Below are 72089 nucleotides of genomic sequence, written 5' to 3'. Positions count from 1 at the left end.
TCCGTCTTTATAATGCCTGATTCAAGCACTCGCATTGGACCATTCAGAGCAAGCATTATACATTTGTTATTTTATAACTTTTTGCTGCAGGCTTACATTTCCTTTTGCATGCTTTGGTACAGAAAACATCTTTTTTCATATCAATAAAAAATTACAAGTCTGCTCTTTGCATGCTTATAATTTTTCGGATTGCACATAGAAAAAAAACAAAGGTAAGCGAGGTGTTTAGGTCTGTTTTAAATGTCGTGCATTTATTAATGAGCTTAAATGATTCAAAACAACAAACACATAGATGATTAATTTTCTTGCATTTTCTTTAGTTTTAAATGCGTTTCGGCGCATGTAAAATGTAACATTTGTCGGCCTTAGAAATACGAGCTGTGCTTGTAGATATCTTTCTGAGGAATAAACATTGTTTTTAAAGTTACTGATTATCATGCTCTTCAAAATGATCTTGCTAATGCATTGTATATTGCAAAATGTAAAGTCCAATGCATGGTATATTGTCTTTCTTGCGGTTGACATTTCAGACGATACATTTCTTTAACCTTAGGAATTGTTCATATAAGATTGGCCAGCCCGCATAAGCCGTGCTAGCTAGTTTGTCGGGCCAATTTGTATTCGCATTCATAAGAGGCGGGATGGCCCGGCTGAAATGTTGTATTTAATTTCTGCCAACAAATATTGTATTTTGTGGGAAAATTAAATTGTATTTGGACTCAAACATTCAACAATCTGAGTGCTACCAGTGAGTTCCACCGATTATTGTAGTGGTATGACATGAATATTTCAAACTTATTTTTAATTACACATTGTTGTTTTAAAAATTTTGCCATATTTAAGTAACCAAATAAGACAAGAGCATGCGCAGTCTCATCGCTTCCAGCCCAGTTCAGCCGGGTTGGCCCAATGGATGCAGTTATATGAGCTCAAAGCAGGAAGCGAGATTCAAGCCCTTCTAATGATCTCCAAGCCGGTCTGGCCTGCTCTCATATGAACGCAATTCAAAAATAGTAAACTAATATATATGAGATCTCGGTAAAGCTAATGAAGCCTGGCATAAGCGGACAAGTACGTCTCCCATATGAACTGGTCCTAAGATACAATCTGTCAACGAAGTTTGCTATCACAAACACTCATTTCCAATATTTTCTTACCTGTGTATTTTCCTGATACTTAATTGATACTTAGAATGTTCATCCTTACAACAAAATCGTCATATTCAGCGTATTTTTAGTGCCTGACGTGTCTTACTTTCAGGATCAATCGAAGTTTATTTTCCTTGCAGATGTTAGTCGATGTATCTTCCAATCCAAGCCAGAATTCAGATGTAAGATTACCAGCCACGTTTATACTCCGCCCAACCCAGATAAAAGTCTGTATTTCCATTTTTTATATGTCTTTGAATTACAGTCCAACCACCAATTGATGACGTCTTTCAAGTGTCACAGAAGACTCCAGTATCCTTACTATCAGGATCAATTTGAAAAACTCCGCTAGTTTTTTCACCTTTTCTGTACAAATCTGTGCAGTCTTTTCCTAGTAATACAGTTCAAAATTAAGACAACCTTTTTAAAGAAAATCTTGTTTTTTTACATTGCTAAATGTTTGTCCTGTGTATAATACAAAACGTTATTCTTATTCAGTTCATTCTTATACCTGTGATTTTTATTTTGATGAAGAAGCAATTTCTTTCTTCTTGTTTGGTACACATAGATTTGATAAAGTCCATTTTCCTGTAAAGCCTTGTTTCTCTATATTTTGGTTATTGTTCTGTTGCTAATTTGGCAGTTTATCTCAAGATCTTTGCATCAAATAAGAAATTGAGCCAACACATTGTTCCTGTTGATGACATTTCAAGGAACATTCAATGTCATTGTGAACAGCATGAGTTGAAATGATATCTTTGTGATAAAATCTCACCTTTAAAACAAAGAACAAACAGGATCAACTACAAAAGGTGTAAATAATGCACTAAAAATAAAAGTCCATTTTTTATAGTCAATACATGCATAAAAAAAGATAAATTTTAAAATGAAACAAGACAGGAGCAAAAAGGAGCACAGATTACTTCGTTTATCAAAAATAACCAACATCATTCATGTTCAAACGAAAGCGAAAACACATTTCTGTACATATATTACATAGACTGGGTGATAACACAATGGCAGCTGTGACATTGCCCTAAATTTGCCACACTGTGTTTTGCACATAAACAATTATCAGAGAAGTTTTTAGGTGGTTGTCACGACAACAACTACAAACAAAAACTTGCAAAAGAAAATTAATTTGTTCATAACTGCAATCCAGAAGACTTTTGTTGCTGCTGTTTATCTATGAATGTGAATATTCTTTCAATGTCTAGCGTCTAGAATTTGAAAACCAAACACATGTATGAAATAAAGAAGACGAATTATGCAGCTAATTCTCTATTCAATCAATTGAATGCCGAATTAAAAGAGTTATTTTAGATGTTATACTAAGCTGTATCTATTTTGTACTTTGGAAAACATTTAAAGAAACCAAATTAAGACGATATCACGGACGTCTCATATAAATTAAATGCATTATTTTTTCATATTATATCACATGGAAAGTGTCCCTTTTGTTATTTAGTGTGTTTTGATTGGCGCTGAAAAATGTTTGCTGGTCCATTATTTTTCCGTTACTCTAGCTGTCAAAGCTAGATAGAAAGCTTTGTTTTAGATCAAATAATGCCTTCAAATAAACTAACTAATCTCGTCTGGTCGGTGTTTACCGATAAATATTGAACCTCTGGCTTTTAGTAGATAACCTCGCCGTACGGGCTCGGTCTTTATCTATAACGCCTTTGCCTGATTTATCTCGTTATAGAGTCGAAAGACCTCGAGCTTCATTAAAGGTTTAGCAAAAAATAGAACACGCTCGCGTTAAGTTAATTATTGACAAGAACGGAATATTAAAATATAACTGTAAAAACTATAAAAGCTAAGCAACGACAAATGCACGTACGCGTTTCAAAACATATACGAGTTTTTTTACAACCACAAAACCATGTACGATGTTGTTATCTTTTATACTGTAACATACCATTGTCTTTTATCTTCATAAAAACACTTTGTGAACTTTGACATGCATTATTTGATGCTTTGCAAAAAGCAACTAAAAGAAAAACTACAGAAACCCGCATCAACATCTTGCATAAAAGAGAGAAAATACTTTATGTTTGAAAAACGTTTTTGAGAACATTTATATAGCGAACGTCATAAAGAATAATGTATATTTTGTACATGCAGCTGTGTTTGATTTACCTAAATTCCATAAAAAAGCACTTTCCGATATTTTGGTAAAGTTTTAAGGCTTTAAAACGATTTATATTCAATTCCTAAAGGCGTAAGCTTGTAGAAACACTTTTGCTGGTTGACAATTGATAAATTGGATAAATTGGTGTATTAGTGAACATTACCTTAGAACATTGTTCACACTAATAAACCAAAACTCGGTATTTCTACAAGTGGATTGCTTTGTTGATTTGAGAGACCACTAGGTAAAATTTTCTTGATACAATATTTGTCGTGTTATCGCTTTGATGCATCCAAAATTTACATTCAGAAACTCTGCAACGTTATCCTTTTTCTAAACAGCTGGCTAAAACTAGCATGAAAGCAGGGGCGAAACTAGAACTTTATAGGGGAGGAGGGGAAGTGAATTTATATATCTAGACAACACAGACGTCTCATGTAAATTAAATACATTAATTTCTTTTATTATATGGCTGGTATCATTTCCAGTAAACTAGCGTGCCTTCATTAGCTCAAAATCTGTTTTGTAGGTCCATTTTTGCAAAGAAACGTAAACAAATTTCGTAAAGCAAATATTTATAAAACGCAAAAGTTAAGCAAAAACAATGTATGGAACTGAGTCGAGCTAGAAGTCTCGAGTCTTACCTTGTTTTATTATTCTTATCAATGACACAATTACATGTATTTTTACTAACGATCAAACGTAAAGAATTGGCACAAAACAGCGAGAGAGCAACAATGCTAGATAGAACGCTTCGTTTTAGATTAGAAAAACATATATGAAAAAATACTAACTTCGCTTGTTCAGTTTTTGCTAATATATTTTGCCAGAACGGTATAAAATAGAAATGAGAAAGCTTTATTGCAATTAAACAACTACAAATGTAACTGCAGGTACGCGTTTTAAAACATACTAGTTTTTACATCCTCCAAAACATTTATTTTATCTTTTACTCTAGCTTACCGTTGTTTTTATCTTCATAAAACACTTTGTGAACTTTGACAAGCATTATTCGATGCATTGCAGATAGCAACTAAAAGAAAACTACAGAAACGCGCATCAACATCTTGCATAAAAGAAAGAAAACACTTTATGTTTGAAAACGTTTTGAGAACATTTATATAGCCACCGTCATAAAGAATAATGTATATTTTGTACATGCAGCTGTGTTTGATTTACCTAAATTGCATAAAAGCACTTTCCGATATTTTGGGAAAGTTTTAAGGCGATAAAAGCGATTTATATTCAATTTCTAAAGGCGTAAGCTTGTAGAAATATTTTGCTGGTTGACAATTGATAAATTGATAAATTGGTGTATTAGTGAATATTACCTTAAAACATTGTTCACACTAATTATATCCTATGTGATAGACAATGCATTGACTTAAACTACTATTAATCATTAAGTACTCATGTGTCTGTTTCACATATCGTGGTTAATAATTGATTGCTAAAACCACCAGGTCTGTATTAATTAAAACGTAAAACTTTGCAAAATCATTTATAAATAGTAACTGTTAAAGACATCTTAGACGATGTTGTTGTCTTTGTACTGTAACATACCATTGTCTTTGTCTTCATAAACCACTTTGTACGCTTTGACAAGCATTATGTGATGCATTGCAAAAGCAACTAAAAGAAAAACTACAGAAACGCGCATCAATATCTTGCATAAAAAAAAAGTAAACACTTTGTGTTTGACAAACTTTTTTGACAACATTTATATAACCACCATCATGAAGAATAAATTATATTTTGTACATGCACAGCTGCAGGTAAACTATTCTTAGATTACATAATAAAGCACTTTAGGATATTTTAGGCAATCTAGCTGTAAGGCCGTAAGAGCTGATTTTTCTTTAAATCCAAGAGGCTTAAACTTGTAGAAATATTTCTTTCTTCATGATAATTGATAAATTGATGTATTGGTGAACATTATCATAAAACATTGTTCACACTAATTATATCCTATGTAATAGACAACGCATTAAGTTAAAACTACTAAGCTATTAATCATTAAGTACTAAATATGTTCGTTTCACATATCGTGGTTAATAATTGATTGTTAAAACCACCAGGTCTGTATTAATTAAAAACGTAAAAATCTTTGCAAACTCATTTATCAAATAAAGTAACAGTTTAAAGACGTCCTGTTTTGTTTTTGAGCTAAAATTAATTTTCGCTAAAGTCCTGCCATAATGGGTTTTAATTACGATATCTAGCCATAATATTTGGTAATAATGCCCGAAAAATGTTTTATTGTCAAAGAGAATGAAATTAAAGCTTTTGGGGTACAAGAAAGTGCTATTTTTATTATAAATGTTATTTTAATACACAAGTTTAATGATAAGTTCTTTTAAAAACATCAATTTCAAAGTAAGACGTATGAAAGTGCACAGAACAAGGACAGCTTAAGTAATATATCACTAAAAAGGCAAAAGCATTTTCAAAGAAAATAAATTCATTTTTCTTAGAGTTTCATGACCTTGTATGATCAATTATCAAGATCCAAAATAATAGATCTGTGATTGCTTTATCATTCTACCATCGCTTAAATATTTTTGCTGTTGCAAACATGTTGGTTTGAGCTTGTTTACCATTTAGGTCTATGTTAAAAATTTGTGAGATGTTATTTTTTTGGAAAAGGTATAATAAGAGTGTTTTTCAAAAATGCAGGCATAGTATTTAAAACAAGTTTTGAACAATACAGCAGAGATAATGGAACAATAAAGGATTCCCCATAGACTGAAGTCAGGTAAATAGCAAATCAGAAGCATATAATTCTTTACTCAATTATTAAGAAGTATAATTTTTTATTCCTTTGCCATAAACAGGCTTTTGCAGCCTTCAATTGATCAATAATTTGACAAAAATAATAAAGAAAGTTCAAGATTCAAGTTTATTACACCACCGACTATTGTTTTGTATTGATTTCATTTCCGACAACTTAATTATCATTATATATTATTGTGATGATACTAATTTCATGGAAGTTTTGTATTGTCGAAACAGAAATACTTAGAAATTCTTTTAAATCTATTCCATGATCTTCAAAACTGAACAAAAGCTAAATATATAGTAACATAGTTTAAATGCTTAAATATACTGCACATAAAGTCAAGTGGATTTGTTTTTTATCTTTCACATAACAAACAGAAGGAGAAGCAGAAGAGACGAAGTAGATTCTACACACGAGATAAAAACCTGAATTAAGAAAAGGATTCCAAATCTTGAAAATTTTGAACTTATGAAAGGAAAGAGCAAATATCACTTAAGGGACTTAATCAATGGCGTATAGCATTTACACAAAGTCTATCTACAACCTACTTAACTAAAAAACTGCAGAAAAAGGTTTTAATAATAAAAATAACAATTTAGTCTTTCGTTTTTACGCATAAAAAAACTTATACAGAGTAAACAGCATTATATGTTGATTATGCAATAAGCAAGGAACTGCACGCAGATCTGGGCACTAGACCCCCTACGGTTAGTACGCAGTATTAGATAATAGGCTACAGTGAGGTGCCTGTCATAAGCGAAGTACGTTTGCAGAGTAAACAGCATTATATACTATTTTGTTTTGTTTTGATAGGTGCAGACGTGTGGTGGTCAGCAACATTTCATTTTGAAGTTTCCAACGTACCTTATTAAACATTGGTTCTGACAATGGTATCGAATTCAAAAAAACAAAGTACCATTTTTAGTTGTGTTTACATAAGTTGGGAATTCAGCCGGAAATAGCAAACATAAAGACATGGGATTGCATGGTCCTTCTGCAAACATGTAATGTGTAAATTCACGATGAAAATTGACATGTTTAGTTGAAGCTTTAATTACATATTGGGATAGGCAGGCTTACGTATTCAAGCCAGACAAGATTATCTAACATATCACGATTTAATGAGTGAGTTAGGCTCCAACATATGCTTGGTATTTGGATACATCTCGTACGTAAAATCATAATGATTGTTTTTTCAGAGATCATGCATAAAACATGTATTTAGTAAACACTCATTTATGACTCACGTTAGATGTATAATCATATGCCCGAGTTCAAGGACAAAAATTTCACAAACTGCATAATCTTGTCAAACTGCTCGTTAGCTACATTCAGCCTCATGACTACTGACTCAATGTCATTAAGACTTCTGCCCTCTCGATCACTACAAGGAGCCAAGTTTTTGCCTCATAGAAACAGCTACGTATTCGAAACGCCGTACATACAGAAAATGATACTCAAACAACTTTAAAATCTAGAGTTTATCTTCCTCATCCTACGGTGAAAGAGTTTACTTGCTCCACATTTCAATCAATATCTTTCACTGTTAGCTTTTCATTTCACTATCAAATCTGGACGACTATACTACAGAGCTTAATCTCAGTCAGCTTGAACTGTAACCGTGCATGGAAGCAAAGTTCATGAAATAACGAGCAAAAATATGCATTTTAGGTAGTTGAATACCAAACCATTGTTATGGCAACCTTATTTTTTATAGACTACATAGTTAAAAAAAATTTTCGCTAAACCAACTCTAGAGAATTATTGAACAATGTAGCTCGCCCCTTAATGATGGCTAGTGCCCACAATTGCATGAATGTCATCTTTTTGTATTTGACAACCAACATGGCGGCTATAAAGTAACATGAAAACCACCTTATAATGTAATTATTTCGAAATAAAACTGTTGTGTGAGCCACAGACTTGCAGACAGCAAGTCAGGGCACGAATGGAAAAGATATTGTTGAAATATCTTAATTAATAAGTGGCAGTTGTACATCAACAATTGCTAGTAGAAAACTTTACTATAGACTCAACATTTCAAATGAAAGAGGTTTGAACAAAAACTGCTTTTCTGAACATTGCTATTCTGCTCAAAGTATTTGATAGAGCTAGTCTTTTAATATCTAGAAAATATTTTGAGGGTATTGTTCCGTTAATCATATTCTAATCTAATTTGATGAGCCTATTTAAATTATCTAACATCTTTAAGAGATAGGCAGGAAAAGGATTTGCATTTGTTATACATCCCTCTTCAGTTATTAATTAAATCTTTCAATGGTTAAATATATAATTTCACAAACACTGTAGTCTTGTTTCTGAACTAAAAAAGGATTGAAATAGCACAAACTGAATGAGAAGAGTATTAATAAAGGCTTATGATTAGAGAATAGCGTAATTTTTTAACACAAATGGGAAAACAGGATCTTTATACATTAAAGATTATTTTATGAATTTTATATATTTAATATAACTTTTTTGTTGACTGGAGCTCCTCAAGTAAAATGGACATTTTTGAAAGACGATCTGAGCTTCACCTTGATTGACCATTATCTCTATTCTATGGAAGGAGTAGCCAGGTTGTTGCAATTAAGATATTTCGTCTTAATCCATATCCAAATCAAATGGTATTAAAACAATGCTTTATAGTAGGACTATTAGTCAAAGATGGTCTAAGCACTGGAAAATCTGTACCCTAGCTGCCTTTAGTGTCAAAGAAACAAATTTGTTCCAATATTTTTACATCAAAGGCTGCAGGAAGTCAAATGCCTTTAAATAATCTTTTCCACATTATTGGTTTATTTTGTTATTTTTCATGATGTTTTCATAACAGTAAGAAAGTTTTTTTGTTCTTTAAAGAAGCATCGACTTTTTTCATGTATTTCTGAGAAACACTTATAATGTGTTGATTCAACAAGAAAATCGTTTTCCTTTGCACAAAAGAAAGCCTTTAATTTCATGTCAGTTTTTATGGGTAGCTAACATGTGCTAGTGCTGTAAGTTATACAGGAAAAATCAGGCATATTCCATTCTTTTATCTTCTATAAAATATAATGGACCATCATTAAGAGGTAAGCCCAATAATTATATATTCAAAGCGATCATTTTTAAATAAATTTGTAGCATGAAAGTTTTTTATTGAAGACGTTTCTTTGTTGAGACATTACAAGACATCTTCAACAGTCTTAGATACAACTTAAATGAAAATCTAATTAAAAAATTTCATACTTGCATTAAATTACAAGATAGAATTAACAGGAATAATGTTTAATTTGACACATATGAAATAAGGAAAGATATGCGTACATGAACTAACATGATCAGTGTATATGTAGCAAACCCGCAAGTTTCTTCTTGCTATGTAAACATTTGTTCATAATACTGTGAATTTTAATAAAACGAATGATGCTGATGATAAAAATTACGTATCATGAATAAATTGAGGGTTATTAGGCTACTGCCCATAAAGGAATAAAATTGAAAAATCATGAAATAAAATTTTGATGTGATGTGACCAAAAGGAGCTTTTATCTCTCTAATATAAGGATGAAGTTTTGTGTTAATTTTAAATCACCAAATACTTTAGGTAGCGCGTAATGTATTTTAATTGGACGATATTGAAATGAAAAGATTTTCCAAAGATTACAATCATTAAATTTTGTATCGTCCGGTTTACTTTTGTGATTAAATCTAGGATGAAAACAAATTAACGGATTTTTCTTTACAGGCATTTAAATGCGTTACATATATAATCATTGCAAATTTTTCTTAGTATTTCCCTTTAAAAATCAGCATTGATAATTTTGCTCCCGAGTCTAACGTTTTATTTATCAGCTTCTTTGGTGTACTTGAAGAAACATCTAGTTTTTTTTTAATAGGTCTGCAGAAATTAAGAAACGTGAGCTGCATTGGGCTTAAAGATAGATAGGTAAGCCATTATCTCTTGAAAATTAGATAATTAGAACAGCTTTTAATGAGGAAGGTGAGAAACTACATGGTAATAACTACATGGTCAGATTTTAAGGTCAAACAGAGCAACAATTTCCGGAAATTTAGTAAAATTGATACTTAGTAAAGAAGGAGGTTTTAAAAAGTATAAAGTTTAGGGGAGTAGAAAGTTTAGCAAAAAAAAAAGGAGGTTAACTAAGGCAGGAGATTTTGTAAAGAGAAGGAGGTTCAGTAAGGGAAGAGGTTTTATATAGAGTAGGAGGTTAATTAAGCAAGGGCGCTAAATAAAGAATAAAACATATTGTGCAAGATATAAGATTTTCATTCATTATGACTTGCATCTAACGGTACAAAGAAGCCAATAAAGCAAATACTAATTTCCAGACGATCCTCTTTGCAAATTTTTAATTTAAGTTGAAGCAGATATCAATCCTTTGTTTTTCTAATTTGTTTATTTTGAAAAAACACAACGTGCTATATAAGCGCGTAAGTCTTGTTAAATCTGAGAAACCATATCATGCCATGAAGAATAAAATATAATAATTAAAAAGAAATATCTCTTTAAAGAAGGCAGCTAACAACATGGTAAAACTCAAAAAACTGAAGTTATTTTGAGTGTGATTTGATGACATCAGTTTCATTTAGATAAACATGTTAAAAACTCACATTTCCTCCATTTCATTGATTGAAACAATATTTTTTTATTACTTCATGAAATTAACACAATTTTTTTGCATATTTGCTCATAAACAAACATTTTTATATGACGTATTGAGAGATATATTGATCATTGTCATGAAATTATAAATATTTATGCAAAGTCATCATGGTTTGATTTTCATTTCACTGGTTTTCACGTTACCAAAACCAGACCAAGCAAGATTTTACTTCATTTAGGTTGGAATGATAACAACCATTATACCACCAAGCACCTGTGTAGGAAGTAGCGCAACTTTCACTAGTTTTATCATTATCTGAATCTTTGGTTGAAAACTTCATATTATTGTGATAGGATAATTTATCCCCAGCAGTTCCTGAAAAGTAGAAATAGTTCCAGAGTTTTCTGGTGATTTGTATTTTAAAAAAGGTTAAAAACCACTTAAAGCTGGGCTGAATACTTGCACAATTTGTATTCGCATTCATATGAGGCGCGCTGGCCAGGTTGAAAATGTTATATTTAATTTCTGCCAACAAACATTGTATTTTGTGAATTAAATTGTGTTTAGACTCAGACATTCAACATTCTGATTGCTACCAGTGAGTTCCACCGACTATTGTAGTGGTATAACATGAAATTTTCAAACTTATTTTCAATTGCACATTTTTGTTTTAAATTTTTGCCATATTTAAATAACCAAATGAAACAAGAGCATGCACAATCTCATCTCTTCCAGCCCAGTTTAGCCGGGCTGGCCAGATTGATGCAGTTATATGAGCCTGTTAGAACCTCGCCTCCTTCAAGTGGATCTCGCCCAGCCGGTTTGGCCCGCTCTTCATATGAACGCAATTTCAAAAAAATTGTAAAATAATATACGAGGCGAGATCTCGGCAAAGCTACCTAGCCTATTTACGGGCTGGCCTGTCTCATATGAACTGGCCCTAGGTTACAATCTGTCAACGCAATTTGCTATCACAAACACTCATTTTCCAAATTTTCTTACCTGTGTATTTTCCAATAATTTTAATTGATACTTAGAATTTCCATCCTTTACAACAAAATCTTCATATTCAGCGTATTTTAGTGCCTGACGTGTTAATCTAGATCAATTCGAAGTTTGTTTTTTTGCAGATGTTAGTCGATGTATCTTGTCCAATCCAAGCCAGAATTCGATTTAAGATTACCAAAGCTACGTCTATACCTGCCCAACCCAGATAAAAGTCTGTATTTCCATTTTTTATATGTCTTTGAATTACAGTCCAACCACCACCAGATGACGCGTCACAGAAGACTTTAAAGTATCCGTTACCATCAGGATCAATTTCGTATATTCCATTGTGTCTTATACTTTTTCTGTAAAGATCTGCGCAGTCTTTTCCTGATGGTTATAAAAATATTGACTAACACAAAGAAATTAATTGAAAGATATTGTTTTTATTGAACAAATATTACTTCTTACTTGAATCTATAAGTGTCTTTTCTTTTTTTAAAATCATTCTTACCTTTTTCCGAGATATTTGTAAGTTTTTCATTTTCCATATAAAGTGTTTTCATTTGTTTTTCAAGACTTTTCAACTCCGTTTGTAATGTTGCCATTTGTGCATCAAGTTTTTTCATTTGTGACGACAGATCAATCATTTTCAATTCGACTTCCTTAAATTTTTGTTGTAATTTCAATAGTGTATATGTTTGTACTTCTGTCCTATTGATTTTGTGTTGAATAATTAACTTAAATGTTTGTAGATGTTTTTTCTCCGTCTGTAGATTTTTGTGATATGTTTGTAGTGTTTTTATTTGTCCGTCTATTATTGCAATTTGTGATTTCAAAGTTGCATTGTTTCGATCGGATTTCAAGGTGCGTTTCATGTCATGGCTGAAGTTTGAGTAGAAATCTTTTAAATCATCTTCCTTTTCGTTTGTTAATCTCACTCTGCAAAAGTAAGGACAGTAAAGTGAGTCATGGAAAAGTTTTCAGATGAAATATTTCATATTGTAAACAAGGAATTGAAGCAGACTTATATCAAGTACATACATGACATAGCTGACAACTTGCTAAAAATGTGTAATGCATATAAAAGTCTTACTCCTCTCATACACAATTTAAACAAGAAAAACTTGGCTTGAGCTGATTTGAAAAATTCTTAGTTTACGGTATCGTAACTTGCAAAGCTTTGATCATGTTTGTATACTGCCCCAGCACTGAATATTAACTACAACTCGACAACTTGTGCAAAAAGATTATTCAAATTTAAAAAGAAATACGCCTTAGAGGCGTTTCTAATATAGTCTTCATAGCGTTTAATGATCACATTAAACATTTCCAAGTTCTTTTTTACACTAAACCATAGCTTACCCTTGAATATTAACAACGATGAAGGTAATCGCCACCAATGCACAAATAAAGCTCACCATCTTGTCTTGTCTCAAATGTCTTACAAGTAAACTCTTTAGGTTGAGATGAGGATTGAAGCTCTTTATATATTTGTGTGTCCAGCATGAATAAATTGTGAGGATAAGAAGCCTTTACAAAGTTACACACACTAATTTGTTTCAGGAGATAATTGAACTGCTTTAGATAGTTTAAATATGTTGAACAGTTTGCACACATAGCCACAAACTGGACATTGTTTTAATTTTAAAGTCGAAATCACTCAACATGGAAGAAGTTCACAAAAGTGACTCAAAACTTAAAACTCGGTAGTTTTGAAGAATTTAAAACATAACATGTACTCTTTAATTAACAGGCCTTTATTTATCGTAAAACAAAAACACTAGTTGACTAATATAGAATTAATGAATAAAGACTTATTGTGATATTGTGGTAACAAGCTGTTAATTAATTTGTACTTGATTGATAAATTGCTTGCGATGTTATAGAGTTTTAAAAAAACAGTTTAAAAAGAATAAAGCGTTGTAATAATAGATAGCACAAGGCATTGGAACGAGCACTGTGTTTTTCTAAAAAATGACCGATATTATATAAAATTTCCATATAAATGCTCTTCGTGACGCCACCCTATAAGGGAGCGACATCCAAAAGAAGGCTTGCATCGATATAAAGACTGTTAATTAAAAATTGAGGCAACAAAAAGCGTTTGACAGTATCCTTTGACAATTCTATTTTCATCGTTTGAAAAGGATCCAGCGAAACGTGTGTTAAAAAGTACGTATGATGTATGTTGTCGATGTTAGGAAATAACAATGTTTTGGATAGTGCTTGACATTGGTTGTTGTAGGGTCGTCTTGTTTGAAAATTTTACATTAGCTACTTTCTTTTTGGAGAAACACGTTTTAAATGCACTTGTTAAACTGATTGGAGACTTAGCAGCGTGGAGCGCCGTATACGTCAGAGGAAATTACTTTTTACGTCATATCATCAAAAAAATTTGAACTTGCTGTTTACAAAGTTAAAGTTTTGTTCAATGTTTATGTTACACAGCATGGCATTTAAAAACAGTAAAATAACACGCACAATTTTGTTTTCTCTATAATTTTGAAAGTGATGTAGAAGGCAATCCAAACAATATCATTCGTAATAAATTAAATGGTTTGAACCCGAGAGTATCGTTACATGTTTGTAGATATAGATCGTCCAGGTTAGTAGAGTCCTGAGAAGGACTATTGTTGTTGATGTTAACTGACGTTTTGACAACCTTATAGCGTTGAGCCATTTCAGGTTTTAGCCTGAATAGTCGGCTAATGAATATCAAGAAGGTTACCAGTCAAATGAGAATGGGAATTTGAGTATGTTGATCATCAGCATTAACCAAGCCTCAACAGTTGATGACGAACCATGGCGTGCCATTCTTCAATAATGAGTTAAAAATAAGACTAACGTTGACAGATGTTTTGTAATTATAGAGATGCAAGGTTCGACCAGCGCCCACTGTCAAAATAAATTATAAACGAAATCGATCAAGCTATACGTAGGTATGTTTGTTTGAATAAAGGAAATCGTAAAAATAATTCGACGTCTGCCGTAAGAAAAACCGGCTACCACTTTCACATGTGCACGACTGACAAGTTTTTTTTGCAATAATAAGTTTTGAACCATTACAAAAGTTTCGTCAAAATAAAACTTTGATTATATATATTTGTTATGACTGAATATGTAAGAGCACCTAGATCCAATCAGACGTTAATATGCATGTTCTCTTTTACATAGTAGCCATACAAACATACCTAGCTTCATTGCATTCAAGACTTACTTCAATACAATTAACTCGTGTAACGCTCATGAAACACTTATTTCCAAGAGAAAAACAATTTGTAATTATGGAAAGTGTAAGTTATACACATAATCTAAATATCAGTTATATACTGGGTGCTTAGAACTTCAAGTGTATGTATATAAGAACCTGTTCATATGAGCCGGGCTGGCCCGCTTTACCGAGCTAGCCTGGGAGTAGCAAGATCTCACCTCTTTTAGTATTTACATATAATTTCAATTTTGATTCATATGAGAGACGAACTGGCCCGTTTTGCCTGGATTTTGCTTAAACGAGGCGGGATCTTGTCATAAACGGGCTCATGTAAATGCACCAGGCGGGCTAGACCGGCATGCCGAATTAAACATCGTACCAGTGCGCATGCTCATAAAATTCAATGCGATGCATACAAGGCAAGCAAAAGAACAACTTTCGGTGGACAATCGATCAATGCATGTAACACACTGAGTTTCTTCAGCTTATAAAGTAACATCAACATTGGAGATTTGACTTTCAGTTGCGTGGGTAAATAATTATTACTTTTATTTTGTCACAGCTCCGCCTCATGTGAATCAATAATAAACTGGCTCCGTCAAAGTCGGCCAGCCAGGCTCATGAGCATGCCCTAAACTAATAATAATCATTATTTATTGACATCACAATTCTTTTTGAGTTAAAGACATCGGTCATACTTTGTCAGAGGTAAAATTACTCAACAAACGTACCTTTAACTTCATCGATCAGATGTCTTTATTTTAATAACAGTCGGCGATATGACGACAGTATAGAAACAAACAATACCTAATTTTATACAACTTTTGTAGCGCATATCTTAATACGCATGTAATACTAAGAGTGGGCACTCAGTTATCGGTGCACTTTCTGACCAATAGGTGCGCTGAGTTGACCAGCCGCATCCAGTAATTTAATTAAATATACAGCACAAAGTTACACTCTGCAAGTAATACTGTTTCTTTGTATAGACCAATTGCACTCTACGTCATTCATATCCTAGCAATCGCTGCAAAGGCGCATCGGGTGACAAGCATCAGCACTTTGGATAGGCTGACAGCACATGCACATGTTTTGAATATAAAATTTAAATTTTATGAAAACCTATAAAGCCAAGAAAGGCTTGCTTTCTGGCTACGCTAACTCATTTGTTTCTGCAGACTATGAAGAACTCTTGTCGGTAGCCAATCTTGCAGCATTTATAATTATAGGATTTTTCAACTTTAGATATATTATCAGAAAAGAAGAGGCAGAGGATGTTCCACCAATCCTTGACAGTGAAATTGAGCACACAATGAAAAGTATGAAGAACAACAAAGCACCAGGGGAAGATCAGGTTGTGATTGAAATGCTAAAAGCGGGAGGAGAAGTGGTCAGATCGAAGCTGAGGACGCTCTTCAATAGAGTGATGACTGAAGAAATAGTGCCAAATGGGTGGAAAAATGCCATCATCACACTCATATTTAAGAAGGGAGACAAGAAAACCTCGCAAACTACAGACCAATCAGCTTACTCTCTCAAGTCTACAAACTCTTCATGAAGATCTTGAAAATAGATAAACAACACCCTTTAGTGACCACTCAACCCCAGAAAAGCTAAGCCTACAGAAGAGGTTCATTCCACCATCGACCATCTGCAGTCAGTTGTGCAAATACTGAGAAAAACCAATGAGTATAAAATACCTATCCACATGGCATTTGTAGACTATGAAAGCCTTTGACTCCATCCAGCATAAGGCTGTCTTTGAGGCGCTCAAAACAGTACAGCGTGCCAGGAAAAAGTACATCAACATCTTAAAAGAACATATAATGAAGCACAGCTAAGATTCGAACTGAATCAACTACGAAAATCAAGATCATGAAGGGAGTGAGGCAAGGAGACACCTGTCGACAGTGATGTTTACAGCAGCGCTAGCTAGGAAATATTCAGTAGAATGGAAGGAAGGGAATTAACATCAATGGAGAGAGGATGAACAACCTGAGATTTGCAGATGATATCATCTTATTTGCTGAAAAGGAAGAACACCTCAGCAAACTTTTGAACGATCTGAACGAAGAAGGGAGGAAAGATGGAATGAAAATGAACAAAAGAAGACAAAGATCATGTACAATGAAATAGCAAAGAAAAGGAGAAGAAAAAGGAATATCGATTGATGGAGAACGGCTGGAAGAGGTTGAAGAGTACAAGTATTTGGGAAGAACACAACACCAGGAAATGAGATGGCGAGAGAAATAGATGAGAGAATAACATCAGCTTGGAAGAGATTTGGACAGCACAGCATGTTCATGAGAGATCAAAGAATGCCCATGTGTCTCCAAAAGGAAGATCATGGACACTGTCATAATACCAGCAATGACTTATGGAGAGAGACGTGCACTTACCAACCATCAAAGAGAGAAACTGGCAATCACCCAGCAAGTATGGAAAGATCAATGCTCGGTGTCATGAGGAGAGATAAGATCCGGAATGAAGACCTGAGAGCAAGAACAAAAGTGAAGGATGTCAATGAGAAAGCATAAAGCCAAAGGAAAGTGGGTGACATCTAGCCTGAATGAAAAATCATGAATGGGCAAAGAAAACAACTGAATGGACCCCGTGGGACAAGAAAAGAGGCAAGGGAAGACCAAAAAGGAGATGGAGAGATGACATCGAGCAGAGAGCGGGCAGCATGTGGACCCAGAGAGCCCAAGACCGTAAAGAGTGGAGAAAGATGTGGAGGCCATCCGCCAGCAATGGCGTGACAGGCTGATGATGATGATGATGATGTCGTTTTCAAATGCATTGAATTTATACAATAGGTTTGGCCTTCAATCTAATATTTTGTCAGTGTCAAGTTGACAACAAATCTAAAGTTACAGCTATCTAAATAACTCTTCAATGATTAATACTTGGTTATTAAGTATGAATGATTTCAACAAAAAACCGCCATAAACTACTTTAAATGTAATATATATGTTAATTTGGATATGTACGATAAACACATATCATAAAATTCCAAAGCTCTAGTGACATACTTTAATGTTGACAGCAGAGAACTTCGACTCCAAGAGAGCACTCAAGTGAACGCAAAAACATTTTTATACGCAACCTGATCTGCAACGAAAAAGTCGCGGATACGAAAATATCCGTATACGTGTCGACGGGGAATAATATACACGGGTGAAAAGAGTAAGATGTGAAAATGATACGCCTATTAGTTATACAAAAATTATATACGTGTAGATGACAAAAATACGTATGGACGCGTGAGATAGGCGTCTATGAATACATAGAAACAGAGACTTGTGAATTCAGCGTCCACTTCGTTCAAACACAATCAACACTTTATCATTCAAACTTTCGTGAGATTGTACTTTGAGATCATATTAAAGCACCACATATATTGCTCTTTTGAACCAGTATAATACGATCGGGGTGTTCCGATTGTGGTTGTGTTTAGGGGTTCTACATTCTTGAATTGCAACCAACCTCCAGCGACTTATCACACAATGTGGCTCACCCAAAACGGCTAGTGCCCACAATAGCACTAGTAAAATTCTTTTAAACGTGTAACTGTGTAAGCATTAGTAATGTGAAAACTTATCTCATGCCCAAGAAGACGAAAACAGTCACATTACAAACTCATAAAGCGGCAGTCGTTTTGTGTCTGATTTGATTACATCAGTTTCATTTAGATAAACATGCTAGAAACTCATATTTCATCAACATCATTGATTGAAACAATATTTTCTATTATTTCATGAAATGATTGCAGTTTTCTTGACTTCTAGCTATAACAATTTTTGCACATTTTCTCGTAGCAAACAACGAGTGTAAATGTTTAAAACATATTACATGACGTATTGGCATTGATATTGATTATTGTCATGAAATCATAAATATTTATAAAAATTCTTCATGGTTTGATTTTCATTTCACTGGTTTTCACGTTATTAAAACCAAGCCAATACATATTTTTACCATTTAGGTTGCTATAATAACAATTTTTATACCACCAAGCACCTTGCCAGTAAGCAGCGCAGTTTCCTTCATCATCGCAATCTTTTGTTGAAAACGCCGTGTCTTTATGATAGCTCAATGCATCCTAACATTTCCTGAAAAGTAGTAACGGCTCATGAGCTCTGTCGTGATCTGTATTTTAAAGTACACATGAACACATTTTGGTCTAATTATTCTGATAGATCTTAAAAAGGTTATTTAGAAAATTCTAAATTTCATTTTGGCTATTTAAATTTCGGTGTTTCGATGGCCTGATTTAAACACATGACTCGACCGAAAAGAGAACTCATTGAATTTATGTTATGTATTAAATTTCTTACTCCAGGCTTACAATTTTACATGCTTTACAAGGAAAAATCTTTTCATCTCACGGAAATTTACAAATATAACGTTCCTTTTTGTGCTGTCATGCTTGCACCATTCCCTTCCTTGGTATATAAAGACAAAACAAAAGAAATTGTACGTAAAAGGGCTTAAATACGAGCTGTACTTGTAGATAATATTCAGACAATCGTTCATCTTTCGCAGGAAATTAAATTTTTCTTTTAAAAATAATCTTGACAATGTATGGTGAATTTTTTAGCTGTAAAGGTGGTATCTTTGTTGTGATTGACATTCTTTACGATTACTAGCAACGGAAACTTAAATATTTCTTACCCCTTTGCAGGTGCCAAGGTCTTTATGCAAAAGCAAACTTTGATTTAAATAATTTAAAAGCCTAAAGCAGTGTTTCAACAAGACAAAAATACTTTTTTAATAATGTATCACTGTTTGTTAAGCTCTATTATGAGTTTAAAAGTAAAGAAATACACAAAAATGCATTTTTCCAGTGTATGATCCAGTGTAATGATATGATCCAGTGTAATGAAACTTTATAAGATTATTCAACAATGCAATGACATTAATGAAGAATGATCTTATGAGTAACAAAACATTTATAAGATCATATTCAATTACAACTACATGAAAATCATGTTAAAACCACGAGAAGTTAAACTTGAATCCTAACTTCATTAGTATTTTCTCTGATAGCATAATTTTTAATTTTGTAAATATGCATTAAAGATGACCTTTAAGCGAAAATCTAAAAGGTAAGAATTCTAAAATTTGTCACTTGATTCAAATTTGTACTATCACTACTATGGTGTGGCATATGGGTGAAACATGTTTTACTGTTGGTTGACAATATTGGTGATTAATAAAGCAGGGACGGTTTTCATATTAGAATTTATAATTTTTATTGCCTGTTATGTTATATTTTTTAGATGTTGATCGTTCAGCTTTGTGTAGTCCTGAAAAGAATTCTTGGTGTTGGTGTGTTACTTGACTCTGATGATCAAAGGATGTCAAAATGTCAATCATTAACAACACCAACAGTCATTTTCAGGACTGCTCTAACCTTGAAAATCTACATCTACAAGCATTTAGCTTTACTCATGTTTTATTTTTCACCATCATCTCTTGTAGGAAAGGGAGAAAAAATGTTAATTATACTGATATGAGCTTCAATTGTGAAAGTGATGGTAATGTATTGTACATACAGTGATATCATAGCTACGTAGCTATTAATGAAAACTATAATTGCTCTGTTTTACAGTAAAGTATGTGGTTATACACTCTGGTTTACATAGGTAGGAGAAGGGTACATTTTATATTGGATCAGTTTACATGTACCTACATAGACACTGTTCAAAAAAATACTGATGCAACAAGTGTGAATGTAGGCCCCACAATTATTTACTGACTGCATGATTGATCTGGTGCACTATTAAACATTTTACATTATTTTATTGTGAAAAAGTTGAGATTATGAATTTGGTAGATATGCAATAAATATCCATACTTTACTTCCTTTTCAATGTCATGCCTGCATGTTCTATAGATTTCTCTTGTTTTAAATTGCTAAGTTTTTGTATTTATGACTTCATGATATGTTTCAGATGATTTTGAAGTTGATTTTGAACCACAAACAAAGAAGGCGAAGCATAAAGAGAAGGAAATGAACAAAGAAAAGAAAGGTGAGAGAAGGTGTGACCCAAAAATAGATTTTCAATTTTGGCTAAAGGGCATCATGCTGTTTTACACAGATATTATAGTAGATCTCTAATCCTTTATAAGCCTTTGTTTTGCCTTGTGTAATCCAATGTACACACTAATTTCTTCAATGTGTGATACAACAACGTCATGAGTTTTTTTTCTATTGTAAGGCCTTCCGTTCGTGAAAAGTTGTACCAAAGAGATATAGAAAAAGCAATTGAAATGTCACTAATGAATACACCTTATGACAGAAAGGATAATGATGTTGGACAAAATGAAAGCAGTCATATCAAAATAAATGGTGAAGGTATCGGTATGTAAAATTATAAATGAAACTGTGAAAAGTGATTACATCATGAAGAGGAAAAAGTTTGGGAAGCTGCCCTAATCTACGCAGTAATGAAGTAAATCCAATTCAAACAATGATTTTAGAATTTTTAAAGTTTTTCATTGTTAAGCATTATATAATACTGTCTTACATTGACCTCAAATTTACATTTTTAGTAAGACTCTTTTTCCCCATCACAAAGCCCTTAATTTTAAACTCATAATGCTTACAGAGTAATCAGTCAAAAGCACAAGTTTTGAAAATGACAACTTTGTTATACTGTCCTAAATGAGGACAGAGAAGGATTTTCTCAGAGTTTGATAAACTAGTCACCACTCTTAGTGGTCTGAATTTAACTGTTGAATTTAGGCACATAGTAGCATATATCCCTCAATCACAGTTATAACTGGGTAGCCTTAAAATTAGGAATGGTTAAAGGTGCGGACATATGAAGGTGTGTATGGATGAAGGTGTGTATGTGTATTTATAAAGTTAAGGATGTATCAAGTTGTGGATGCATGAAGGAAGGTTTGAACGTATGATGGTGGGGATATATGAAGGTAGGGTGGGGATACATAAAGGTGGAGTGGGGATTTATGAAGGTGGTGATGTATTGATGAAGATAGTGATGTACATATGAAGATAGTGATGTACCTATGAAGATAGTGAGTGATGTGTTGCATGTAGTACTACTTTTAATGGTGTGATGAACTTTCTAATTGACTTTTTGCATGGTGTTGTAGTGTGTGATTAAAAATGAAAATACATGATCATTATTATGTAAGATGCAGTACCATGTACATATAATGCTGATTGCTCTCTTACTCATTTAATCTAATTAAGATGATGATGCACGCGACACCTGCGATGCACGTGACACCTGCGATAAGAGTAGTGCTAAAGTGAACAAGATTCATGACAATGATGTCGAAAGTGATTCCAATGAAAAGAAAATTGTGAACCTAAAGAACGGCAAGAAAATGTCTGGTGGGAGTCATATGTTTTCCGGTAGGCTTTATTTTTGTATTTATAAAAATTGTCATTGATTTGAAGTGTCCTATTTGCATATAATGAAATAACCAAAATGCATGTGGCATGATTATACAATCAAAATATCAAAACAGTTTAATACATACGTAATTGCATTTGCTCGCAGCTTGTCTTTCGTGTTATTCTTATTAGTTTTTCTTCTGACGAGTGCTTATAATAACAAATTTTTGATACACATTTGTTTTAAAAAGAGTCATCCGACTACAAATGCACCCCTGTTGTTGGTACAAAGGAGAAAAAGTCATCACCTATAAATTCTTCTAAAGAGAGCGTTAAGCATATGAAAAATGAGGGGACAATCTCAACATTTTCTTCACCTAAACTGTTTACAAACAAAACCAGCGGTTCTTTTTGTCTTGGCGGTGTTAAAATTAAGAATCCAGGTCCGCCATTACGTGTAGGACTATCAAGAAACCATAAGGTAAAACCACTTCACAATAACGTTACGCTTTCTCAATAACAACTTACTTACACCAAAATATTTTATCTCTGTTTTAATAAAATATGTGAAATGAGTTGTAGGTGATTTGTAAATATTTCAATGTATAATAAACATTGTAATTATACAGTAAAAAAACACTCAAAACATGTCGTTACGGCCAATTGTTGGAGAGTGTAAAGTCAATCTATGAAAACCACCAACTAAATAGTATTTGGTAAGCCCTCCTCCAGCCATGCTATATACCTATGAAGGGATTTTAGGCTGTCACGTGATAATTTCCCCAAGCAATGTGGGTACTCTCCCACTGATCATTCTTGGGATTTTAGTTTTGGGCCATAGTTTCCACAGTTCTTACTCTCTACATAGTCACTGACATTTCTTTAGCTGTTACCCACTTCACAAGCTAGTTCGCTTTTGGAGTAGCATTGATCTTTTGACCTTACCAATACCATTCCACGACATTCAACATTGATTCTTGGCTTTGGACGTATAATTCAGTAATTTGTTTAGATTCTTCTTATCCATTAAATAATTTTTCTTTCACTAAGTGCTGTTGGAATGAAGTTCGACTATATATGTCTTAAAGTGAATGGTTTGAACCTGGAACTCTGAAGATGACTACCGCTAAGGTTGTCGAAACGTCAGTCAACATCAACACGAACAGTCCTTCTTAGGACTTTATTGTCATGGTGATCTACATCTACAAACATATATATATACGTCAAATGTCATTTGTGACTATTGTAGGACATCTAACCGTGGTTAAATATGATTAACAACAGAATGTAAATTTGTATTATAGGCTATAACGTCTTCCCAAATAAAATAAGAAAATTGAGCAGTTCTTTTTGACAGTTGAATGGTGAAATTATACGGTCTATTGCAAATTTTAAGGGAGAGAAAGTCGTTTGAAACTTAGTTTTTGGCTTGCGCTTGTAGCCAACCATTGTATCATTTGCATATTTAAATTGTTGGTTCTCTCTTGCACATTAAGTATATAACTTTCACGCAAATGCCCTCAAGAGCGTTAACTGTACCTCATAAAAATGTTTCTACCTTTTTCAAATTTATTTCTGATTCATTTTTGTATACAATACGTAATAGAATTATATGTCTTTCAATACTGGCTCCTTAAACTTATCCATACTAAATTCCATCACTATTGTCTATAAAATGATTTAAAAGTGGCAGGTTTGCATGTCTATCCTACGATTTAAAACTTTTGCCATTAACCTTAAATGATGCCCAAGTATTGACATGCAAAAACTGGTATTTGCGATGGATTTCAATTGTTTCGGTTGCCTGTTTTGACCAAAACTCCCCAGTGATCTCAAATATATATGCATGTTCTACTTTGGTTGCTCCTAACAGTCGATTCATTTCAATTGAATTCATGATCCACGTTTAGATATACTAAAAGCATAGAAACCTACATTGTCTTGTATTTTTAAGCTTTTGTAAGTTACGAGAAAAATATGCATGTGTATATGTTTTCAAAGTTCCTTTGTCGACGCATCCTTGTAAAAATCTCACTTTTGAAATATGTTTTTCCATATCTGTACATTATCATACATTAGGGCATTGTCAATCGCTTAAAAAAGGTTTAGGGAAAAAGAAGCAACAGTCTCGACCTCAATGCCAAAATATGTCAAAATGTCATACGAAGTTTGCGTTCTGTACAGTTCTTGCTCGCTGGGTTAGATTGTGCATCTTCTAAATGTGTTTTCTCGCGATATGACTCTAGCCAGTCACGTGCTACATTCATTGATGAATTCATTGGTCCCTGTCAACCCAAGTATGCGACTTTACCTTCTTCGATGGCGTAGAGTCTCTCAGGCAACGCTCCATAGGCCACATTTGCATTGTCGTCCATTGTATCTACCGTTATTTGACATGGAAGATTGATTTATTCATTAAGTGTACTTAAAAGTTCTTAATTTGCATTTTTGTTCTTTAAAAAGCGTAAAATCACGGTAAAATATTTCCTGTTCTCTGTTTTCATGGGACATTTCAAATGCCAGGAATAACTGAATACACATGATTAACGGACCAACAACCAGAAATTTTCTCTCACAAAAAATTGCCATGCCTGATCCTTGAAAGAAAAGTAAAATGTATGCGAGACATGTTTTGAAAATTTCGTGCAAAGAAATCATGACATAGCAAAATAACATGTAATGAACTTTAATATTCAATGCGAATGACGTAGATACGTTAAGTGTTAATCACGATCGTAAAATGACCAATATTGTCTTTGATAGTTTCATCCTTGCCAGCAAATGTTTGTAACGATGGAAAACATCAAGGAAGAAAATTCAGAACATTCTTTACTTTATATAGGCATAGACGTTTTAAATCATTTTTATATTTAATGAATGCAATCGAACTTACCGTAAAAGGACACCCTTGAGACCAAGACTTGGTGTTCTGTTGTCGGAGGTGTCCGCTTATGAGATGTTTGTTAATTTTTGCATAATTATAAAATTTTTTTTAAATATGACTGTTTTTACAATGTTTTGAAATATGATTATATGCTTGATAACGACTGAAAAGTCCAACATCTGTACAGTGAAACGTTTGAGTCCATAGACGTTATCATATAACAAATTCATCATGTATATTGTCATTGTACAGACACAATGCTTAAAGCTCACATGACATGAAAAAATTTTCTTTGAGGAGCATAAATGCGCAAACCTGGAGAAAAAACTATAGTGGTTCATGAAGAAAAATGAAGAAGACGAAAGAATTTACATGCATTATAAAACAACATCTATTTATATACCGTAATATGTCCATTTGTCGGGATAATTACTAATTCGACTGAAAATAGATCAAGTGCAACCGCTTACAACAGTTTACAATGTTGTTTGTGAATGTTGTTTTGGTATTCACCTCCGCTAACGAAAGGTCGTAAATGTGTCTTCACATATAAGAGGTCTTGGCTTTTGAGAAGTGTCTAAGTTTCTTGACTGTATACGATTTTTTTCATACTGTATCAACCCTAAATATGGTTTTCAATTATTATTTGGTATATTTATGAATATATAAAAAATTTTTATTCAAGTTGTGTGTTTCTTAGTCAAATGATTTTCGACAGATGAGAGTAGAATTATTACATTAAAGATCAGCCGGTATAAAGACGGTGGAGGTAGTAGGAGAATAGAAGTAAAACATTAGTGATCGAACAGTATAAAGCTAGGACCATAGAGGTAGGAGAATACAAGTAAAACATTAATGATCGAACAGTATAAAGCTAGGACCATGGACGTTAGGCTCATCTTTGCTCTCATTTCCCTCTGTTTTACGATTATCGTAAATTTTTTAAACTAATAGTTCATTTTCATTCAGTTAAATTCACTTTATCTCCTCGATAAAAAGCAACTTTTAAATTTATGTATAGTGATTATGAATATGTTAATTAAGGATTGTGCTTGACTCTCAATTAGAATAATATCAATAGGTAAATTGAAGACTTGTTAATAGTATTTTGTCTTTTTAAAATTAAATCCATATGTACGCCAAACGTACCTTTTTTCTTAATCTGCCCGTACTCGCACGGTCAGCGGCTAATCACTACGTGAAATGTTGTTGTATCTAACATCTTTTAGTAACATCGGGCATCGCATAATAAGGCCTGTTTCAAGCGTTGAATTTTGCATTTTCTCGAATACAATTGCCTGGAACACGATAAAGGAAAGGCGTCGATAACAGTTTGTGTAAAATGGTCACTTGGTCAATTCCTGCGTTTATTGCCAGAAATATTGTACTTTGTTGACATCTAGCTTTTTCAACTTGAGTAGTGTATCATGCTCTTAAAACAGAACATTCAGACAATTTTACAGGTTCATTTATCTGCATCGATTTAACATGAACTATTTGCTAATCAGTTCAGTAAATTCCAATCAAAAAATTGTGAATACGAGGAAACTGATTTTTCATACGAAATTGGTCGTACAGCTGTCGTAAAAATGCAATGGATAAAAGTCATATTAGAAAGCACAGTTTAAATAAAGATTGCCTTTAAAGTACTTGCACTGACTTTTCCTTTGCATGCATATTTAATCAGTTTGTATCAGTTTCCTTTTCATTCGATGAAATAACAGCAACACAGACCTCTCAATAACGTCCATAGATTGCTTTGTGATGTTTTTTCTGACGATGTAATTGTTTAGTTCAATAGTCCGTTAAGGATTAATTAATTTCCAGGCAACCAATGCAGTTTTCTTTTGTCACACCCTCCAAAATAAGACACTGTGTCACACTCAGTTAATGGATGGAATAATAGCTGGCTTAAAGATCTGTTAAAACTAGGAAAGCTTGCTATGTTGTACACTGGGACATTTTTAAATTTTCTTTTCCGAGCCATAAATTATTCAAAGTTTTTCAAAATCGATAACATTCTCCAGTGAATCTATATTGAATGCAAGATAAGATATTCCGTAGAATATCAACTTTATTTGTTGTCTCAAGCTGTTTCGGGAAGTAGAAAAGAAAGTCGGGGGTAATTTATTCTTTAAATGTTCATAAAGGTATTGGCGGAAGCATTTTTTCGATAGCAGAACCATAAACCACCTTGTGACATGCAGTACAAAGTATATAATTAAATCCATCTGTTTTTACATGACGTGTCATGCTCTATGATATTGTCGTGTTGAACAAGCACTTTGATTAGTCTGTTTGTTGGAATGTTCATTGCTGCAAGATAAAGATAGCTGCATAGGTTGGTTTTTGTAGTAAATCACTCTTTGAAGTATCTCTTACTTTGCTGGCAAATTATGAACGCGAAACCAAAAAAACAGTCAATCTTTAACAAAGGAGTTTTGGCCTTATTTTTCAAATAGATTTCCTAGTGTGTTTGTTGTTCAGTTATTTTTCTGCATCAGATCTGTGATTGCATGGTTTGAAGAGAAGTGAATAGATTGAGTGACATTTAAATGTCCACAAAAAAGGACATTAGCAACGAATTCTTTGTAACAAATAGTTTACATTGCTACATGACAACATATTTTATTAAAATGACCTCTGTCAACTAGTGAAAGTTTAACTCTGTAATATATCAAAAACTATTCGGTTGAACAATAGCAAAATTATAATGAAATTTCTTACTTTGCAGAGATCCATACATTGTAAATATAGTCAATTGGAAATTTACAAAACAGCTTTTCAGCTGCTAGAAGAAAAAACTAATTTATTCTCCCACACAAACAATTTTTAAAATTTAAATATTAAAGCAGCAGGTAAAGCGTTTCTATTATGCTGCGTAAATGCAAGAAAAATATTATAAGGCATCATGCATAGAGAATTTTCTAAAGTATTTTTGGATGGATGTTAAAGCATAAAAGATGAATAAATTGGGTTCATTGCTACCTGACGAAGCAAAATTTATTAGAAACATGATGAATAAAGTACAATCTCTAAAAAGGCGTGTTAGAGCCACATCTACGTCCTATGACTTCTCTAACTGGCTTCTCAAATCTAAAAATTCACAACTCTTGTTGACGTTGCGTGACTCAAAGAAGAGAATGAACAACTTAACTGCAATATTATATGCGTTTCTTCGTGAGAATTTCAATGCAAATTTAAAGCACGCTAATATAATTACGTCAATGGGATTAAGCTGTTGAATAATTTAAACATTAAAAAGAATTTTTTTAAGAGGTGTTTATATTTTTTTGCAATCAGTATTAAATATTCCCTGTCACACAATCTGACTCAAAAGCAACGTAACAAAAGAGACATTTCTTTGCAGATTTGTTTTCAGAAAGCGTTTTTTATTGTAGAAACTGATTAAATTTGAGAGAATGTTTTTGCATTCAATGACAATGTAATATTTTTAAAACAGAATTGTAGAAAATCATTATTATTTTCAGAAAAATTGTTCCAAAGTATAATCTAATGATGTACATTTATACATATTGCACAAGTAATGGGCCCAAATAACTTAGATTTGACATTATGTTAACAAGACACAAACATACGTAGTACGCCATAATTTATGATAGAAAAATAAAAAAGTATGTGCAGAAACTTTGCTTTTATACATTCGGTGAAAACGAAAAAACACTTACCTGTATGAGGATTGTAACTTATGAAATTGTAAGTCTTAACTTTTCTCTGAAAATGTTTAGGGGGGGAGTCGCAACCATTAATTTGTCTTTTATTGTCCTTATTTTCCGCATCTTGAGAGAGGAAAGGGAAGTAATACGTTAAAATGAACTAAACTTGTTAAAAACATTAGAAATTAAAATCATGTGAAATGTGATGTATAGAGCTAATTATCTTAGAAACTAACGTTGTTTGAATATGATGTACTTTGGAAAGTTTATGTTAGGTTAAGTAAAAAGGGGGTAAATCATATTATAATGAGGTATAGAATTAAACAAAAGTTGCTTATAGACAATACTCCTTTTTTGCTTTATAGTATTTTATCTATGAACGGAAACTAACACCTGCAGTGCACATTTTTCTTTTAGTTTATAGAGACACTTGAAATAGTTGACCAATTTGAATAACGTCAAAATAAACATATTTCTTCCCGGGGTGTTGTTATAAGGAATTAAAATAATTTGGTCTGTTATTTTCAATGTAAAAGGTATTTCTTCGAATTGTTGAAACAATATTTTTGTTGCATATTTTTTCTGACACTAAATTTCTGCAATTACGGCTCTTTATCCAAAGTATAATTGAAAATCATCAAAATTTGTGTCCCCGTCCAAAGAAAAGTACTTGTCTTGTGTCGATATCAAATTTCAAAAAGCCAACATTACTAGCACTTTAAGACAAGACAGTTTCTGCTTCAGTTATATTTTTTCTAAGCTGCTGTTTGAGAAGAATAGAAAACGACTCGTCAGAATTCCAAAGAGAAATTTTATTGATAGCCAAATTGCCTCTTCAATGGTAAGTAATGAAAACATAAAGAAAACCTTAAATTCAGAGCTTATCACAAAATTTAAGAACAATAGCTCTTATGGAATAAACTTCCTTATCAATACCATACATTTCATTTATCATAGTCATGCTTATACGTAATCCAACAGATAATCTAACACAATCTTTATCTTATAAAATACTTAAAGCATTATGAAACATTATTGTATGTTTTTTTAAACATTTTCTATAGTTAAAAATAGCGCAACCATGCATCATATATACGTAGCTGCCATTTGGTAGTTTGACTGACTTAAAATTCTTAAAAAAACTTTTACTGTTTCGCAAATCTTTTTGTCATTTTATATTTATCCTTATGATAAAAACAAAAACGAATTGATTGATCACAACCAATGATAAAGTTCTACTAATTGATATTTATGAATGTATGTAAATGTATTATATCATATTTCCATTGATACGACAGAGAAAATAGTAGCTACATCAAAAATATTTGAAGCAACCATCATTAAGTATTTTTGTTCTGAATACAGATAACAAAAAAATGTTTTCCAACTATCATAGACATTTAAAAATTATAAAATATTTGCAAAGTGTTTTACGTTTTTACATGAGAATGATAGTAAACTAAAACTTGAATGCATGTGTGATAAATACTATTTGATTGGACATTAAAACTAAGACTTATGATTGAGGGAAATGATAATGAAAGAGAGGTACATAATTCAACAAATTGAAATGGGGAAAATCATCATCAAACATCAATACAGAAGTCATTTTAAAAAGCAAGGAATGCATGCAAAATAAATGATACATTTTTCGTCTCTTGTTTCTTTTGCTACAATTATTCAATATTGCAAGAATATTTTCAACAGATGGAAAACTCCTTTTAATTGTCTGAAACAAAATATTTGAAGAATTAAAACTTTTTGATACTTAAAGTTGAATTCCTCTATTTAGTTCTTTAGACTTTTTTTTTACATTAGCAATTCTGTCGAAATGCTCATAAATTTCATTTAATTCAGAACTTATATAAGTATAAGAGTCGAACTTCTCTTTACGACTGACAGATGTTTCAAACACAATATCATGTATATCATGTAAAATGTAAGTCGAAAATTGTGCTCTGAAAATATAAATGAGGGGGTCTGCAACCACTAATGTGTCTTTTTTGTCCTTATTTTCTGCGTTTTTGAGAGAGGAAAGAGAATGAATACATTAAAAGAAACTAAATTTATTAAAAACATAAGAAATTAAAATCATGTGAAATGGGATGTATAAAGATATTTAACTTAAGAAACTAGCCTTGTTTGAATTTGATATACTTTAGAAAGTTTCATGTTAGGTTAAGTAAAAAGTAGGTAAACCAAGTTATAATGAGCTATCAAAATTGAACAAAAGTTGATTATAGACAATACTCCTTTTCGGCTTTATAGTATCTTATCAATGAGCGAAAACTAACATCTGCAGTGCACATTTTTTTTAGTTTATAGAGACACTTGAAATATTTGACCAATTTGAATAACGTCATCGTAAACATATTTTTTCCCCGAGTGTTTTTATAAGAAATTAAAATAATTTGGTTTGTTATTTTCAATGTAAATGATATTTCTTGGAATTGTTGAAACAATATTTTTGTTGCATATTTTTTCTTACACTAAATTTCCGCAATTATGGCTCTTTATCCCAAAAATGATGAAAAATCATCAAAATTTGTGTCTCCGTCCACAGAAAAGTACTTGTCTTGTGTTAATGTCAAAATTCAAAATGCCAATATTACTAGCACTTTAGGACAAGACAATTTCTGCTTCAGTTGTATTTTTTCTAAGCTGCTGTTTGAGAAGAATAGAAAACAACTCGTCAGAATTCAAAAGAGAAATTTTATTGATAGCCAAATTGCCTCTTCAATGGTAAGCAAAGAAAACATAAAGAAAACCTAAAATTCAGAGCCTATCACATAATGCAAAAACAATAGCTCTTATGGATTTAACTTCCTTATCAAGACCATACATTTCATTTATCATAGTCATGCTTATACGTAATCCAACAGATAATCTAACACAATCTTTATCTTATAAAATACTTAAAGCATTATGAAACATTTTTGTATGTTTTTTTAAACATTTTCTGTAGTTTAGAGTAGCGCAGCTAATCATCATATATACTTAGCTCCCATTTGGTAATTTGACTAGTCTAAAATTTTTTAAAAATCTTTTACCGTTTCTCAAATCTTTTTATCATTTTATGTTTATCCTTATGATGAAAACAAAAACGAATTGATTGATCACAACTAAAGATAAAGTTCTACTTATTTATATTTATGAATGTCTGGAAATATATTATATCATATTTCCAATGATACGCCAGAGAAAATAGTAGCTACATCAAAATATATGAAGCAACCATCATTAAGGATTTTTATCTAAATCGAGATAACAAAAAAATTGTTTGTTAACTATCATAGACATTTAAAAATGATAAAATATTTGCATACTGTTTTACGTTTTTACATGAGAATGATAGTAAAAAAAACTTGAATGCATGTTTGATTGGACATTAAAACTAAGCTTTAGGATTGAGGGGAATAATAAAGAAAGAGAGGTACATAATTCAACAAATTGAAATGGGGCAAATCATCATCAAACATCAATACAGAAGTCATTTTAAAAAGCAAGGAATGCATGTAAAACAAATGATACATTTTTCGTCTCTTGTTTCATTTGCTACAATTATTCAATATTGCAAGAATATTTTTGACAAATGGCAAATGCCTTTTAATTGTCTAAAACAAAATATTTCAAGGAGTAAGAATTTTTTTAATACTGCACTGCAAAGTTGCATTCCTCTATTTAGCTTTTTAAATTTTCTTTACTTTAGCAGTTCTGTCAAAATACTCATAAATTTCATTCAATTCAGAATTTATATAATTATGAGAGTCGAACTTCTCTATACGACTAACAGATGCTGTAAAGCAGAATATCATGTATTGTTTAACGGCCTCCATTTCTGTAACTAAACGACATATAGTTACAGAATTTCCAGCGAGTCTGTTAAACACTGCGCAACAGATTATTTGGCATTTCATTTTGCTGGCTTAGTTAAGCAATACGTCTTTCCCATTCATCTGGTAAACTGAGTTAACATGAGCAAATTTGAAATCAACCCATTTTAAATTTTTTCTAAACCGCTCTTGGTGAATTTCATATACTGCGTCATTTCCTTATAGTGGACATTGAAATGTTTTATTTCTTTCCATGCTTTCGTTTTCTTGAAACCTTACATCTATTAATTCAAAACACGTTCTAGGCGGGTGAACTCTACTTATATGAATTGTTGTAAACATGAGTCTTTATAATGAGCAATTTGTCTAATCTATTGCAATAATATCCAATCATCATAAATTATCTGAAAGCAAACGTTAAAATACTTTTTGGAGAAGGAAGTTTAAATGTTACATAATTATAGAAATCCATACTTGATTTAGATAGCAATAAAAGTTTAAGATCAAATAATTATATGATTATAATGATGATAAGCCTTTCATAAATAAAGTAAATGTTTTACTACAAAAGCTTTAAAAAATTAGTAATCGTCCATCTTCTAATAAATAGAAAATAAAGATGATATCAAGCTCAACAAAAGCGATTCTTGGGGCTCTCATAATCCTGTCTATTAGTGGCCAAATAGTAAATGGTAATGACGACATATCAATCTGCAAGGAAAGCTTAGAGACATTAAAAGAGAACGTTAAAGAATGGATGGAAACTTGCGTTGATAAAAATGGCAATGACGATAACACAACTGCATGCAAGGAAGTAAAACAATACAACAAAGAAATGATGCTAATGCAAACAGAAATGTGTTTTACAAAGGTATAATCTTTAGATTTGACAAATTTTCATAGTTTCTTGTTCATAGCACCAAAAACAATATTCAACAAAAATAGGTAGAAGTTGTGCAGCCAATCTAATTTCAGTTATTAGTAATATTTCTACAGTGAAAAATTCTTTCAAAAATACTTATTCTGGTCTTTCACAAAATATTATGATCATAAAGTCTATAATAATTTGCATTTTCTTAATCCACTCTCCATGTTGTTATTTATAGTTTTTTTATTATCTATTTAGATATTTATCCAAAGCCATATTTGATTATTATGAGCTTTGATAAAATATACTCTGTTGATTCTATTACTGGAGATATTTATGTCAGCACTATTAATGGCTCCAGTAAGAATAAATCTGACCATGCATCAAGATATAATGACATAGAAATTGATGTACTTGAGAATGTGCTTTACTACATTGATGACAATGACATCAAACGGGGAAATCTTGACTTGACTAGAAACGAAATTTTTGCGAAAAATGTTTGTGTTCATGATATTACAGTTGACTGGATTGGCCGTCGTATCTTTTACATTGACTCCACGAACATTATCTACCAAATTTATTTGAAAAAGAACATTACAAGTGTTATGAGGCTTCAACCAGGCTTACAATTTTCCAGCATTGCATTTGACTCAAAACATGGGTAAGGCGATATTGAAATTCTTTTTATTTACTTGTAAGCGTAAAATTAATAAACTATGTCAATCTATTGGAGGGTTTTCTTAAGTAAGGTAAGAGTTTTTGTTTTTAGAGACGGTGTTTTAATTTAATAGAAAAGTTGAATTTTATAAGTCCGTATTATGGTTTGTTATTTAAAGGTTTAATAATAGAAAAAAATATCGATTTTCCAGGGAAATCAAAACTCGCTTTTTCCCGAGGGAGCGAATATTAAGTATTTTGTTGGCTATAAAGAAACAAACGTCATATAGTTCGACCGATTTTTATTAAAATCAACGTCTTTCGGAGAGATTTGGCCAGCAAAATTTTATTGCGTGACTATAAGGCATTTTAAACCAACTGCAATAATGAACACGTTTCGTGTGATTATTCAGCACACATGCAGTAGAAAATAACATGCAGATCCTGAAATTTCAAAAATCGACAGCGATATTTATGTTGGGCAACCAAAGAGCTTTTACAAAAAAGGTAACAACGGAGGGATCAATGTTTATATATGATGAAGTCATTAAATGAAATAAAACAGAGCGGTAGAAACTGAATTAAAATATTAAATAATTACTTTGCACATAAAAATTTTAGTCAAATACTCACAGAACCTTGGCTTTCCACAACCTACAAAAAAGTAGTACAACTTCACTGTGCAACTTAGTGTTGTACATTTAATTCCATTACTGGCTTCGGCTAACCACCTAAGAGGGCTTTTCTTTATCAGAAAAAGCAATTTGCTTGACGCCTCCATGGTAATCATATGCTTAATAAGATATGCCCTACACAAAGATTTGAACAAATTGGGAGCATTGTTTGTTGCTATACTGTGCTCTTTTGTATACTTTTTTTGAGGCAGGGTAAGAGATGTGCAACAATCTCAATACGGAATGGCAATAAAGTTTTAAAATATTCACGAATGTGGTGAACGTAAAAACCTCAACTTTTCGTTTTGTAATGAAGATAAAAGAACTACACACATTCAACGTAGTTACATGAAAAATATAAAATGGATTTTAGTTTTCAAAAATGTGGCAATTAAAAAAAACATAATCAATAAATCAAGTTTATAGTTTTTCAAGCCTTCTTTTAACTTGCATTGAATGGCAGAGTATATTGAAAAGTCGAAAGCTACAAATTAAGTGGCTGCACACTTCCCTTTAATAAATCCAATCACACATCCAATCAAATCACCTGAATGGAAAATCATTCCACGACCTTTAGTCCATGCAGTGTTTTTTAGTGTAGTTTAGGCAAACGTTAGGTCTGTAGCTGCTCCACTGATGATGAATCTGAAGATAATAATCATGTGATTAAAAAGAAATTGGCTTTAAAGCCTTGTGGAGCGAGAACTTTCTGAATATGTTATAAATAATTCACGACTTTAAAATGATTTCCTCTTCTAACGATTCCTATGAACTCTGCATTCATGAGAGCCTTCTAATTAATAAATACAAGCCTTCACTCTTCGTGCAAGGAGTTCCCATTCCACTTAACCTTTCTTAACTTCACTAAATTTTACTTCCCAACGTCTTTATCATGTAATCAATTTGACACCGCCTCCTTTCGTCGTAATTTAACACCTTTTGTAAATACAATTTCTTGTCTTAAAATCTCATTATAAATTATTACTTGCCTGAATATGTCTTGAGTAAGGACGAAACGTCAGTATAAATTCAATTTTACAGCTTTTGGTCTATTTCTATGGCGCTAATTAAAACTTTATGTTAGGCATTAATTGTTATCATATTAAAGAAAAAATTAAGTTTCACGAACACAAAAAGCCAAAAAAACGGTAATATATACGAGAAAGTTTTTAAAGAGCTCGGGGCAAGGTGCAATGAACGACAAGAAGACATGGACTTTGCTGTTATTCAAATGCGTAATATATTTAAGAAATGTATTGGAGAATGCAATTATGCTGCGATATTAATCAAAACTGCCAGTTGCATCAAACATTTTCGATAAAGTAAAGGCCATAGTGTTCAAGCAGTTTTTGCAGGTTGTCCAATCCAAGATTCTTAAAAACACGAACATGACATGGCGATAGAATCGTCATTTTTAAATAATACCAATAGCGTTAGCTCCAGTGTCAATCTTCTTCTGATTTTTCAGAAAAACAATGAAAAAATTTGACAATTGAAAAGAGAAGGTTAAGGTAGTTATAAAAAATCGTTTGTCCAAACAAACATAAAAAAACTATCAACAAAAGACAATGTTTTTGAAGCTATAGCTCTTTTAAAGACATTTGTGGACGATGATCCATCCAAGGAGCTGCTAATTTTTATGCAAGATGAAACTGAAAAATTAAGAAAGCTTAAAATTGAAATAACAAAGCTTTCTTAATTTTATATCTACGTGAGATGATGCATATCATTTACCAAGACTAAATTTTCAATTCGAACAAAATTTCCACGCATCAGCTGATTTTCAGCATTATCAATTACCAACACAATTCATTCAGCAGCCACTCAAAACTACAGCATTACTCATTCTGACAATAATCGCAAACAATACCAATCATTATAGAAGTTATGTGAATAAAAATAACATATTACATTTATTATTATGTTCTGAACCACATGCAATGTTTAATTACTTCATATATTTTAGTTCATTTTTAAAAGAGATTTCAAATGATAAAGGTGATCTTTTCCTGTTAGTTACAACAGCTTTAAGTTGCTATATTATCAAATTTTATGAATATGTTCCATTAAACCGTCTATATATGAAGGTAGTTCTGAATACTTTGACAACATCTTTGTCTAAACTAAAAAAGTATTCTATTTTTCCTTTCTTGAATCTATTAGCTTGCCAATTGTTTATGTATTTCAGTACGTATAGAGAAGACTAATGTAAATAACAAATATTTTTATTAAGGTATCTATTCTTAGCAGAAAGTACAGAACGTTTCTTATGGTTATGGAGCATCACTGCAAATAAACATCATATTTTTTCAGTTTCACTTCAGTCAATAGCACTTGATCTAACGCTTGACATGGCTAAAGAGAAGATTTATTGGCGAGTTTCAAACGGAAATATTTTTTCTGTTGATTACTACTCACATAATGTAGTTGATTTTGGAACTTCAGGAGGTCCCATGGCAGTATTTGGTGATTTTATTTATATCATGACTAGTGTTGGACGAATTGTCGTTAGTGTCCATAACACAACAGATCAACGTACGAGACGTAAATATTTTCTTCCTGTAAGCAACGCTTATCTTGATTTGGCTGTAGCAATACACAGTATCACTCCTGACTCAAACGGTAGGTAAATATTTATCTATTTGACATAATAATCTAAGACTTCAAAAAACTCCCACACTAATGTTCATAAAATAGAAAGACGTTAAAAAGTTCAAAGTTACATTGCCTTAGTAAACGGTTGTTCTTCCTTCCAAAATTATAGAAAATTTGATAAACATTAAGTTCAAAGTGCAAAGTGTCTAATTTGGACATTTTTGCCGTTTGTCTATTCTTATCAAACTTCTTGGGTGTTAAATTTAAGTCTTTATTGTTTCTTACATCATTTAAACAATTACTTGGGCTTGAAATCAGTCTTAAATAAAAAAAACTCATGAAAATAGATTGTAAGACAAAAACGTCCAAATTGAGCATGTTGTGCAGTGAGCTTAATGTTTATCAAATTTCTTAAAATTTCAGTATATTGCAAAACAGAGTTTAAACTTTTACATCTTTGGATTAAACTAGATTTGAAAATTTTTTTTAATTTTCTTTGTGCATGCTGTTCAAATTGAGGCGATAAAGAAGCACTCACATGGTTTTTGAGATTAGTTTTTTCATTCATTTTACTTTAAATAAACAAGGCAAAGCCATGCCAAAATATATGAGCTTTGACGCATTTTGTGAGAACTACTGATGAATTGATAATTTTCTGAATATTTTTCAATTATCTAACTTCTTTAGTATATCCCCTATAGTGTCCCAAACAGCCAGCAAATTTGTTCATATTCTGTAAACTTTCAACATTTATTTAATTGTTTTCTTTTTACAAAATACGCGAACACCAAAATTACCAACATTGCATAACAAACTTGCTTGCTGAGTACGTCAACGTGGATACTTAGTGACTAATTGCGTCCTTTGAGGAAGAATATGTTTCGTTTAAAATCCCTGGTTAATTTTTTTTTTAATTTTATTGATCGATATAGCGACAAGCACTTTTCACTTTCCTTTGTGTGGACCCAACACATACTATCGTAAAATTAATGGAATATTGAACTGCACGTGTATGGAAGGATACTCAGGAGAATGTAACTCGTGCAAAGGTATGGATTCATTACTGTCTTTATCAAGATTTTTTATCACCGATCATGAATAAAGAGCATCTCTGTGCAGTTTTAAAACTTTGTTCTTTGAATGTTTTATGCAGTGCGGTGTTTTTGAAATTAAATGAAGATATGATCTTCGCACTTTGCTGGACAATTTAAGCAATCGTCTCAGGAGCCTGAAAAAATCTGCTGACTCAACGGGATTCGAACCCATGACTCACACGGGATTCGAACCATATGAAAACATGAGCCCAACAATATTGACCTGCTCACCACTGTGTGACTTCATAGCTCAGTTGGTCAGAGCACTGCACTGGCACCGCAGAGGTCATGGGTTCGAATCCCGTTGAGTCACCTGATTTTTTCAGGCTCCCGAGACGATTGCTTAAATTGTCCAGCAAAGTGCGAAGATCATAACTTCATTTAACTTTGTTCTTTGTTGAGAATCCTGAGCTGTTCTCTGTGCTGTTGCTTCTGTGCAAGGAATTTGCTGCATCTACATTTTACATTTAATCACAAAAATAAGGCTCACAGCCACACATACAAGTTCATTATTATCAATATAGTCAAGCAGGAAATCAGTAATAAATTTATGAAAAGCTTTAATACACTTAAAACTTCCTCAGCACACAACATTGAAAGTGTATGGTTCTCTAAATGACAATAGCATATGTTAACATTAACACATTTTGAGTTTCTCTACATTAAGGAGAGGGTAGGGTTAGGGTTAGGGTAAGGGTTAAGGTTAAGTTGAACACTCGTCCTGAAGTTAGTAATCTAGCCATGGCCCTGCTAACCTAGATACACCATATTAGACAGTCTTGAGTTTATAATTGGTTGGCTTTCCTAAACTAAGAATTCTGTAAATACAAACTTTAAAAAGCATTTTGACAGACATGCTTCCAGACAGGGGCTGGAAGTATCTCAAAAGTGGGGGCACTGACCGAAAAGGGTATGTGAGTTTGCAGCTTACTGTTTTAGTTTATAACAGATATGCATTGCTTCATGAATCATGATTAAATTTCAAAGTCTGCAAAATATTGGTTGACATTCTTTGAATGCTATGCGTATTCTCTACAGCTCGGCGTGCGTGCTAACAAATTGAACTAAGATGACTACATGAACAATTCTATTAAGTAATGCGATCTCATTAAAATTTCCAAAAAATCTAACCGTTCGTTTTTCAGAACAAAGTTCTTAGCTATTAAACGTAAGTCCAGTTCGTCAGTTCTGGCCTTGTTTACATGCATAACAATAAGATTATTGTAGCCTGCTGCCGTCATTGTGCTCCTGAGATGTGTCTTGACAAGCCACTGGCATGAAAAAGATCGTTCTAAAGAGGCTGCACTCATTGGAGCAAGAAGGTAAATCTACAAGTGTCGAACAACATTAGACATTGCCATGACAATCTGCGATGAGTTATTTTCTTCGGTTGAGAATATTGATGTTATGGTGTCAATTGATGTCACCTTCTTTACTTCTGGAAGTCGCTGCGAGATAACTCCTTCAAGAAGCTTTAACTCCGCCTTCAGCTGGTCAAAGTCGAGGTCATTTTTGTAAAGGTGTTAAACTTCATCATTCAACTCAAACTTACGCCCGTTTGCTGCATTAATGAGCACGGTTTCGATGTTCATCAATACAGAATATGTTTTTTGATCGAAGCGCTCCTGTAGGGAAGCCAAGCACGTACCAATTACTTAGTTGTTTTAGCAACATTCTTCTTCGAGTTTCCTGGGTTTTCTTCAATTCCCTGACCAATATCGCTCCAACATCTCTTCTCGAATCCTCAGATAATAAAATTTTCTCAGTCGCCTCTGCGTGAAATTTAGACTGAGAGTTTTTTTTAAGTTTTTCTCCGCACTTCCTCCAGTCAATGAATTCTCCTAGGAGAAAAGCCTTTTCACCATTATGACTGAAAGTAATAAGGTCTTGACACATCGCTCTTTTACAGAAGTAACAGGCAATGGTGCCTTTTGTCATGCAGTATGTGACCCATGTATATTTAAAAAATATAGAAGACGGCCAAGTTTGTTCATTCGACGATCCTCCTGTACTGGTTCTTTCTAGACGTGTGCTTTATTTCTTCTAGGGTAGGATGGTAAGGATGTCGGCCTGTACAGCACAAACGCTTACAATCGAGTTGTAGCAAACATTCCGTTGACTCAATCTGCATAGGTCCTACCAATAGGGCGGTAGTCGTGGAACTTGGCAAAGACGCATACGTTAGGTTTTGAGAAGGTGTGTGAACTGGCTCGGTCGGTGGAGCGACTAGTATATCTGAAGACGATGTAGAATCAGAATCGCCGAATTTTGGTTTGGAATGAGAATGAGGAGATAAACACGTTGATGGAGTTTCTGTAGCTGACGGCAGTGTCAAATTAGACCTAGAGTCGATGTTTTGGTCAACAACGTTCTCTGCTGGAGCACTACTAAAAAAACTCGTCAGTTTTCGCATCCTTTTAGCTCTTTCTACAAGCTCTTTTTCCTTTTCTCCTTTTCGCCTAGCAGCTCTAGGCATGATGATTTTGATTAGAAGTGATTTAAACCGCAAAATTTTCAATTATTATGATTATGAATTGTCAACAGTTTTGTAGGACCAATGGCCTGAAAGACAATACGACGGGAGCAATGCGTTGCCGTAGAATTTATAGTCTCATGTGGATCATAAATTGCGACTTCTCATTGGTTAATTAAGTTACTGGGCGGACGTCTGCGAAGACAACCCCAATCGACAAACGCGATTTTTGATCCATCTGGGTAATCAAGATCAAAAACTAAGCTATAGCTGATTTCGCATGATGCCGACAGACTATGTTCTACTCTCGGGGCTACTTGTATCTAAGAAAAACTTCTGTTCAATTTTGCCTAAAACAAGGGCTTTTCTATACCATGAAAAAGGGCACTTTCATTCCAGAAAAAGGGCACATTTTCCCCTGTTGCAAAAAGTGAAGGGGGGGGCACTTTCCCCCAATGCCCCCCCCCCGGTTCCGCGGCCTCTGCTTCCAGACCTCCAAAAATGAGTGCACCTCAATAATATTACATCAAATGTCTTCAACCAATGGATTGTAGCTTTATGAACTTACTCCAAGAACAGACAAATATGGCCGTTGTCCGATTACTCAGTAGGCTATGTAGGGTGAAGCTTACATTCCAGCGTTTTTAAAAGTCCTGTTCTCTTTAAACATAGTTTTTACTCTTTCCCATTCTAGATGAGATAAATGATCAAAATTTCAATAATATATCCTGTTGGAAACTGTACGATATACTATTATAATGCTCTATGTGTAGAACTCATAAAGTAGTGAGTCAATCTCGTTCGAAATTTAAATTTATTCTGTAATGTTTATACTATGAGTAACAAAACTGAAGCGAAGGCAATGGAGCATAAAAAACGGAAACATCGTCAAAAGACTGAAATTTTTGGTAGAAAGTTATATCACTTAAAGTCCCACAAATTTTTCTAAGCTTACAGGCCGCGCAATTAGTCATCCGCCGCTTAGTATGGGTGGTATGCACTGATAATGTTCATTTATACATATCCTGTTAACTTTCGATGTAAGAAAATTATGTTTTACTGTTAAGCATTCACTTCCTTTAAAAACCTAAATAAGCAATATTTTTAAGAGGTACAATAAATAAGGTCAAAAAATGTATGTAAATAATGTGTAATAACGTTTTTCAGTAGATGGCATTAAATTTCTACTGGGTTTAATAAAATTTCAAATGACTTTCTTACTATTCAATTTAACGCTATTAGAGTTAGACCGGAATTTTCTATTCAGACATAAAAAAATTTCATGTAAGCACACATTACAATGAAATTGACTTTATATTCTAAAATTGAGTGTATTGCAAAACAGCATTCCCACTTCAAATGTAATTCACAGTAGTCAATAATATCCATATCTTACATGCAATGCTTGTGTTCTGTTAGTTTCCAGCCTGTGAAACATGAAACAAGCAATTTTTAACAAATAATAATAATACCTAGTAATGATTTCATTCGCTTAAAAACACTTTTTCACAAAATTCAGTCGTTTATCCTATCATAACAGAACCTTGAGAAACTGAATTTTTAACATTTTCAATTTAAATAGCCAAAGATTGCACTGATGTACAAAATAATGGCAAGAACGAAAGTGGAGTTTATCAAATAGATCCTGATGGTAAAGGAAACTTTGAGGTCTTCTGTGACATGACGTCATCGGGTGGTGGTTGGACTGTAATTCAAAGAAATATAAAAAGTGGAAATACAGACTTTTATCTGTGTTGGGCGGAGTATAAACGTGGCTTTGGTAATCTTAAATCCGAGTTCTGGCTTGGATTGGACAAGATACATCGACTAACATCTGCAAGGAAAAATAAACTTCAAATTGATCTAGTAAACACGTCAGGCACTAAGAAATACGCTGAATATGAAGATTTTGTTGTAAAGGATGAAAATTCTAAGTATCAATTAAGTATCGGACACTACACAGGTAAGAAAATATTAAAGAAAATGAGTGTTTGTGATAGCAAATTGCGTTGACAGATTGTACCTTAGGACCAGTTCATATGAGACGGGCCAGTCCGCTTATGCCAGGCTAGGTAGCTTTGCCGAGATCTCGCCTTGTATATTAGTTTACAATTTTTTTGAAATTGCGTTCATATGAAGAGCGGGCCAGACCGGCTTGGAGAGATCCGCTTAAAGGAAGCGAGATCTCGCTTCTAACAGGCTCATATAACTGCATCAATCGGGACAGCCCGGCTGAACTGGGCTGGAAGCGATGAGACTGCGCATGCTCTTGTCTTATTTGGTTACTTAAAGATGGCAAAAACTTCATAACAACAGCGTACAATTGAAATTAAGTTTGAAAATTTTATGTTATACCATTACAATAGTCGGTGGAACTCACTGGTAGCAACCAGATTGTTGAATATCTGAGTCTAAATACAATTTAATTTTCCTAAAAAAATACAATATTTGTTGGCAGAAATTAAATACAACATTTCCGCCTGGCCAGCCCGCCTCGTGAATGCGAATACAAATTGGCCCGGCAAAGTAGCTAGCACGGCTTAAGCGGGCTGGCCAATCTCATATGAACAATTTCTAAGGTCAAAGAAATGTATCGTCTGAAATGTCAACCGCAAGAAAGACAATTTACAATGCATTTGACCTTACATTTAGACAATATACAATGCATTAGCAAGATCATTTTTAAAAGCAGAATATTCAGTAACTTTAAAGACAGATTTTATGCCTCAGAAAGATAATAATTGTCTGAATATTATCTATAAGCACAGCTCGTATTTCTTTAGCCCGTCTAAAAAGTTACATTTTACATATGTCGAACGCATTTAAAACAAAAGAAAATGCGATAAAATTAATCATCTACGTTTGTTTTGAATGCATTCGGCTCATGTAAATGCGACATCTGAAACAGGCCTGAGCACTTTTGCTTGTCTTTGCTCTTGTTTCTCCTATGTGTAATCCGGAAAATGTATAACGCAAAAAAGAGCGGTTTATTTGTAATTTTTAATGATATGAAAAGATGTTTTCTTGCAAAGCATGCAAAAATGTAAGCCTGCAGCAAGAAATTTATAAAATAACAACTGTATAATTCGTCCTCTGTTTGGTCAATGCAAGTGCTTGAATCAGGCAATATAAAGACGGAAGTTTAAATTGCTCTGTGTTAATTTTAAACATGTCTGAGAATGAAGACGATTTATTGTTACTTCATATAACAACTTCTTTTGAAGTGTTGGATCGCCATATCTAAAGACTTGGGAATGTTCTTTGGTAAAAAAGCGGTGTAAATACTCACAATGCTTTTCTTAACTCTCTTTTTATTCCTGTGTGTTTAAATCAAGCCAACAACGAAAAAAACTGTTTAGCAAATACTCTTAATATAATATGTATGCATCATTAAATGCATGGAATGTTGCATATAAAGTTTATTGTGAATAATGGCAGAATGATAGGAACAGTTTCTTTTACGTTTTCAAAATACAAATCAGCAGAAAACTATAGAGCTATTTCTACTTTTCAGGAACTGCTGGGGATGCATTATCCTTTCACAATAACATGAAGTTTACAACCAAGGATTCAGATAATGATAAAGAAAGTAGTGGAAGTTGCGTTCTTCCTGGCTATGGTGGTTGGTGGTATAATCGTTATGCTACTTCTCTACTTAATGAAAATCGTGAAAATATGTTTTGGGCTGGTTTTAGTAACGTGAAAACCAGTGAAATGAAAATTAAACCATGAAGACTTTTCATAAATATTTATAATTTCATGAATTTGATCAATATATCTATCAATACGTCATGTAAAAATATGTTTGTTTATGAGCGAATATGCAAAAAATTGTGTTAATTTCATGAAGTAGTAAAAAATATTGTTTCAATCAATGAAATGGAGGAAATGTGAGTTTTTAACATGTTTATCTAAATGAAGCTGATGTCGTCAAATCATACTCAAAATAATTACAGTTTTTTGAGTTTTACCATGTTGTTGGCTGCCTTCTTTAAAGAGATATTTTGTAACTATTATACTTTATTCTTTATGGCATGATATGATTTCATGTTTGTAAATGTAGATCGTCCAGGTTGGTATAGTCCTGAGAAGAACTGTTTTTGTTTTTGTTTACTGACGTTTCGAAAACCTAAGTCTATTTGACTCTGAAGATGACTACCGCTAAGGTTGTCGAAACGTCGGTCAACAACAACAAAAACAGTCCTTCTCAGGACTATACCAACCTGGACGATCTACATCTACAAACATGTAACGATACTCCCGGGTGCAAGCCATTTACTTTATGATAAGGTTTCTCACACTTAATAAGACTTGCACGTTTATATAGCACGTGCTGCTTTTTCAAAATAAACAAATTGTAAAAACAATGGTTTGATATCTGCTTCCACTTAAATTAAAAATTTGCAAAGAGGATCGTCATGAAATGAATTGTATTTGCTTTATTGGCTTCTTTGTAACGTTAGATGCAAGTCATAATGAATAATAATCGTATATCTTGCACAATAAACTATATTCTTTATTTAGCATCCTTCCTTAATTAAGCTCCTTTTCTTTACAAAACCTTTTTCCTTATTTAACCTCCTTCTCTTTACAAAATCTCCTGCCTTACTTAACTTTTTTTTTGCTAAACTTTCTAATCCAGTAAACTTTATACTTTACAAAACCTCCTTCTTTACTAAATATAAATTTTACTAAATTTCCGGGAGTTGTTGCTCTGTTTGACCTTCAAATCTGACCATGTAGTTATTACCATGTAGTTTTCCCTTCTTGATTGAAAGCTGTTCTAACTATCTAATTTTCAGGAAATAACGGCTTACCTATCTATCTTTAACCCCAATGCAGCCAAGTTTCTTAATATCTGTAGATCTGCTAAAAAAAACTAGATTTTTCTTCAAGTACACCAAAGAAGCTGATAAATAAAACGTTAGACTCGGTAGCATTATTATCAATGCTGATTTTTAAAGGGAAATAGTAAGTAAAATTCGCAATGATAATATATGTAACGCATTTAAATGCCTGTAAAGAAAAATCCATTTATTTGTTTTCGTCCTTAGATTTAATCAAAAAATTAAACCGGACGATACAAAATTTAATGACAGTAATCTTTGGAAAATCTTTTCATTTCAATACCGTCAATTAAACACAAACACATTGCGCGCTACCTAAATGATTTTCGTGATTTAAAATTAACACAAAACTTCATCCTTATGCTAGAGATATAAAAAACGCTTCCTTTTGCTCACATCACATCCAAAATTTATTTAATGATTTTTTAATTCTTTTTTCCTTTATGGGCTGTGGCGTAGCCAGCCCTCAATTAATTCTTTGTACGCCCTCAATTTATTCATGATACTTATTTTTTTGTCATCAGCATCATTCGTTTTATTAAAAATTCATAATATTATGAACAACAAAATGTTTACATGGCAAGAAGAAACTTGCGGGTTTGCTACGCCACTGATCATGTGATAGTTTCATGTACGGATATCTTTCCTTATTTTCTTATGGGTCAAATTAAACACTATTCCTGTCAATCCTATCATGTAATTTAATGCAATGTAATTTTTTAATTAGATTATTCATTTAGCTTGTTGTATCTAAGACTGTTGAAGATGTCTTATGTGTCTCGACAAAGAAACGTATTCAATAGAAAAACCTTGATGCTACAAATTTATTTAAAAAATGCACGCTTTAAAATATATAATTATTGGGCTTACCTCTTTCTTAATCATGGTCCATTATATTTTTATAGAAGATAAAAGAATGGAATATGCCTTATTTTCTTAGTATAACTTACAACTTAGCGCATGTTAACTACCCATAAAAACTGAGCATGACAATTAAGGCTTCGTTTGTGCAAAAGGGAAAACGATTTTTCTTTTTGGATCAACACAATATACAAGTGTTTCTCAAGATACCTGAAAAAGTCAATGCTTCTTTAGCGAACTACAAAAAACTTTCTTGCTGCTATTAAAAACATCATGGAAAATAGCAAAAATATACCTTCTAATGTGGAAGAGATTATTTATAGGCATTTGAGTTCACTGCAGCCTTTAATGTAAAAAATATTGGAGCAAATTTTTTTCTTTGACAATAAGGCAGCAAGGGTACAGATACCAGTGCTTAGACCATCTATGACAAATAATCTATACTATAAAGCATGGATTTAATACCATTTGATTTGGATATGGGTTAAGACGAAAAATCTTAATTGCAGCCTATATATAGCTACTCGCTTCCAAGGCATGAAATGAGTGATCAATTAAGGTGAATCTCATATCGTCTTTCAAAACATTTCCATTTTACTTGAAAGAAAAAAGTTACATTAAATATAAAAAATTTATAAAATAATCCTTAATGTATAAAAGATGCTGTTTTTTCTCATTATTGATACTACTCTCATTCAGTTGTGCTATTTCAATCGTTTAGTTCAGGAACAAGACTACAATGTTTCATGATTGCCAATCTTTACAACAAAGAAAAATTGTGGTTGAATAATAAGAACGATTGGTGTTTTCATGGGCAATGTGCCAATGTAGTGTTGATTGATAAAAAATGCAAAACATTATGTCGACACGCCTCTTTCATAAATAATTGACACGTTGCGGTTTGTCGGACATTCATGAAATTTTTGCTTGGCGCCATTTGTCTGTCTTGTCGGACGTTTTTTTAAAAAGTTTGAATTTTGAAACACACACCAGGACCAGAACTAGAACCTTATAAAAAATTAAATTATTTGATCAATTGTTACGTTGTTTTTTTCATTTGACGAACCTGATTACCTCCATAACGCTTTCTTAAATAAGATTGGAAAGTGTTTTAATATAATTTTATATATAGTTATATCGTTTATATAGTGCTATATTTATTCTTCTGGCGAGTGTGGCAAGTTAAACAACTGCCATACGAAACAGGATCGTGACTAAAACACCACGCGAGTGCATACGAGTACATACAAGTAACATACGAGTACATACGAGTGACATACGAGTACATACGAGTAACATACAAGTACATACGAGTAACATACGAGTACATACGAGTGACATACGACTATTTTCTGGTCAACAAATGAGAAACAACACAATTTCTTCAATACATTGATATTTGCGTTTATTTTTCCTTGTATTTGTGTGGACTTTGGGGCAACCATTTGATGGATTTAAATGCTGAAAAGGTATTTTACTTTCATACATCATTCATTTGTATGTTTTAGTTGAATTTGTTATAGATATTTTGTCGATGCGATTTGCCAGTATTTGAGCGCTTTTTGACACACTTTCACCTAGGAAATACATATTTATGAAAGCGATTATACATTCATTTTGGTCTTTAAGATACTGATTTTGCAGTTAAAAGACTGAATTATATCAGCTAGAACTTTAAAAACATTAAAAGTAAGCTGAAATTGTACGCATAATATGATATATATACGTGACACAGTGCAACTCTCATTTAATTCAAATATATATAATGTACATTTATTTCATATAGCACGTTTTGAAAGCATTATTTATACGTTGTTTATTTAATCGCTTTCATAAATATGTATTTCCTAGGTGAAAGTGTGTCAAAAAGCGCTCAAATACTGGCAAATCGCATCGACAAAATATCTATAACAAATTCAACTAAAACATACAAATGAATGATGTATGAAAGTAAAATACCTTTTCAGCATTTAAATCCATCAAATGGTTGCCCCAAAGTCCACACAAATACAAGGAAAAATAAACGCAAATATCAATGTATTGAAGAAATTGTGTTGTTTCTCATTTGTTGACCAGAAAATAGTCGTATGTCACTCGTATGTACTCGTATGTTACTCGTATGTACTTGTATGTTACTCGTATGTACTCGTATGTCACTCGTATGTACTCGTATGTACTCGTGTGGTGTTTTAGTCACGATCTACGAAACAGTTCTGTAGGGAATAAATTTCGATGAAGCAATTCGTGGTTTATTTTATTTTCAGTTAGTTATATAGTTATTTAGTTATCTAGTTATATAATTTTATATATAGTTTCATAGTTTTATAACTATAAGAAATAAAGCGTAATAAGAAAGTGTTTTAAGAAAGCGTTATGGAAAAGAAAGCGTTATGGAAAAGAAAGCGTTATAAGAAAGTGTTTTATTAAAGCGTTATAAGAAAGTGTTGTAAAAAAGAAAGCGTTATAGTCTTTTTTCTAATAGAAAACGAATCATTTGAAGTGTTAACTGCTCAACAAGACAACTTCAACGATATCAGTGTTCTGAGGGGATAAATACTTTTAATTGTTCCAGTTGCGTAAAGTTTGTTCCTGTTGTGTAAAATATTTAGGTCTTCACTCACTATAAAAACAGTAACTCTCTAATGAAGTGTTAATGTTCTGAAATTTACATGGCACAACCAACTTTGCGGGCTGGCTACGCACGTCACTGCGATAAGGACAAGTAGAAATTCTACTTTGATGTTTGTGTAACTAACTGTTAGTGTTTTAACATTTTCAGCTAACCGACAGTCAATTTAAATAACATGCTAAGTTGTATCTTACGACGAGATAATTTACCTACACCTCAAGCTCGTGAACGTTCTGCGTCAGCACCCTCAATATCAACTGTCAACAATCAATCATCCTATCCCAATTTACCCCGACTCTCCCCTGATCTTTCACAGTCCTCATCAACTCCATCTCCTAGTCCTGTACTTTCCAGCAAAACCCTTGTTTCACCCATACAATCCCCTCTACCTACTTTTGTTGAATCCGAGTTACGCGAATCCGCTGGTTTAAAGATTAAAATTGAAAAATCTAATCTTTCTCCTGAATATGACTGTTCTGTTGTGAAAGAGGTTGGAAAAATTTTGATATTACTTTCTGTAGACTCTAAAGATTCATCTTTATGTTTTGTCGATAGCATATAATGAAACTTTGAAAACATTGATGTGTTGTATCGGGACTTACCCCGCTTCTTCCTTACCCGTCGTTTTTTTGCCTATGTTTGGCAGAAAAGAATTGTGAACGAGTAACTTTTTACAAGTGCCCCTCCTCCATTCATTTTTAGTTTGTTCTCTTTTTGTCACATGTAAAAATATATTGAAAATATATATATGTCAGTTTATGGGGATTTTGCTTCGAGTTTTGAACCGTCACGAGACAATTGTTTTTGAAAAAAAAGTTGAACTTTGTTTTAAATGAGGATTTTTATAAGATCCATTATTTTAAAATTTTCTGTTAGGAAACGAACCATTCTCCCTTGAAACGGTGTTATGTTGGAATTACTAATTGAATAATTTTTCATTTTAGGAGCCAGATTTTGCATCATCGCTATGCAGTTGCTCTACTGGTTAAGAAATTTTCAATGTTTCGTCCTCACCAATGAATATAGCCTTTCGTAATTAGAATTTAGGTGTAGTTTCCTTAACGTAAAGGATGAACTTATAGTTTACTATTTATTTACGTGGAATTTCCTATTTAATAATTTAAGTCACATTTTGCATGAAAACTTTAATTTCCTACGCACGAAACCATTCGTATAAATAGAAGTAATTTAGAGCAAAGAGTTGAGTTGTAATTCGATAAGAATGTTAAGTTGTCTGAGATTGTTGTGAATTGGTCGCATAATCCTTTCTTAATAAAATTTCGACAACTAAGAATCAGAGTGCAGATCAATTTCTGGGATGAACTCAACGAATTCTGCGACAGGCCATAAATGGCAATTTTTCTTTAATTTCAACATGTGTAAGCCTGTACAGATAATTTTTAAGCTTGTAGAGATATTTTTAAGCTTTTAGAGATATTTATATCCCATGTGATAGACAACCCATTAAGGTAAAACTGAGCTATAAATTATTAAAGTACTGGAATATGTCTTCGTTTCACATATTTTTGTTAATGATCAATAAAGCCACCTGGTCTGTATTAATTAGCTACAAACGTTTCTAGTTTAAAAACTTTTGCAAGAAACCTCATTTTAAAATTATTTGACAGTTTTACATGCAGAGTTCTGTTTTGTTTTGTGGTTTAAGATTAATTCTGGCTTGAGCAATATAATAGGTTCTTTAAGCGATATTTAGCTGTATGATCATTATTATCTATTACAAATATAAATATTTAAAAACTAAATCAAATATGACTAAAATCAGTGTTTAAAAATATCCATGATAAAGGGACAGTCAAATGTAAAGACAACTTTCCCAATTACCTAGGTCAATATTTAAAGCATGTTCGTGAGTTGAGGCAGATCGACTTCCTCGTATCGCAGTAATTGCTGACCTAATCAGTGCGAAAGACAGTTTACAACGCATCCACGCTAGCGTGATGCCATATTGCAGCTTTCTCTGCAATATGGCATCACGCTATGATTCTCGCTAGCTGTATGATGTTAGCGTTAATGCGCGAAAAATATTTTTACTTCAAAGCATGGACTGAAATTAAAAGCTTTTACAGGACAATGACGTGCTGTTTTGATTATAGATGTCATCATTACAATAAATAAGCTTAATAAAAAACAAACGTCAATTTTATTGTAAGACGTAGATGAAAGTGCAAATAACCAACAACAGGTGAAGCGTAAAAGCACTATATCACTAAAAAAGAGAAAGGCATTTTTAAAGAGAAAATTATGTCATTCTTCAAGTTTTATGATCTTAAAATACATAGAACTTATATTTAATAGAATGCGTTGAGGAATAAAATTTCATTAAAAAGATATAGTATAAGAGTGTTTAACAAAAATGCAGGCATAACTCATAAGGTGATAAACAGGTTTTCAAACTCCAGAGTGATCATGAAAAACAACAAAGTAACACCTACAGCTGAGAAAAATCCTTCAACCTGAAGAATTATAGCTTCCTCAATCATTAGGTTTAGTATTTCATGAATAACATAAAATGACACCTGTCATCTTCTTTCGTTCATTTTCTTATAATACATGAAGCAAATAACGAAAATTATTTAAATTGAGACAAAATGTACAAGGCGTGAATTAAACTATAGCATGCAATCATACTAAAACCATTTGCTATATTCTTTCTTACTATATTCCTTCAACTCACTGTCGTTGAGTTTGTGCAGTACCGGGTTTGTGACCGGTATAACCACGGATGTGTAGATAAAACACGGATGAGAGGATAAAACACGGATCTGGGGATAAAACAAGGATCGAAGGGATAAAACAGGGATATTCTTAAAATTTTATTTCTTTTCAAGTGGCGGTGTTTACCAAAATTAACATGAAAACATTTTGCATCAACATTGTATGCTTTTGTTTAAATTGTTCCATTTGCCAAATTGTAGGAAAGTAAAACCTAAATATTTTAAAACATTACCCAAAAAAGTATGTCTATAATGTCGCAAGTTGCAGGTTAAATAATGTCGACAAAACGATCGATCTGAGCCATCATTGACAGAAACATTGGCAAGAAGACCACGATGAAAAAGTAAGACGTAAACACGCCGACAAACGTAGAAATGCTAAGGAACTTTATTATAATGCTCTTGTACGAACCGAGTGAAACCAAATGAAGTCACGTGTTTAGATGGGATTAGTTCACGTTTGAATTTATTAAGGAATGTCACAAAGTAGACGCTAATTCTGAAAAAAGAAGCGATAGCCAGTGATGTTTATGAGCCCATTCGCAATGAAGATAAAGTGGGGGAAAAATGCAGAAACTTTTATGTTATGTGAAAAAAGGCATTTAACAATGCATTCCTTTGGACACGACTCAGCTTTCATTCGCTTACCCTTTCTTTAAAAATTGATAGTTTAATGCAAATTACGACAAACACAAGCAGAAAATGCGCTCTACACGATTCGCATTAAATAAAAACAAAGACAAAAGTTGTAATGAATAATTTATTTAATCACGCCACCAGAATGCAGGCTCCGCCAACTTCTTTAATTTTTTCTTCGGCCTTGCGGCTGAAAAATTTCGCCTTTACAATTACTGGTTGTTTGGGGAGTAGACCTTTTCCCAGTACTTTGAAATAGCCCTAGAAATAAAATAATTATCAACAACAAAATTTTTCCAAATAGTATGATTATAAAACTCCAAATAAAAAATTCCACAGAAATATAACACAATGAATTTTGAACATAAAACAGTTAAATGTGAAACAGTCGGGTAACAATGTTTTTACATTTAAGAAATAAAAGATGTTTACTGTGTTTGCACAGGCTTATGCAAACCGAGGAGACCCTTGGGAGAACTCGAGAGTTGATCAGTGCAAGCCCTAGACCGAAGGTTGCACATGCTCGAGAGTTCTCACAAACGTCTGCGAGGTTTGCATAAGCCAGTGCAAACACGAAAAACATCTTTTATTTCTTTTATAAAATAAAATAATGCGAAAGACATGCATTTTAATTTTTCCTCTAAAATGTATTCGTGATCGATTTGCAAATTCTCTTTGACTGATTGATCGATTTGATTGTTTGAGCTCAGATGTGTTTTGCACAGGCTAATGCAAAAACAGCTCTAGACCAATCAATGCACGCGTTTCATTGTTTTTATTTGACAAAATAAAATGATAAACATTATGCATCATGAATCTACTATACTAACAGCAATTTTATCATTTGCAATTCACTGGTGCTCAAGCCTCGAAGATTTAGAAATATGAAAATGAGTTCAGTAAACTCGGTGCTGTATATAATACAGCATTTAAGTTATTTCATATTGTGTTTACCCATTTCTACAATTTCTTTTAAGACAAATTATTGTGTTGGGATAAGACGCCAAATAGACCAATGAAATAAACGATTTGTTCTTTGCTAATCCTCAAGAACAAAACCGTCAACACTTACAGCTCTGACAACATCAATGACAGGTGCAGGACCATCTTTCTTGTCTTTGTAGTATTCTCTAGTTTCCTCACTGGCCAATGATCAGATTTTGTCCAAGTTTATAGTAGGACAATGATATTTATTCCTTGTTAAATGAAAATATCGCATTCCAAATTTGCGTATTTGTGTGGTGTATGCCAATAAAATAATAGTTATGTCAATGAAAACTGTCCTTGCATGACGAAAAAATATAAACAAATCATTTTGCTCGAAGCATTATCCTAAGGAAATTGTAGACTGTTACCTTTATTTCGCCAGTTTTGTGAATCGTGATGTAAGATTTTTCTGTATTAAACACTTCTATAGGTATTGATTACATTTTTATTGGATGTATTCCATGTTTCTCTCTTTTCCATGATAGCCGAGGACTTTCTTTTGTAGGATTTTTGAAAATCGACAGAGCTCAAAAGGTCAAAAAAATTTTATGCAATGTTGCTCCATAAATTTTATTATTGCTTCCAGTAACTATGATGGAAACTAGTCAATTAAAAAAAAAAAACGGGTGTAAGTGAAAAAGTTGCATGTGTTTGTACACTTAGCCTGACAAATTATTTCAAGAATAGTCAGTGTTCATGAGCAAGAAACTCATCAATTGTAAGTTTTAAGTTCTAAAATTTCGCAAACATATTTTGGAATGCTTCATTGATTTAAATATTCAAGGAAAAATATCTTATTTACTTTACGCTCGAGAACTATTCAAATGTGCAGAAATAGCGAAGGCGCCACTGCAACTTTGTCTAACAAGCATTTATCTAGCATTGACATGTTATTTTCTCTCAAGTCAATAAAAATGTGACTATTGCAAATCTGTCAAAACTAACATGCACAAACTCATAGTGTTATTTCATGATTTCAAAGCCTTGCACTCAATTGTTTTTTTGGAAAAACGTTTATTGTTCCGTACTTACTCATTAAGCTGCATTTTTTGTATTCTTTATATATAACTCATTTTTATCTGAATTATCTGGTTGAGATCAATTGTTTTCAACAACTGTGTACACTCCACTAAACTGTTAACTGATTTTACAGACTATGTAACTAGGTTTAAAGGAGAATTTTGCCTTCTTTCAAAACTTTCAAACCATCTTCCTCCCCCTCCGAAAAAAAATGCTGTTATTAAAACTGTCTTCAGTACATTCATTGGCCAGACAAGAAGATCACTACATTTTTAAGCTTTTTCTTTATGGTGCGCTTTAGGCTGTCTGTCTGTTGTCTGATTTAGTTTGTAAAAATAAGGAGTCTGCACAAGTTGCAAAATTTTCAATGCCATAAATCTTTCTTGCCTTGTATGACTTGTAAACACCCATGTGCAATTTGCCTTTTCATGCTTTACTCTCAGACAATTCATATTGCAACCAGTCTGCGTCCATGATGTTAATGTTTCAGGAAAAAAACAAGGCATAACTTACAAAGCATTGCCTAGCTATTTTGAAATCCAGCAGTGTAGCCAGCACGATTTTTACCCCAGCAATGCTAATATTCTTGTCATGGACCGTGAGAAAAATAGATTTGTAATGTAATAATTGATGGTAAATCTTTCAAAATTTGTATAGTAGGAATAAATCAGCAGGCTGGCTACATAACTGTTGAAAACTACCACAGCTTCATTCGTTCTTCACATAGCAGCTGCTGATAGATTGAACTTAGTAATCTCCAATATTCTTGGTATTAGCTAGTCACTGCTTTTTAATAATTTTTTGGTCACTTTATTACGTAATGAATAAAGGATGCAGTAGAAACAACTGGTAGCTATCATCTTTGCAGAAACCGTTACTCTAGAGGAATCCACTGTTGTTTAGTCAAATTTCATAGATCGCAAAGAAAATAATCATGTACACTTTGTAATTATGATTTTTGAACGAAAACGTATCACATCATTTGTACATAGAAGCTAAGGTCGAGTTTTAGAAGATAAATGTGACTAAATGCACCAACATTTTTTGTTTGAGCAATCCCAGGTCCACTAACTAATTATTTTGTGAATCTATCTGCTATAAAATATATTACGTGGTTTTACTGAAATTTAATAGCCTGAATAAATGATATAAAGCATTGACACAGTGCAAGTTTATTGCCAGGTTAATCACAACAACCAAAAATACGCGTTTTTTACTACTTGATAAGATGCACCCAATTTTCATACTTCAACAACATTTTAGAAACATCAATTCTTTTCAACAGGTTTAAAAGCATTAAGACAAGCTACATAACATATTTTACAATAGTAATAAATATTATAAGGAAATCAAAGTCAAGAACGCAAAATTTTATGAGAGAGTATTTACGGTTTGATTTTCATTTCACCGAACTTCATAGAACCACCCCAACTACTCCACCATATATGATTACTGCACAACAAGGCACTATAACAACTATGAAACCACCAACCACCTCTAGATTGTTTAGCACAGTTCCCATTATTACGTTTATCATTATCTGAATCTTTTGTCGTAAACTTCATGCCATTATGCTCGTAAAGTGAATCTCGAATATTACCTAAAAAGAAGTAATGTCTGTTTATTCTTGTTGTGTTTACAAAGTTGAACCATAATAAATTCATAAGACAAATAATTTTGTACGCATGCGGTTCGTTTAAAACATACACTTGCGATGTTTGCAAATTATGAGAACAATACTAATAAAAAAGTCTATCCTATTTATTAAATTCTGGACGAAGCTCAAGATAATGTGTGTACATTCAAATTCAAAAGTGAATAAAAAGGTTATCGTCCTCCCATAAAAGACAACCACATGTCATACAAGTCAATCTCAAAACCCTCAGCAAATTGTTTCTTCCTTTATAATATTTAATATCTTGTCATAAGTAGCAAAAATAGATGAAATGCTCAAAGTGACTCTTTAAACAAATGACGATAAAGTAAGTGTAACCAAACTAGTCTTGGCTAAAGAAGCATATAAGCACTAACTAATAAATAATATGCAAGGTTCGATCTTGTTCGTCACTATATAATATTAAATAGGAAATAACATTTAACACCAGGTGATAAAGAATGATAATGATGATGATGAAACTTTATTAAAAGAGGGTGACACGTGACACAACAAGTGTGAAAAACCTGTGGAAAAACTAGTTTGAAAAAATACTTATATGATACTTATAAAATAGTCAGTGTTCGTATTCGTCTAAACGAACATTCGAAAGATTATACCATACTCCACAGACTGAAAATACAGCTTTGGTAAACTATCTCCAAAGATGCTTCTTGATAAATTTATGTACCTTTTAGCATAGCCATTTGAATAACAAATAAGAATTTATTTAAAGAAACGTTTCGTCTTTACACTAAAAATTGTCTGTTACTTTCTACATCCAACATATTATCTCATACTAACACATCAGGTCATAGAGCTTCTTTTGATGACTCCACTATCCTCTTTTTATCACCCTACCACAGACGAATGATTATGCACAAGGGTCACTAACGTGTGCAACACGTCCTCACGTCAGCCACTCTTCCAACCAGTTGATCATAGGGTTTCTCACCATTAAAACTCCGTAAAATTACATGATGTCATTTATGAAAAATGAATTCGAGAATATTTTGACTTAAGAAATGACTTCGGATCATTTTATGAAGGTTGGGAAAAAGTAAAAGATCCTTATCGACTGGCTGGAATAATGGCAGCCGATATGCGCGTAACAACATGCGTGAAGACAAAAACATCAAAAGTTGCGACACGAGTGACCCTTCAGTATATTTTTATTCTGTGACCTTACTCCCCTAAATTAATGATCTATAAAAGCTCTTTGATCTCTAAACTCACATCGTCACTGAATTGCAAGACATTTCCATCTTAGAATAGTGACCAGGGATAAACCAGAGGGAAAGTGAATTCTTATAATAATTATCAAAACACAGCAAAGTGCTTTCAAAAATATAGTAAATACAAGAATATATGTATGAAAAAAGAAATTTTTCACTAATGCACAATAACTTGACAAACGAAAAATGAATTTCGGATTCAGCTTTTGCCGACATACTTTTTTAATTTCGGAGGAAAACAAATGACGAAATGGTACACGCATTGGATACACATATCGACACTCATACCAACGTACTGATGAACTAGAAAGAACTCGGTTATTGGAAAACGCTTTAAAGAAACGTACGGATGCATGAAACCTGGTCGGCTTGAATTTTGTTCCTTATTTATATGTATTTATAATTTACGTCTGTGCGTCGTTTATGTTTCAAGATATTTTCCTATCTGTAAATGCATTTCTTTAATTTTTAAGTTAAGTTCACAACTACAGCGCAAATAGTTGCAATCGTGACCTTAAAAACCTTTAAGTTTTTTATGTTCATTCCTTTTTTAAAAGTTCTCATGTAAACATTGCTTGAACATAATGCACGAACCATTGAAACGTCACAAATTAAAATTTACACCGCTTTCATTCGTTTCAAAATTATAGCTTTTTACATGAACCCCAAACATAGAATCTGTCTACGCTAACAACTATCATCAAATGTTTGTGGATGTAGATCATCTACGTTAGTAGAGTCCAGAGAAGGACTGTTGGTATTGATGTTGACTGACGTTTTGACAATCTTAGCGTTAGTCATTTTCAGAGTCAATCGAGGTGTAAACGTCAGGTTAGACGTATTTGTTATCTGGTTCTTACGTCCTCGTATTGTGTGTACAGAAAATGTGTAAGTGTGTGGGTCTCAATTGTGTATTGTTATGGTGGATTAGTCTAAAGTAAGGTGTTTGTTGCTTGTTTGTTTGTATTGTGAGTGAGGCCCCGTCCGCACGTTTACGGATTCGTTTGTATCCGCAAACATTTTAATGCGGTTACACTTATCGTCCACACCTATCCAGTGAAAACGCATATTGTAATCGCAAACTTTTGAAAACGGTTTCCAGAGTGAAAACTTTTGAAAATGCATCGAAGCCTGACACGTTTGGACGCACTGTAGCCGGAATGATTTAAAAACGCTGATGTAATTCGATGAGGTATAATATCTACCCACCCACGGCTACCCTAATCCGATCCACATTAATCACTATTTTAATCCATGCATTTATATGGATTAAAATAGTGCCTAAAGTGTTTCTTTTGATTTTTACTGCGCTATTTTTGAGCATAGTTGGGTTTATGCAAATGACTATTGACGTCTTACATTATCAAAAGAATTGTGAAAGAGAACCATCAGATACGGCTCCTTTCAATGCCAGTTTCCAGAAATTTGTCATTAAACATTTTCGCTATTTTATATTCGAAAACAACACTTAATAAAAGGTCCACTGTATCATCTGTCCAAACAAAACATTCATTCTTACTTTTTTCTCTGATAAGCTTTAAGCGGTAGTATTTGTCGGATAATTCATAGCCAGCTCATTATTCGTAAAAGCGCATGCTCTTTCAGCAATAGTTGGGTATTTGCATCGTTCTCGCGGCTACGTGTGGACACACAAAAACGCATCAAGTTTGCATACGTGTGAACGCGTAAAGTTTTGAATCCAGAGCAAAATGTTTGCGGATACGAGCGAATCGAAATACGTGTAGACGGGGCCTGAGTCGTTTGTAAGGGGCCGGTAATTGTTGTGATCTGTTTAGAGGGCTTGTTCCAAGTTGGTATACTAACTTTCTAATGTAAGCCGTTGTCTATAGTCAGGGCTGAAAGCAATAAATTTTGCCGAAATTCAGGCAATGTTGCGTTTGGTCAGTCGGTGATTGCTTTTGCCTTGTCTCTGTGTAGCTCGTTTGTGTTCAGTAAGTCTGATGTTTAAGTTCCTGCCGATATAGGAAGCGTGGCAGCCGGAGCAGTTTATTTTGTACACTGCACCTTGTCATTAAAATCACTATCATTAAAACTAACTCTTTTTTGTCAAATTTCTTTCATACCTGAGTATTTTCCAACACTCAACTGATATTTATGTGCTTCATTCTTTACAGCAAAATAACCATATGCAGCATATCGTTTGACTCCTGACTTGTTTGTCAAATCAATACGAAGTTTATTTTTTCTGGCAGTCGTTAGTCGGTATATTTTGTCTAATCCAAGCCAGAATTCGCCTTTCAGATCACCAAATCCATGTTTATACTCTTTCCAACCTCGATAGAAGTTTTCGCCTTTAAGTTCATTTCTTTGAAACACAGTCCAACCGCCACCAGATGACGTCATGTCACAGTAGACTTTGAAACTACCTTGACCATCAGGATCAATTTGATAAACTCCGCTCTTGTTTTCACCAATCTTGTAGAGATCTGCGCAGTCTTTTCATTGTAAATTAGCAGAAATAAGTAATATACTTGTTTATACCTGCCATAATATGCATTACTTATAATAATAATTAAATGTCTCTCTAGTCTTTTTCTTAATTATTCTTACCTTTTCGTGATTTTCCAGTGAGTTTGCTATTTTCCAGATAAAAAGTTTTCAATTGTTTTCCAAGATTTTTCACCTGTGCTTGAATGGGCGCTATATGTGCAGCAAGTGCTTTTATTTTTAATGATAGTTTCATAATTTGTGATTCAAATTTATTTTTTTTCGACGTTTGTGCTTGTGTTTTATTGATTTTTGATTGAAGCATTAACTTAAAAGTTTTAAGGTATTTGCCCTGCGTGTGTAAATTTTTCTGATGTGTTTGAAGTTTTTTGAACAGCCCTTTTAGTACTGCAGTTTGTATCTTCAATTTTAAATTTCTTTGACTAGATTTCAAGGAGCGTTTCATGTCGAGGCTGAGTGCTGAGAAATCATCATTTAAATCATCTTCTTTTTCATTTTTCAAACTTCCTCCGCTGAAATGACAATATAGGACATTCAAAAACTCGTATCGTGGAATTTCTTCTATTTTAATATGAAGGACACTCTAGCTAGCTATATGTAATGAACGGGCCTATGTTAATTGTGTTTCAAAAATCATTTAAGGCCCATTTCGAACGTCGCATTTTACATGAGCCAAATGAATTAAAAAAAAAGATAGTTAGAAAATTGATCTAATTTTTTTTGTCTTCAATGCATTCGGCTCATGTAAAGTTCGACGTTTAGAAGGGGCTTAACTCCAAGCTCAAGACATGTGTCTCCTAATCATTAAGCCAATGAAACTCGATTAATTTCCAGGTTAGCTATGGAAAGAGTTCAAAGTTACATCACAAGTAGAATATACGTACGCCAATAAAGGGAGCAAATGTCAAATCCCTTAAGCAGGGTGGCTAGCAAGTAGGTATATTAACAAATTGAGGGATACCATTCAGCCATAACATTTGTAAATTTCCTAGTTATTCATAAAAATTGTAAGACACAAATAACGTAGTAACATGAAGTATTAATTCACTCTTAAAAGGAATTACAGCTCAAATCGCACATCCTTGCTCTAGAAATTTACAATAACTTGCTAATTTTTGAATAATTTGAAGAAAGGAAAGAAGTTAAAGAGTTCGACGTTAAAGACATTTTGCTCGTATGTTGTTAGAAATGATGAGACAGTGTTTGATGATTGATTTATAAACAAAAGGAGCCAATGACTAGTTTACTCATCAAAAGTGACAGATCACTATGGGTTAAAAAAACAAGCTGCCAAAAAATGCTAAAATTGTGATTGAAGAAAACAATAAATAGTAGCAAATACTATTAATCGTCGGTTTATTTGAACCAGTAATTTCCTCAACTATTGAGCCGCCTAAAATCTCCAACAACAAGTTTGAAACCAGCTCAACAAGAAAACCAGCACCAGTCTTGACAGTCAAACCTGCAAGCACTTTAATCATAGGAATTGCAACTATATCAACTATCAAATCTTCAATCAACACTGTCAAGACGTTTGCAGTTCTCTGTCAACATATGTGCAACCATCGTTACTTTAGCAGTTCTATTGGAATGTTTGCCTTGTCGTGGCGACGGAAGATGTTTCGCATTAGGGAGGGGGAGGGGAGACTGGATAACAACAAATATCTTGATAGGGGCGTGGCATTTTTACTTTTGTAGTTGTAGTCGAACTCACAAATAATATAATTTTTTGCTTTTTTTGCTTCGGTCCAGACTATTGAAAAGCTATTGATTTTAGACTACACCATATTGCCATTGCATTTACGCCATGTTCTAATAACAAATTTGGCGCGATTTTCTTCCTACCATTAACTTAAATGAAGTCTATAGGAGGAGCAAGCTTTCAAAATGGCTGTAAATATTTAAGAGTCAATCTATGTCGATGATTTTCCCGTGTCAAACATAAACATATTTTACGGGAATAATATTGATGACCGTAGCTCTTTGATTGGGGGTGGCTTAGCCTCCCTCTGAATTATTGAGGGGACAGCAGCCCACTTAGCCACTCTTTCTGCCGTCCATGTTGCCTGTATGCGCATGAATCCCTTTTTAATTTCAATCAGTTTAAAAATGCTTTACCAAATTTCAAGTTTGTTTAATAAATCAAATAAGGAAATGTTTATTTCCATGTAATCAAAAGTGGTGTTTGCCCGGAACAGCCTTATTTTCGTTCCAAATTATTGCTGTCAATACCATTATGGGTTTATCACTAATAATTTCAAAACACATATTACTATGTGAAGTTGAAGCTCCATAGTGAATTATTGATTCGATACAAAAACATCCATTTGAAATTTGAAAATGGTATGCCTTGGAAATGAAACATCTACTGAAATATCTTTGACAGCATTTAAGAAAATTAATTATATAATGATTCAGTAAATTCTACTTCGAGTACAATCAATGCTTACCTTTGCACAATAACAGCTATGCAACTAATCGTCAGTAAGACATAAGTAAATTTTGCCATCTTATGAAAAGTAATCAATGTCCAAAGGCTTCGCATGTAGACAAAAATACTCAAGCTCTATTAATGTGCTTAGTTCAAATGTGCATTTGAAATTTATATTGTCCAACTTATCAATTGTAACGAGTAATTTCATGTTTGACTATTAGGAATAATTGGTTAGTTTCAGCAGATAATTACACGTTGAATTAATGTATTCGCGAATATTGTTGCCAGTGACATGCCAGGAAAGAAACAAATTCTCAACATAAAGATTATAGCCCAGCAGATAGTTTTCAAACCAGCCATAGGCATTCGGTTTTATATCATTTATTAATAGCAAGTGACGTTTCGTCATGTGCTCTTGTCTTTATGTGGAGTTTCGTGTATGTGTTCCAATCAGCAATACTGCCTCCTGCTGTCTCCGGAATTATTATCTCATAAATACGTCAAAATAAACTGCTGTTAAAATGTGAATAAAAAATTTGTAAAATTGGGAGATGTATTATCTAAAGATCGTAAAAACGTTTAGAACAAAACAATACGTACAATACCTCAAAGGCAAATCTATCTCTGCCAAGAAATTATATTAACTTATTGATGCACGAATTATAATTAAACTTGTAAAACTTTGTACTTGAACAAAAAACAAATATTCACTTCATTTCAAATAAATACTTCGTTTTGGTGGTTCCAAGATCTGTTTCCATATACGATTTGATTGCTTCTGCTACAGCTAAAGAGAAATATTTAATTGTGGACACAGGCTCGCTTTGACGTCAAATGTAAACGCACTCTATTAGAAATACTGACTTCAGTGTCTCCATATTCCCATTCAGTATTCAAATAAAGTTACTTAATGCTGACATTGCAGCAAATCGTTTTTCTAAATACACGAAAAAGATTTTTAGTTGAAAAGAGAAGTAAATATTGATTAGAGATAGCATAATGTTAGACTTTATCAACGTATGTCAAATCTGAATCAACGCTTTAACATCATCCATATGTCAACATAATATATTGAAACTTTACCGTATTAAAATAATTCGAATCATGGAATCATCGAATACTTGCTAAATGATTTTTTCAGAACAAACTTTTGTCAATTTAGCTAACATGCAATGTATTTTTTAAACAATGGTCTTTTTAATTTATTATCTGCAATTTATTCATCCTTCTCTGACAAAGAAACTTTTAAAACGTGGCACTTTACAATACTGATTCTATTTTAAGACTTTAAAAAGCTAAAAGCCGACGAAAGATGTACGCGAGTATCGTAGTGCCAACATTATTAGAAAAGATTCCTGAGTTAGTACGGTTGACGATCATCGGGGGCGATCGACGACTACCTTAGTTGGTCATTACAGTGATTTAGCAGTCAGGACGTTTCGTCAAAGACGTCGTGAAAATGGCGTGGCATGCGCTTTTTACATCCGGTTCAATCTACGACGGCAGTCGTGTTGACGACGACGACTTGAAAACTTACAATTTGGCGTCGTATCGACGACAGCTGAAACAAACTCAATTTTTGGACAGAAACAAGGATATATCCTTCATATTTGCATCTTAAAATATTATATAGGCCTACATATATTTATCTAAAATAAAAACTGCAAATGTTTTGTTTCCTAAAACAAACAAGTAAACATTGCGGAGCCTAATCTAATTTGGGGGGATTTCCTCAGAGTCAAAACAATTTTATTCAAAAAGACGCATGTCGATGATTTTGCTTATATATATATATTTTTTAAAACAAATTTACTGCTGGAATTTTTCTATCAAAAAATTAGTTTAAAATGATAGAAAAAACGATCCAGCAGGAAAATGCCGAAATGGACAAAGTCCTACAAAAGGTTTGCTAAATCATAAATACTTCAAGACGTCGTGGCGTCCTAGGCACAGATCTCTTGCGAAAATTTGACGACGTCTTAGACGAAACGTCGAGTTTACTAAATCACTCTATTGAATAAGATGCAGTCGAGTTTCAATTCAGAGACTGCCGATTGATGCCGCGTGTGAGCGTGGACAAAACCATGCATGTAAGTTGTCCGTAAGTTACAACATACTTGTCCGTAAGTTTGGCAGATTTTGTAAATGTTTGTCGAAGGGAGATGTTGCTAGGAAATATACTGTAAATTATAAATGAGAGATTTGTCAGGGAATCCATTACAGTGCTCTTTGTATATGTAATAGCATGGTTTTGAGTGCAATTTGGGAAAAACATACACGAGTGAGTTTTTCAAAGACTATAACATTGCAAGAGCCTGAATACAACAAATTACCACCAACGCACAAGTAAATTTTGCCATTTTGTTAAATGTGATCGTTATCCACAAGCTTGGAGTGAGGACAAGATCATGGAAGCTCCATTTATGTATTTGGGTCAACTGTATTTTAATAATTTATTGCCAACTATCGATGATGCATGCACGTAATTTCATGTTGAGTATTCATGAAGAATAGGGTGGTTTCAGCTGATGATAAAAGAGTTTAATTATTTGAGATTTAGACAGTAGCCATTTTATTCTCGAAGTTTCGTCCAATGAATTTGCAATATTACAAGTTCTGCTTGAAATTTAAACAGCTGTTATTTTATTATCGAAGTTTCGTTTAAAACTACTAATTTTGCTTCTATTACATTGTATAGTCAAGCTTTGATGTGAATCGAACTTGAAGGCAAGGATTCCTGTTGTCACCAAAATAAAAATTAACTTTACTATTTTTAAAAAATAGCAGTTTGTCTGCAATCTTCAAGCAGATGTATTGGATAATATGCTTGGAACTTGTTGTCGGTTATGCGTCCTGTAGTTTGAATATTTAGTTTTTTGATGTATAAAACAGGAGAAAGTTACAAATTAGCTTTTCATATTTCTACTCCTAAAACTCAACACAACACTATTCTTGCCCACAAGTGACTTGTATTCTTCGTTTGATATATTGTCTCAGATCTCAGCACGGATTTGACTTAAGTAATTTTCGACTTACAAAGAAGCTTTAAAACGTTGTACTCGATAGAGATCATTGTTAAATATAGCTATTTTGTGTGTACGCTTTTGTAGCAGTGTAATGCATCACAAATTCATTTGTTTGAACCGTTGAACCATTCACAAAATAATTTACGCCGCATGCATGCAGCTAAGCTATTGTGTACTCTTTAATTGTGTACTCCAGCCTTAACATTGAACTAAACTGGCGATAATTCTCCCAGGCTGTCTCCAGTATGAAAATTACTTTAAATACAACTTTATCATCTCATCAATTTTAGCAAGTGTAAAAATTCCAGCTCATAAACTTTCCACGTACATTGAAGGAAATTGTTTCAATAAGACATAGAATAATTAGGAGTCATATGAGGTTTTTTCAAGATATCGTACGTATTAGAAATAATGAATACAAAATACATTCATTTTCAATATGGCCTATGTACAAAACGAAACTATCGTTTTATTTACAGTCAATATCGCCAGCATGCCCCTGTTGGTCCTGCTGTCAAAGTTTCTATGTTCACTCACTGCAAAAACAATGGATTTTTTAAGACATGAATAAGTTGAAATTCACAAAGCTGGACTAAAACTTGCAAACTAAAAAACTAAACATCGCTTACTTTCATTGCGATAACTTAATAACTTTCACTTTTTTCTGGCAAATTCGTAGTGTTACATAATTTATTGTTTATTAGTCACATGGCAATATTAAGCGCGAAAAGGACACCCAATAGCGAAAGGAAAGTATAGCGGTTCAGGAGTAGTTTTTAGTTGTAGGACGATAGGTCGGCAAACCATTTCTCTCCAAAACTATTATATATTCCTCTGCTGCATGTTACGCTCTGTTTCTCCTACACTCATCTGTCTGATATTAACAAGGTTACTGCAGGTCGCAAAGCGAGCAAATGGGTAGTGCTGATATAAAGTTAATGCGCATGCGTATCGTTACTTCTTTTCTCTGACGCTTTTCGTCAACATATGGTAAAGCCTCTATGTCAACTCTTTGATGCATTACGAGATTCTTTAATTCATAAAGACAACCATAAACTGTTTAGCTATATGACTGAATTTCTGTAAATTTTTATCGTTCTTGTAAATGTGTATGGTTGTTTTGTTGTTATGCATGCACACTGGGATGTTTCATTTACTGCTACTAAAATTTAATATCCCCAGTCAACAAAACGATCGTATCTCACCCATCATTTGACAGAAACAATGGCAAGAAAACCATGATGGAAAAGTAAGACACAAAAACGACCACAAACGTAGAGATGCTAAGGACTTTTGCATAATGCTTTTGTACAGAGTCACGTGTTTAGATGGATTAGTTCACGTTTGAATTTATTAAAAGATGTCACATATAAATGGTAATTCTAAAAAGCGAAGCGATGAACGGTGACGTTTATGAGCCCATTCGCATAGAAGATAAAGTGGGAAAAAATGCAGAAACTTTTATGTTATGTGGAAAAAAGGCATTTAACAATGCATTCCTTTGGACACGACTCAGCTTTCATTCGCTTAACCTTTTTTTAAAATTGATATTTTAATGCAAATTACGTCAAACACAAGCAGAAAATGCGCTCTACACGATTCGCATTAAATAAAACAAAGACAAAAGTTGTAATGAATAATTTATTTAATCACGCCACCAGAATACAGGCTCCGCCAACTTCTTTAATTTTTTTTTCTGCCTTGCGGCTGAAAAATTTCGCTTTAACAATTACTGGTTGATTGGGCAGTAGACCTTTTCCAAGTACTTTGAAATAGCCCTAGAAATAAAATAATTATAAACAACAAAATTTTTCCGAATAATATGTTTATAAAACTTCAAATAAAAAATTCCACAGAAGTATAACACAATGAATTTTGAACATAAATTGGTTGAGGAACATCTAAACAAAACAGTTAAATGGGAAACAGTCGTGTAACAATGTTTTTACATTTAAGAAATAAAAGATGTTTACTGTGTTTGCACAGGCTTATGCAAACCGAGGAGACCTTTGGGAGAGCTCGAGAGTTTATCAGTGCAAGCTCGAGACCGAAGGTCAAGGTTTGCACGTGCTCGAGGGTTCTTACAAACGTCTCCAAGGTTTGCATAAGCCAGTGCAAACACGAAAAACTTCTTTTATTCCTTTTATAAAATAATGCGAAAGACAAACATTTTAATTTTTCCTCTAAAATGTATTCGTGATCGATTTGCAAATCTCTGACTGATTGATTGTTTTCATTGATTGAGCTCAGATGTGTCCTGCACAGGCTAAAAAACAGATCTAGACCAATCACTGCACGCGTTTTACTATTTTTATTTTATAAATATAATGATGAACATTATGCATCATGAATCTGCTATACAATCAGCAATTTTATCATTTGCAATTCACTGGTGCTCAAGCCTCACAGATTTAGAAATATGAAAATGAGTTCAGTAAATTCGGTGCTGTATATAATACAGCATTTAAGTTATTTCATATTGTGTTTACCCATTTCTACAATTTCTTTTAAGACAAATTATTGTGTTGGGATAAGACGCCAAATAGACCAATGAAATAAACGATTTGTTCTTTGCTAATCATCAAGAACAAAACCGTTAATACTTACAGCTCTGACAACATCAATAACAGGTGCGGGACCATCTTTCTTGTCTTTGTAATATTCCCTTGTTTGCTCACTAATCAATGACCAGATTTTGTCCAGGTTGATAGTAGGACAATGATATTTATTCCTTGTCAAATGAAAATATCGCATTCCAACTTTGCCAAAATAACCCGGATGGCTAAAAACATTGAAAAACAAGATTACAAAATTCTGAAGACAAACAAGAAAGATATTATTGAGAAATACAGCTCGCGTATAAAAATGCCTGTATACGTATCAGGATGAGGGAAAGAAGTAGTGTAAATAAATCGATTTCAAGAACACTTGTATTATATTTTTTAGGTCGAAAATTTTGTCATCTTGGGACTTTTTGCATAGATGACCAAAGGCGGGAAATGACGTACAAAGTAGAACACGTGCATTGACGGTATAGCATTCATTATACAGACTTATAGTTAGGAATAAAGCCGTTATAACAAATCTTCTTAAAAAACTACAATATTAATTAAGATTTGTAAAAATTCGACGACATCGATTGAGTCAATAATCAAGGAAAACATTTTAAAAAACACATCTCTTCGGACGCAATTTCCCCACTGAAATAAAATATTTCCCTGACCCTGATATATGCACATTAAAGAGACAATCAAGAGCTGACAAACTATTCAAAATGTATCATAAGACAAAAATTTGATCTTTCTCGACTTTATGGGCCTCAAAGTTGGCTTTTTCGTATTTGACCGTGAGGTGCTGTGACTGACTGGGTCTAGTTCACCACACGTGACGAACAATGGAGAACACGCCGTTTTTAACCCTATATTTTATATTGACATTTGTAGCGAAGTCGAGGGAATTTATTTGTATTACACTTGTATTGAGCGAATTTTTTAGTGATTGAGATGCGCGTTATTGAACAGAACTGCCTTCAACCTCCATAATATAATCCAATAGAAAGAAAGTCTAACAAACCTGACTATGTAAATTGATGACGGAAACACTGGACGACATCGGTCTTAGCGAAAAATGAAATGAAAATTTCATAAATGATCAAATCGCGCACTTTGCTATTGAATTAAAACTATAGTTCTATAGCGTTCAAAAGCAGCATGTTCACCAATGTACGTCACGTTCAGTGAACTAGACCCAGTCTCAGCATCTCACGGTCAACTTTGAGGCCGAAAAAATTCAAGAAAGATCAAATTTTTGTCCGATAAAGTGCATTGCAAATGATCTTAAAATCACCCACTCTATCTAAATACATTGTTTTTTGAGGGGACATAGACACTTTTAATGGCTTGTAGGGCGGGACATAGACCCTTTAATGGCTTGTAGGGGGTACATAGACACTTTTAATGGCTTGTAAGTAAATGATCTTTTACCAAAACTTCCACATACTACTTATCAAAGTTAATTCTATTATGAGTTAAACCACCAGTGTTACCACGGCCACCAGGATGTTTACGATGTTTTCCTTACACAAAAAATAAAATGAATTTTTACAATGTCGACATATAGTTTGACTGATTGTTGACATTTGAAATTTCTATTGACTAAATATGTAAACAACATGTATGGAAATGTACAAACATCTGATACATAAAGAAAGCTATAAAGTAAATGGTTTGAGCCCGGGAGTATCGTTACATGTTTGTAAATGTAGATTGTCCAGGTTGGTATAGTCCTGAGAAGGACTGTTTTTATTGTTGTTGACTCTGAAGATGACTACCGCTAAGGTTGTCAAAACGCCAGTCAACAACAACAAAAACAGTTCTTCTCAGGACTATACCAACCTGGACGATCTACATTTACAAACATGTAAAGAAATTTATGATACACAATATCTATGCACAGGCTTTTGCAAACCGAGGAGATCTTTAGGAGAACTTGAGAGCATATCAGTGCAAGGTCAAGACTGAATGTTGAGATTTCTAACAAACGTCTCTGAGGTTTGCATAAGCCAGTGTAAACATGAAAAAAGATTTTTATTTCTTTTATAAAATAAGAATAATGCGACAGAAAAATTTTGAACAAGCGTTTTAATTTTGCTCTAAAATGTATTCATGATTGATTAGGTAATTCCTTTTGATTGATTGAGCTCAGATCAGTTTGCACAGGATAATGGAAACAAGGCTTTGACCACACACTTTATTGGGTTTATTTTATAAAAATCCTTAGTTAATGTGTCCATATGGTAAATAATTTATTATAAAACAAAACCTAGTCCTAGATTTGATGTGTCCCATAGCAAATCCATGGTATGTCTGAATACATTACAACAGCTAGTTTTTAATTCAAAATACAAATACAACGTCAAAATGATAGAAAATTTTGAAGGAAAATTTTTTTGCCATAGTTTTGCTAATAAGACATTTCATAAAGTATTTTGATTTTTAGATATATATTTCAACGTACAAAAGATTTGGATTCAACCCAGACCTAATAATGAGTCTACCTTCATCGTAAATAGTATCATGGTAAATTATGTAACCTCAGTGAATTGGTTGACAAGAGTTTGACGTCAAGGTAAATTACTTATAAGCAATCAGTTGATCATGGATTTAAATGTTTGGAATCTCCCTCACATCTCATCTTCTGGGATAATTACAACTCTCAATGGACAGATTTTGAGTTTCCACATTGTTTGATTAGAAATGGCATTAAAACCTTGTATGAGTACTATTGTTTACGTAAAAAATAGCAAACAATTATAAGACAGCATGTAGTATCAGGCCGCACATTCATATAAAGAATGACAATTAAAAGTTTTGAACACATTCTATCTTTTCTGATCATTTTAGAAGGACCTTGGTGTTCAAGACTAGAATTGTGCAAAAACATTACGCCTGGTTTTGGAGAAAAAATAAATCCATAGTTAATGTATTTAAGTGATTTCAACAGCTGGTCTTACACCATGGTTTATGTATGGTCCAAGTTAAGATGTCAAAACAATTTCTTAAACATGTCAAGAATTAATGAATACTGCCCACCATAATCCTCCTCAGAGTTATTAAATAGTAGTTACAGTTTATTCTGATATTTTAAAGACCATCAAAATTTATTATCTTCAACACATTTAAATCTAGACCAGCCGCGAGACAAAAATAAAGCGAAAATGTGCCAAGTCAATAACATTTTCACAATCTACAACATTTCACTGGAACATAAATAAAATATATATTGTTTGTAATGTTGTTGAATTACATTAATAAAATTTAGAACTCGCTTATTCCCATTTTCGTAAGCAATTCTACCTTTGCAGTGGGTGGTAGGTAAATCTTTCACAGGGAAAATTAATAACAGCACATAATCAACCGATCTAAATTCATTTCTCGTCTAGCTTAAAGCTTTATGCAAACAAATTGCTGCGAAAATATGCATTTGAAAGTTTTCAACAACCATTCAATACTTACCTACACGACCATGACCATGGCTAACGTGTCCTCGAAGCTTTCGAGTCTTTTTCAACCGAGTCGTATACCATAAAATACAAAAGCTAGTTAAGTATAATATTAAAGAGAGAAATATGACACGAATTGAGTAAAAAAGGTATTACATTGACATATAAGAGAGGTCTATAAGAACGATGTTTCAAAGCAATGAAGATATAAAAGGATTTAAAACAAACTATATAAATCTTACAATAACTTCTACGTGGTAAAGAAAGAGAGAAAGACTAGATAGCCGCGCCTTCATTAGTCAATTGAGACCAGCGGTAATTTGGTTTAATGAAATACGTCATGTGCAACATCATATAAATTTTCTTAGATGTTTGTAGATGTAGATCGTCCAGGTTAGTAGAGTCCTGAGAAGGAGTTTTGATGCTGATGTTGACTGACGTTTCGACAACCTTAGCGGCAGTCATCTTCAGAGTAACGTGAAGCCTTGTACACTACTCTTGACATTAGTTTTTCTGAAAAAATACAATAATTCAAATTAATAACCAAGTATGATTC

At 33.0% G+C, this 72089-nt stretch overlaps 3 protein-coding genes, 2 long non-coding RNA genes, 1 other non-coding gene and 1 pseudogene across 8 annotated transcripts; 2 read left to right on the top strand and 5 right to left on the bottom strand.

Annotated features, from left to right (window-relative positions):
• The window catches only part of LOC124454807, a 17700-nt pseudogene extending 5437 nt beyond the window's left edge, over positions 1–12263 (bottom strand).
• An 8849-nt stretch (positions 12264–21112) lies between these two features.
• On the top strand, positions 21113–23343 carry LOC124455025 (RAD51-associated protein 1-like). 3 transcript variants are annotated; one of them, XM_047005774.1, is made up of 4 exons: positions 21113–21236; positions 22095–22259; positions 22493–22722; positions 23292–23343. In XM_047005774.1, the coding sequence occupies exons 1-4, from the start codon at positions 21146–21148 to the stop codon at positions 23325–23327; spliced, it is 522 nt and encodes a 173-aa protein (XP_046861730.1). In that variant the 5' UTR covers positions 21113–21145; the 3' UTR covers positions 23328–23343. The 3 variants fall into 3 exon arrangements, with proteins under 3 accessions (XP_046861730.1, XP_046861731.1, XP_046861729.1); XM_047005775.1 differs by lacking the exon at positions 23292–23343 and having other exon boundaries at positions 21113–21230; positions 22493–22902; XM_047005773.1 differs by lacking the exon at positions 23292–23343 and having other exon boundaries at positions 22493–22902.
• A 3128-nt stretch (positions 23344–26471) lies between these two features.
• On the bottom strand, positions 26472–26895 carry LOC124455033. The gene is made up of 2 exons (XR_006951668.1): positions 26860–26895; positions 26472–26557 (listed from the first exon to the last, which is right to left on the bottom strand). It is a non-coding gene; the product is annotated as an uncharacterized LOC124455033 (long non-coding RNA).
• An 11869-nt stretch (positions 26896–38764) lies between these two features.
• Trnaa-ggc lies at positions 38765–38839 on the top strand. The gene has a single exon. It is a non-coding gene; the product is annotated as a tRNA-Ala (tRNA).
• A 13978-nt stretch (positions 38840–52817) lies between these two features.
• LOC124455030 lies at positions 52818–53931 on the bottom strand. The gene is made up of 2 exons (XR_006951665.1): positions 53780–53931; positions 52818–52968 (listed from the first exon to the last, which is right to left on the bottom strand). It is a non-coding gene; the product is annotated as an uncharacterized LOC124455030 (long non-coding RNA).
• Positions 53932–55870: 1939 nt separating this feature from the next.
• On the bottom strand, positions 55871–62668 carry LOC124455024 (angiopoietin-related protein 7-like). Its single transcript, XM_047005772.1, has 4 exons — positions 62523–62668; positions 60175–60584; positions 59688–60059; positions 55871–56314 (listed from the first exon to the last, which is right to left on the bottom strand). The coding sequence occupies exons 1-4, from the start codon at positions 62615–62617 to the stop codon at positions 56100–56102; spliced, it is 1092 nt and encodes a 363-aa protein (XP_046861728.1). The 5' UTR covers positions 62618–62668; the 3' UTR covers positions 55871–56099.
• A 4491-nt stretch (positions 62669–67159) lies between these two features.
• LOC124455027 (60S ribosomal protein L27a-like) lies at positions 67160–71685 on the bottom strand (the record flags this gene model as incomplete). The annotated part of the gene is made up of 4 exons (XM_047005777.1): positions 67160–67310; positions 68140–68314; positions 69532–69607; positions 71547–71685. Coding segments are annotated over 4 exons (519 nt in total), but the record flags the coding sequence as incomplete, so codon positions are not given.
• Between the last annotated feature and the right edge of the window lie 404 nt (positions 71686–72089).

The sequence above is a fragment of the Xenia sp. Carnegie-2017 genome, unplaced genomic scaffold, assembly GCF_021976095.1.
Source record: "Xenia sp. Carnegie-2017 unplaced genomic scaffold, XeniaSp_v1 HiC_scaffold_3, whole genome shotgun sequence".
Taxonomy (NCBI): Eukaryota; Metazoa; Cnidaria; class Anthozoa; order Malacalcyonacea; family Xeniidae; genus Xenia; species Xenia sp. Carnegie-2017.
The sequence above is the reverse complement of the archived record's forward strand: the minus strand, read 5'-3'. Positions and strand labels throughout refer to the sequence as shown.

Bases quoted from the DNA above. Each gene is read 5' to 3' on its own strand.
- LOC124455025 (XM_047005773.1), top strand. From the start codon at position 21,146: ATGTCACTAATGAATACACCTTATGACAGAAAGGATAATGATGTTGGA. The intron at 21,237-22,094 runs GTATGTAAAATT...AATCTAATTAAG, and splicing joins AATAAATGGTGAAGGTATCG to ATGATGATGCACGCGACACC. The intron at 22,260-22,492 runs GTAGGCTTTATT...TGTTTTAAAAAG, and splicing joins TGGGAGTCATATGTTTTCCG to AGTCATCCGACTACAAATGC.
- LOC124455024 (XM_047005772.1), bottom strand. From the start codon at position 62,617: ATGCGAAGCCTTTGGACATTGATTACTTTTCATAAGATGGCAAAATTT. The intron at 60,585-62,522 runs GTAAGCATTGAT...TTGTCATTTCAG, and splicing joins ATAGCTGTTATTGTGCAAAG to CGGAGGAAGTTTGAAAAATG. The intron at 60,060-60,174 runs GTAAGAATAATT...TACAATGAAAAG, and splicing joins CACTGGAAAATCACGAAAAG to ACTGCGCAGATCTCTACAAG.